The 60948-nt window shown below is 37.9% G+C and overlaps 1 protein-coding gene, 1 long non-coding RNA gene and 1 other non-coding gene across 3 annotated transcripts; 2 read left to right on the forward strand and 1 right to left on the reverse strand.

Moving 5' to 3' along the window:
* Positions 1-21757: 21757 nt before the first annotated feature.
* On the reverse strand, positions 21758-24921 carry LOC134199546 (uncharacterized). Its single transcript, XR_009974090.1, has 2 exons — positions 24177-24921; positions 21758-22949 (listed from the first exon to the last, which is right to left on the reverse strand). It is a non-coding gene; the product is annotated as an uncharacterized LOC134199546 (long non-coding RNA).
* Positions 24239-48203, forward strand: LOC101743872 (uncharacterized). The gene is made up of 4 exons (XM_004923179.5): positions 24239-24353; positions 45715-46402; positions 47141-47371; positions 47624-48203. The coding sequence occupies exons 2-4, from the start codon at positions 45968-45970 to the stop codon at positions 47756-47758; spliced, it is 801 nt and encodes a 266-aa protein (XP_004923236.1). The 5' UTR covers positions 24239-24353; positions 45715-45967; the 3' UTR covers positions 47759-48203.
* LOC119629058 (U6 spliceosomal RNA) lies at positions 40463-40569 on the forward strand. The gene has a single exon (XR_005245162.1). It is a non-coding gene; the product is annotated as a U6 spliceosomal RNA (small nuclear RNA).
* Positions 48204-60948: the final 12745 nt, after the last annotated feature.

The raw sequence follows: 60948 nt of genomic DNA on the forward strand, positions 1-60948 counted from the left end.
CGAGGCAGAATACAGTCTCGTCACATAAGAGCAAAACGCTATTATACATATATACTAATAAATCCGGCATTGCAAGGAAGACAAAGCCTCGAAGGGTATTACTGTTCCTGTATACACGGCCGCCGCACTGTAGGGAGTTGCGCGCACATCGCCAGTGTGGTATACTTTTTATCTTGGGCTATATTATTATATCAAGAAGAATTTCACGCACCTGCGGCGTTTTTAGACGAAACTCTTGTAGATTTGGATGCGGCAGAATAAAAGTAAAGAGAAAAACATGTTTTTTTTATTCCTTTTTTCCTCTTGAATTATTGCACAAAAAAGTAAAAAAAAATATATTTTTTTAATGTCCAGTTTCTCCTTATTCCCACGGCTCACAGATATGGGACCTATACCATTGTAAACTAGATTCAATTGCCTATCCACCAGACCTAATTTCATTTTTGTTCGCTGTAGGTAAGTGTCCCATACAAAGGTGCCCGATGTCCTTTAACGTGATAAATAAAATCCAAAAATACATAATTGTAAAGAGATAGGTATGCTTTAACAAAAACCGACTTCAAATAGACAAAAAAAGATATTCCAAAACAAATTAATATACACCAAAAACAATAATCATCGAAATCGGTTGGCGTGATATTAAGCTATTGAGTTACCTATTCATCTATTTGTCGCGCACGCATTTAATGCAAATATAAGACTAATATGGTTTTCTCATGGATACCATTAACAAAACTGGACTAAATTGAAATGGGATCACATGGTAAGCGTCAGTTTTATAATAAAAAAATAATTATCAAAATCGAACCACCCACTCAAAAGTTACGAGGTAACAAACATAAAAAAAAACATACAGTCGAATTGAGAACCTCATACTTTTTTGAAGTCGGTTAATAAGAATCACGCACGGAAACTATTTTTGTTCATTATTGGGAACTAGAACAACAATGTATAATAATATTTCATGAAACACCCGTAGATCATTTTATAATGGCCATTCGACTATTATTAGCCGATGTTTGCACAAGTGAGGATGAAATATTTTCAGTTAGTCACGGCCGTTTCCAGCGTGTTTTGAATCGGCACGGTAGTTCGCGTTGCGCAAATTAATAACACATACCTCATACAATTCGTAAACAATGGACTATGGTTTATAAATATACATTAGGTAGAACTTCCTTCGTGAATTATCGTAAGAGAAACGTTCCACATTTCTTTTGTTTATTAATATTTAGATGAGCGGACGAGCTCACGGCCCACCTAGTGTTAAGTGGTTACCGGAATACATGGACATTAACAACATAAATAACACCACTCACCTTGAGATATGAGTTTTAACGTCTCAGTTTTACAATAAAGCGGCAACCCTACCTTTATTTTCCCTTTATAGTCTAAGGGGTTATTCCAAAGACTCACTCACCGGTAAGTGAGCTCACTGGCTCAACTTGAGAGAGTTGCTAACACTGACTCTAGCCAGAGCACCGCTTTTTTTTGCTTACATGTGTGGACGAGTTCATGGCCCTCCTGGCGTTAACACTTGGTGTTAACCACTTATGTGGTTACCGGAACCTATAGACATCTACAACGTAAATGCCACCACTTTGAGACAAGAGTTCTAAGGTCTCAGGTGTAACATTACGACGGCTGCCCCACCCTTCAAATTGAAACGCATTACTGCTTCACGGCAGAAATAGGGGGGGTGATGGTACCTACCCGTGCGGACTCACAAGACGTCCTACCACCAGTTGGCTCGAAGAGTAAGTTAACTCATAAACACAGCCCACTGCGTTTTCCCTCGGATCTTCTCAGTGGGTCGAGTTTCCGATCCGGTGGCAGATTCAGCGAAGCACTGGTTTTGCTAGGGCCAGTGTTAGCAACACTCCCGGCTTGAGCCCCGTGAGCTCACCTATACCTCAAGGAGAAGCTGAAATAGCCTCTCAAGGCTCAGCATAGGTAGGAAAAAAAAAACCACCAGTAATTACGCAAATTATAATTCGTTCCGCAAACATAATGTTCTAACTAGACTACAGATACATTGACTGTAGCTGGGTACAAAAATATCGTAAATCGTAAATTAAATCATGTAAACCCCCAATTGAAATGTAATTTTCCTTTGATAAGCTCACGAGCACTATATATATACATATAATATATGTATTTAGAACTTAGAAGGTATATCATGCATCAAACCAAAACACCTCACTATATCGAAGAAGAAAACCTCCGATTAGTGGCATCTTTTTTTCTCTAGCTATTCGCTGGAAGCCCATAGGGCTATTCTAGATTCGCCCGGACGGGTAGGTGAGCTCATGGGCTCAACCTGAAAGAATTTGCTAGCGCTAGGCCTAGCAAGAGCAGTACTTCTCAGAATCTACTACTACCTGATCGAGATCACGAAACTCAGTGGCCAATGGTACCGTCCATGCGAGCTCACTATGATTTTACTTTCTAGGCAGACTATAAATAAGATAATGGGAATTAAACCAGAAACAGGAATGAATGAATAGCCCATAATGCGCTTTAACTAAACAGATATTATTACAGTACCTACCGAGTATTACAAATCACAATACCTACGTCCTATGAAATTAAATCCAAATGTTATAAAATGACATCAAACCACGTAAAAATGCCTATAAAATAAAACCTATAAATGAGTTTTAACGTTTTTATTCAGAAATTCAAAAATAAACGAACAAATTCAACTCGGTTATGGATTTTACGATCGCGGCCATAGAGTTTTAAAGTATTAAAATCTCTCTCTAGCGTTTATCATCAAACGGTCAATTTCATGGCCCATTAGCGATACACGCGCAGTCATTCACCATTTGCTCCGTCGCATCAGTTACGATTTCAAACTTTATGCCTTAAGGGGAATGTGTGAAAATCATTTGTCAGGTACGGTGATGAATAGCGGTTACCGCGAGAAGCTGATGTCGATTCGATGCGGTTAAGAGATTGAACTGCGTGATTCTGCGGCGGCCGATGATGGCAATGTTTTGATTAATTTTAATGTTGGCAATTTGTGGATTGTATCTACATTTGTTTTACAATGGAAAAATACGTTTCGTGAGATTAAAAACCAGCAAGTAAAATATCTTGTATTTCATAATTTAATAATCTTTCATCGGAATATTTCTTAGAAGTTGTAATTTGCTTAATAATTAATTAACATTGTCTATTGCAAAGAATCTGAGAATATTCTGAAAATAAAAGATAAACAAAAATATAAGCAGTCGTAGCAAAATAATTTGTATACAGCATTTCTTGTACATTGTCGGTACATATCCACTTAACAAAGAAATTCTATACGTTTGAAGGTATTCCGATCACAAAAGCTAAGCAATTGGCAGTATTTCACTTAATTTTTCATTTTACATTTCACTTTACTTTAAAATGTATTAAACCATCTTTAAATGTGAGACAAGTGGATAGTGATGTAATTGTTTCTGAGGAATCATTGGAGCTTGTTGAGTCAACCGTATTTCTTGGTATAACAGTGGACTCCAAACTGCAATGGGGACCTCATATTCATAAATTGGCGAGTAAGCTCAGCTCTGCAGCATACGCAGTAAAAAAAATTAGAATGTTAACAAACGCGGACACGGCTCGTTTAGTTTACTTTAGTTACTTTCACAGTGTCATGTCCTATGGCATTTTGCTATGGGGCAATGCGGCCGATGTAGAAACGATATTTATTCTGCAGAAAAGAGCTATACGCGCTATTTATAACATGCACTCAAGGGAATCCCTGAGGGAGAAATTTAAAGAAATTAAAGTTCTCACTATGCCATCCCAGTACATTTTTGAAAATTTGATGTATGTTCGTAAACATATTGAGGAGTTTCCTAAAAAGTCGGACATACATAATAGAAATACTAGGAACAAACACAAACTTGTTGTGCCGATGAGTACGTTACATAAGATACGAAATTCATTCGGGTGTTTGTCTGTGCGCCTGTACAACAAAATCCCACAAGATGTTCAGAACCTACATATACATAGGTTTAAGAAAACTGTTAAAGAACATCTGTGCAATAAAGCTTACTATAAAGTCAATGATTATCTAGAAGATTGCACAAAGTGGGAATGAGTTGCTCGCTCCGGGCATTTCAATATTGTAGTAATTGTTACGTTATAATACTCATTGTAAAAAACTCATATAAAAAAAAAAAATGTAATATTAAAAAATTAATAAATAATAATTTATTAAAAAAAAAAAAAAAACATGCCCGCTGAGTTTCTTGCCAATTCTTCTCAGGACGGAGGCTAGTTCTTGTGAATTGGCGGTAGTTCTTTTGACGTTCAACAAGTATGTACTTTCATTTATGTTGAATAAAAATTTTTTGATTTGATTTGATTTGATTTAATTTAGATAGGCAAGGTGAACAGCCATCAAGAAAATTGCAATTGAAATACCCATTAAGAAATAAATGAAGACAGTAAGTAACATTTCACAAACCAAGATTTAACAGTGGGTTATTTTTATGTTTCGTTCTTATGTTATTAACGTAAAATATTATAGTCATGATATAGATGGCGATATTCAAAATGTCTACCATGTCAATTTGACAAAATCGCCATTATAAGCTTTATAAGTGTGTATCGCGTTTTTTTTTTGGGATCTCGATTATGTTTCGCTTGTCATTTAAATCATTTAAAGACACATTATGTAAATTTATCTATATATTAATACGTGAAGCAAAAACTTTGTATCCCTTTTTACGAAAATTGCGCGGACGGAGGAGTATGAAATTTTCTACACTTATAGAGAATATAGAGAAGAAGTGCACAATGCTAATATTTTTTAAAAATAATGAATAAAAGGTACATTAAATCAATAAAGAAAACATTACACACACTAAATACCATGTATTTGACGCACACACGCATGAATAGGTACTATTTATTGTCATCTTTTGTTCTTGACGTCTGTGGTCAAATTGAGAATAGATTAAATATTGTTTGTCTTTATTAATATTTTTTTATAGTGTAGCCTTGGCGAAATTTGTGATTATAGAAGTATAAAATACAATCATAATAGTGTATAAACTTACAATTACAATTAATTATAGTCGAATTTCGACTACTGCGGGACCTCTAGTTCACATAGATATAGAATAATAATACATTCCAATTACAATTTGTATTCCTAAATTAGAGAAGTTCAGAGATCAGATATCCGATCTTATAGGTAACTCTGATATGTAGTAGGTATATATATCTCGCAACAAAATGTCAAATTCAATAAAATAGTCCAGTTCTGGATACACCGCAAATAGGTTAAAACGTCCGTGCGAGAGCACTTTACCTGTCGGTAACTACCACTAAATCAGATTACAGTCTCACCCTCAGAACTAGCGGCAGGGGTGAGGGTTGAAACATGCTCCACTTTGTACGGTGCGGACTTGCAACGACGAATTTTTTTTTCCCTACCTAACCTGATTGAAAGGCCATTTCAGCGTAACCCTAACAAGTAGGTGAGCTCGCGGGGCTCAAACCTGACGACGTTACTAACACTTCCATAAGAGCAGTGCTTCGCAGGATCTGCCACCGGTTCGGAAACGCGACCCACTGAGAAGATCCGGTGAGAAACTCAGTGGGCTGTGTCTGTGGGTTGATTTGTTGATTGATGACGACCGGCGACGACGAATAAAAGACGAAAAATACAACTACGTTATTGCTTTTAAATCTTCCAATTTATCTTATATATCCAATTTATCAATATATCTTCCAATTTATTCATACGATAACACGTCACACAATATTTTTTTTATCTAAGGCTGTGTAAAAAAGAAATGGCTTTTGTTATCTGGTTTTGTGAATTTTAAGCCACGGTCTACTTTAGAAATGAAAAAGAGGCCATTAATGTATTGTATTAAAAATAAATGAATTTTTGATGTGATCTTAAATAGTTTTTTATTAAAAGCAATTCATCACATTCAGACCGCACCTTAACACCACAGGTATCGGGTTCCCTTCGGTCGGATCGCCGTGTACCCCTCGTTCTTTCTCACTCTACCTACTGTAATAATTGAACTATATAGGTATTACTCCGATATTCTGACATTGCTTCTAAAAGGTTGACATTGATACAGTCGCTTTATTTAGCGGTTTTATTTTTTTATTATTAATAAATAGCAATAAAAAGTAGTATTGCTATGTTTTCTTTGTTTCCGACCGTCGTGCTCGACTGATTGCCGATACAGATGTTGTTTTACTTTTTTTGTTTCAAATTGAGTTTGAATGTATGTGTAATAAGGCAATAAAAATAATTTTATGTTCGCATATTTTTATTGGTAATGACCTTTTTTTTTATTGCCCTTGTAGGCAGACGAGCATACGGCCCACCTGATGGTGAGTGGTTACCGTCGCCCATGGACTTCAGCAATGCCAGGGGCAGAGCCAAGCCGCTGCCTAAAAATCTCTCATTTGGTATAATTTGTCGAATGAGTAAATCATATAAAGTCAATGAGTTACTTGTATGTACCTTATGCGCTCATAATAGACAAAAGCTATGTAATTCAATTTTTTATTAGAATTAAAATTAATTTTGTGGCATCCTTGAATTCGTTACGTAAACGTTGAATTAAGTAAATTTCGAATTATAGAATATTATAATTAATGCAATAAACCCGTTATATAAGACAGACCAGATCATCAATGATACACCGCACTCCGGACCCGACTTGTAATTAGCAAACTGCCAATTACCTCGCTCCCCGTTGTCACGCTCTTTAATCTAGAGCCCCACAATTAGGCGCTCGCTCCGGTCGGATAATCCCGAACCTTGCCCCTGACGCGCCGAGAAAATTTTGCACTTTTTTCCGCCGAGAGCTAAAGTGTAAATGAGATTTAGCCGCGAATTTCCCAAAACGAAATGTAAGAAGCGGCTCGGGGGCAATGTCTGCGGGCTTTTCTCGTCATTAGGGAACGAATTTTGAAAGATCTGTGTGATTTAGTCGGAAAAAAGTAGCAAATACGTGTAAAAATTATCATAAAATTTGTGTTTGACTCGATACTACTTTTTTTTAAAACATTCAGCTAATTATGTATCAGATATTTTTCAGTACGTGTTGAATTTGGTGAGTTTTATCGAAGTACTAGAATGATGACAGCCTTCATCCATTATTGGATTGGATAAATCGCAGGAGCGCTTAGACATCGCCCCATCCAAATTGAAATATGAGTTTGAAATCTTACGTTAATGTAGAACATCTTCAGACCCTTCAGACTGGAACTCGTGATTGTTTTTCGGTAGAATCGCCTACTCGCCCAATTAATTATTATTTATCATTAATTGTCCAAACTTATAACATGTTAAACACACATTATTTAATAATATTATTATGTATGTTTATTTCAGTAAATAAACCATAACGTTTTGTTAGTAAGTATTACTTATAATCTATTTTAGTAACTTAAAAACCTAACACATTAGACTATTTATTAGATTTTTTTGCCAAGTGCCTGCTGCAAAGGCTGTTAATTAGCAGTCTCTCGATCTTGCTCGATATGATGTTCAGAAGACTGTTGCCATATACACATTTACCGTTAGTGAGGTATTTAAACCCGAGCACTCCCTACCGCTAATATTTTTATTTTTATACGACCTCTTTAAGTGTTTACCGAAATCGTTTGGAATTTTAAGCATTTTTTTTTACTATTTGCCCGACATCGGAAATCTAATTTTGAATTAAAAACCAAAACAAGCGATTGTATTTTTCGATTTACATTTCTGTTTCTCAACCTATCGAATACAAACCCTCACTGCATCTGAGCTAAATAACTACTAACGTTTACTCTTAAAATGTCAGAATCAGCACTTAGTACTGTCAAAACTTTCACGGGGGATGTTCGCATTGATCCAAACTTGTGGGAGCAACTGTTCTTGATAATGGGAATTATTTCTATTTAGATAACTTTTGTGGTACCTTCGCAAATTTATAAAGCCAACTGTAGATACACGCTTTGAACTAAAATAATACAAAATATCATCAAATAATGGCTTTACAGCACATGTTTTTTTCCCTACCTATTCGCTGGTAGCCTTAGAGGTTATTCCAGCTACGGCCGGACGGGTAGGTGAGCTCACGGGCTCAACCTGAGAGAATTTGCTAGCACTAGACCTAGCAAAGGCAGTGCTTCGCAGAATCTATCCGGATCTGAATCGGATCGGAATCGCGACCCACTGAGAAGATCCGGGGAAAAACTCAGTGGTCACACATATGTAAGCATCTATATTCCTATTTTAGAAAAATATCCGCGACAACTGTGATATTATTTATCTCGTATATATAAATTTAAAAGTAATATGGCCGTTGTTACTGGAGATAATGAAATTTAATCGCAGCGTAATAAAGGCAATCTTTCCCTGACAACGGAGCGCACGAATTCTACTGAACTAGGCAATATGGTAACACCTAGCTCTGATTGCTTAGTATACAAACCAACGTCAGTTCTAGTTAAAAATATTTTTACTATGTTAATTCGCCTTTATAATAATTTTTAACAATGAATTTCATAATTTATAATAAATGAGAGATTCATAACAAAAAGTACATACAGAGTCTATTTAGGCAGTGACAATACGCGTAAATTGCATTTTTGGAGAGATATACGATAACGGGAAGATCTTCCACCGAGCGGGTGATATTTGCTCGGTAGACCGACGGTCTGAATGTTGTTGTTCGGAACTTGTATATATGCAAGCTTATCTTAAAAATGTCGTAAGCGAGATTCAGGCATCTGTCAAATATCTTGTGTTCTGTGATGGCTACCGCCACACATTCATTATGGCAGTTTTCTGTATAATATTGAGAGTTTTACAAAAATATATTATTGTGTTTCAACCCTAACATTCTCTTTACATAATACGTTATCAACTATCTATATATTTATAATTATGCGTCCAGACTGACTCATCGACGCAGAGTAGAAGCTGGTTACATACTTTAACAAAACATATATTACATACAAACATACAAACTTTAAATTTTGGGAAGGTGATACTATTGAATGTAAGCAAATCCTCTAAGGAAGGATTTTTCAATCCATAAGGGGGTAAATAAGTCATTTTTTTTCCTACATAATCGCTAGTGGCCTAAGGAGTTATTCCGACTACGCATGCTTTGGTAGGTGAACTGGGATGACTTACTACCATTATCCCTAGCAAGAGCAGTGTTTTGCTGAATCTACCAGATCGGAATCGCAGCCCAATTGAGAAGATCCAAAGAGAAAATCAGTCAGTTAATAAGTGACGAATGATCGGACATAAGTCCGACATTTTCAAAGCAAAAATCACGAAATTTTATATACGTGCTTGCCTACTGTAAAAACAAATTCAACTTTTTTATTGCCTGTGTAGGTAGATTAGCATATGGCCCACCTGATGGTAAGTTATTACCATCGCTCATGGACGTCAGCAATTCCAGGGGCAGAGCCAAGCCGTTGCCTACCGTAATCAGCGTATTTCAAAATTTTACATCTATATATATAAAAATGAATTGCTGTTCGTTAGTCTCGTTAAAATCGAAAACGGCTGGACCGATTTGGCTAATTTTGATCTTGAATTATTTGTAGAAGTCCAGAGAAGGTTTAAAAGGTAAATAAATATGAAAATGCTCTTAATTAAATAAAAATAACAATTTTTTTTTCCTTTGATGTATCCCCCGTCGGACGGATTCCTAAGTTTATTTTATACAAAAGCTTAGGTCTCTTATTTATTGATTGAGGCACTACGAAGTCTGCGGGGTCAGCTAGTTTCATTACGAAAAAAAGGAAAATAAACAAATCGACTCATTTCAATACTTTAGTACCGTGAACTTTCGATTTCCGACAAAATCGATCGTTTATACAGTCTTATTTGAACTAATTGAATTGTAGTCTTGATTTTATACAGAAAGAAAATAAAATAAAACCCGTATTTGCTTTCCGAACCGCATAAAATCTCTCGCAACTCAACTCAAACAAGATAAGACTCCCGTGTGAAAGTTCCCAAACTTATTCCATTTACAAATTTGAATCCGATGTCTTTTACGCTGTCTCGCATTTTTATTCTCGTCTCGCGAACTGAATAGCTTCTCACAAACGAGACGAACACGAGGCGGATTGTGAAATTTCGTGTCAGATTTTCATTTCATTAAATTATAATAACTAGAGGTCCCGCAGTAGTCGAAATTCGACTATAATTAATTGGAATTGTAAGTTTGTACACTATTAAGATTGTATTTTATACTTCAATAATCACAAAGCTACAAGTTCGCCAAGGCTACACTTTAAAAAAATATTAATAAAGACAAACAATATTTAATCTCAATTTGACAACAGACGTCAAGAACAAAAGTTTGACAATAAATAGTATGCATGCGTGTGTGTGTGTGTGTGTGTGTGTGTGTCAAATACATGGTAGTGTGTCTAATGTTTTCTTTTTTGATTTAATGTATCTTTTATGCTATATTTTAAAAAAATATTACCATTATGCACTTCTTCTCTGTATTCTCTATAAGTGTGGAAAATTTCATACTCCTCCGTCCGCGCAATTTTGGAAAAAAGGGATACAAAGTTTTTGCTTCACGTATTAATATATAGATGTGTTCGTGTAAGATTTTTTTTTCATTGAAGGCGAAATCTTTTCGGTCAATAAAAAAAGTGTTATAGATCTCCACATGTCTTAGCATTCTGATACGGTGATTCTTTATCAACAATGATAGCATCGTTATCGCACACCGCCGATTTAATCATAAATGTTGCATTTGGATGTTGTTTGAAGAAATATCTTTATCTATGCCGATAGCCTTGAGAGACTATATCAGCGTTACCAGCGTATAGGTGAGCTCTCGGGGCTCAAACCGGAGGTTTTGCTAGCACTGGCCCTAACAAGAGTAGTGCTTCGTTGAATCTACCACCGGATCGGAAACGCGACCCACTGAGAAGATCCGGCGAGAAACTCAGTGGGCTGTGTCTATGGGTTAATTTACTCGCCGAGCCTTTAGGTGCTTGAGGTACCTAAAAGCACCCTTAATGAATCGGGAGGATCCGTAATGATGTGTTAATATCTATCCTATGCTATGCTATGTACGTGCATCGCATGTGACTGAGTAATCCGTTGCGATAGCTCTTAGAACTCAGCGGGAGGGACAGCGCCGGGTCTCAACCGACGATCGTTCATATAGAATCCGAATTTCAATTCTCAATTATCATTCGTAATAAGCGACGCTCGATTTAATAGCGACGAGTCCACCATCACGCATACACTATTTATATATGTCCTTGTAAATCAACATCAACGGAGCTGATAAAAGAAGTCGATCCCAGAATAAATAGAGTTGTAGCTGCGTGTTTTTTTTCCATCTATTCACTGAGCTTGAGAGAATTTGCTAAGACTAGCCCTAGTAAGAGCAGAGCTTCGCAGAATCTACCATCGGATCGCAATCGCGACCCACTGAGAAGCACAGTGAACAGTGCACAGTCCGCCGAGAAACTCAGTGGGCTGGGCAGCTTTAGAGACCCAAAGTGAAGTAAGTTTCGTCACGTTTCTTCCACTAGTTGCCACGCTCAACCTCAAAGATGAAACGTATAGATATTTATTCCCTTAAAATGATATTTAACTTGATTTTCTTCCGGGAAATATTCAAATCCCACTCTGGCCCTCTCTAAGCCTCAAAGGAATGGCTGATGTCACTCGACTCCATCTGTAGGTAACAAAGCATGCGTGTGAATTTTTTACTGTCATTTTTGACACTAAATTTGTACGTACGTACAAGTGACGTGTTGACGAGTGCTCACGGTTGAGGGCCCGTATGTATATATTAATACGTGAAGCAAAAACGTTGTATCCCTTTTTACGAAAATTGCGCGGACGGAGGAGTATGAAATTTCCCACACTTATAAGAGACTATAGAGAAGAAGTGCACAACGCTAATATATTTTTTAAATAATGCATAAAAGATACATTAAATCAATAAAGAAAACATTACACACACTACATACCATGTATTTGACGCACACACGCATGCATACTATTTATTGTCAAACTTTTGTTCTTGACGGGACTTTTTGGCGGGAACGCGAGGAGTGAAGTTGTGTGATTTGTTTTATTTTGTCTATTTAGTGTTTCTTCGGGTTTAAATGTGTAATAATGGTGGTTTATTAATTGTTTAATATCTGTGAAAGTGCACAAATGTGGGAAAATGAAACAAAGCTGCTGGACGTAACTTCTCGGGATCCTCCAAAAAGTCCACTGAAAAAATCTTAGTAAATGACCACCATTTTTCTGAGATTATATTTCATTTCATTTAATCTCATCCCAGTTGATTAATGTCTCAAATTAATCATCTTCATTTCATTTCACTCCATAATATCATTTTTCATAAAAATATGAATATAAATTAAAATAAGACATGACTTAAAGGTCTCAGTTACCAGGTCATAAAATTCCTTAAAAAAAATATTCTTGACGTCTGTTGTCAAATTGAGATTAAATATTGTTTGTCTTTGTTAATATTTATTACAATGCAGTCTTGGCGAAATTTGTGATTATAAAAGTATATAACACAATCATAATAATGTACAAACTTACAATTCCAATTAATTATAGTTGAATTTCGACTACTGCGGGACCTCTAGTCCAAAATTAATGGACTTAGATATGAATTTGTATATCGTCTTTTGAAGAAAACTGCGTTACTCTAGAAACTCAACTAAAGAAATAATCTCAAACGAAAAAAATCGTAAAATTGGAAAATATTATTAACCTACTCGAATATTTATATTCATTTTATTCGTATAACGTTAATGGAGTTTCTATTCAATTACGTCCGAGAAAATAAAGTAAAAGCACTTCTTAAAGTGCTTATCAAAGAAAACTTGAACGTTTCGTGGAGATAATATACCAAAAACGGATTTCTTTCCAGTATTTCTTTGAGAATTCTTTTTCTCGATTCATGATCCGCGCAGTATAGAGCGACTATTGGTATAGAGATCGCAACGGAATGCCGCCACTCTTGAGACTAGTCAAGTCACGTCCTTACGGATCCATCAGATCCAATAAATCTTGCATTAGATACCTTCAGAGTTGTTAGGTCTCCTTCGGAGGCGCTCGGGCAGTTGTTAGCAAATCCCACCCCTCCTGGCTGAGCCTTTGCTCGCCCACCTGTCCTGGTGAAGCTGGAAAGGCCTCCGGGCCAACAGTAATCTTTCAATCACAAAAAAAAAAAAAAAAAACTAGTCAAGTTTCAGTCGTATCGTAAAACGGCCTTTCCACCCTTCGAAACCGGAAAGTGATGTTTATTACAGTTAATTTATTTGACGTTTTAAGTTCTTTTAATAATGGAAGTAAGATTTGGGCTCTTGTTTTAAAGTATGTGGCTGATATTTACGCTGTGGCGTTTATCGACGACCCCGACGACTGATTTATACCTACCGTACCTGCGGCACTCTAATTCTATTCAGATTACTCTGGTTCGAAGTGCCACGTTACTAAATACAGCGTGAGTAAGTTTATTAAAACATTCTGAGCGCTAAATCAAATGAAGAATTGACTTTGATGTAATGTAATTTCGACTTCATACTTAAAAGGGGGCGGTTGTTTTCACGTTTTGATGTCTATAGGCCTCGCTAGTCGCTTTTAACTCCAATTGAGTCGAGTTTTTCCCGACTCCATGATTTAGGTATTATACAACGTTACGTTTTAAAAGTGAATCTATTCATATTGGTGTGTCACAGCTATGTGCATGTGTAATAACTGTTTGTTTGCTTGTTTAATATGAAAGGAAAATCGAGTTTAATTTTAATAGCTATAATAGATCGTAGCTAATTAGCGTCATATAATAAATGATCAACTTAGGTTATTTATTATCATTAACACTTACTATACTATGCTGAAAAACGTAAAATTAGGCCTATAAGATTTGTAAGAATATTATTGTCGCAGGAAAGCACTACGCAAAAACAAAAACATACCAATAAAATTAAATCGGGGAATTTAATAAAATTAATTTAATAAATTCGTAGGTAAGTCCACAGGCTATTTTTTTCATAATAAATGACATGACCCGGGTAAACATGATAATGTGTACGTTGCTTTGACGTGCCAACGGATCTACAATTCGACTGGTAGTTTATGGACTGTTTATTACAAAGTTAACGCAGGAGAAATGGTTGAGGTATATTAAAATATTTGTCGCAGAGTGTGGAAGCGTGGAATGATCAGACGGCAAGTATCGCGTGGCAATGCATACGTTGGATAGACAATTTCATAAAATCGAATCCGAAAACCGAATTAGTACCGTACTAGTAGTAGTAGTAGTAGTAGTAGTAGTAGTAGTAGTAGTAGTAGTAGTAGTAATCAGCTGCTTCTGCAGCTCCTGCAGCTGTAAGAGACTAGATATGGTAATTGTAAACATAGTTAAATTCTTTTTTTTTCCTAGCTATTCTAGTAACCTCAGGGGTTATACTAGACTCACAAAATTAGCAAGTGAGCTCACGGAGCTCTAACCTGACGACGTTGCTAACACTAGCCCTAGCAAGAGCAGCGCTTCGCAGAATCTACCACCGGATCGGAAACGCGACCCACTGAGAAGATCCGGCGAGAAACTCAGTGCTTTCATTCGTATTAATCTTCGCAATCGTTTTTTTATTCGAACATATTTTGTGTCGTGCAAAAATTGGTATCAAACTACAGTCGGAGCACATTGTGAAATCCAAATAATAGGTGCAAAAGAGACAACATTTAATCTCACGCTTTAAGAAAGAGACAAAAAAACGCTCGCCTTCCAAGAACAAGATAGCATCTCGGAGTCCATCAGGAAGAAACGAGACATCTTTGAGGCATCAATAAAATCTTTATATTCATTTTGCCTTTCAGTTGTTTTTTGTATCTTTTACCTTTTGTAGAGTGCTTATTTATTCATAACACCTTTGTCGGGTTTTTGTGAGCCTCATTAAGTTGAATTAGTTTGAAGAGGCGTATGATAATAATTTTCGTAATGAGTGCGGTCCCTATGAATTTAAATAGCCATTCCGGATGCCCTCCGGGTTATCTTATGACGACTAATTAATTCAACAAATATTGTACTAAATGGGAATCTTTATATCCACGTTGTATGTTATTGAAAGTTTGTGAAAGTTTCGTTTGAGAGCTGTTTGGTGTAATTGGAGATTTGACCTCACCACGACAACCTTGGAGTAAATGAAAAGTGTCGCACAGATTTCAAAAGCCGTATTGTGTGTGTGCCGTATAAGTGTTTTTTGTTAAGATTCTATTTGTTGTTTCCGTGTTTGTGTACAATAAAAATTTATTTACCTATACCTCGCTTTATCTCTAATCATTATTTTATTGGTATCGGTAAGCATCAATCATCATTATCCTGCCCTTTTCCCAGTCACCTGGGGTCGGCGCAACATGTTTTCTCCTTCCATACTCCTCTATCATATACCATTTCCTCACTCACTTCCCTCTTACACATATCATCTTTCACGCGATCCATCAATTTCTTCTTAGGTCTACCTCTTCTTCTAGAGGCTTCCACGTTCACAGTTAACACTCTCTTACCAACCTCGTTTTCATTTCGTGTCATCACATATCCATACAATCCCAAACGAGTACTTTTCAAATTCTTTGTCACAGGTGCCACTTTCAGACTTCCTCTAACATATTATATTATAATAATATATCGGTAAACAGTAATGTAATAAAAAAAAAAGTAAGTTTTTTATTATAGAAATGGCCAATATTTATGTTAAGCTTAACGCGTAATTGTTGCTAGGTGTTAGAGACTGTGATGTTAAAGCCTTAATTACATTAAAATGATTATGAAGAACTCTGCTAAGAAGAAGTACTGACCAAAACCGATACACACCAGTTCTCAAGATAAGAATTTAGAGGGGAGATTATTGTTGTAGTTTTATTTGATAAGCTTATATGAGCTGACGATCTCGCGGAGCCCGATGTAAAGCGATTATCAAAGCCGATCGACGTTTAATTGAAAATGTCGACCAGAATGTGTGATTGGTGGAGGAATATCTATTCCTTATCTACCTAGTAATAAGAGAGTGGTACTGGCATGTGGTAGGCTGTTAGCTATATAGGCCAAGGAAGTTTCCATTTTTATCGATGAAGTTCAGATGTAATAGCAAATGTTGATTTTCTGATACCTATAGGCTCGTTCTATCTAGACTTTTTTTTAAGAAATATAATGTTATAAAGCGGTAGAGGTGTATGTATTCTTGTTTATTAATTACGTATGCTTTTTTTGATATGATAAGACACTTTCTGTTTAACGTTAGAAGTCAAATATATAATTTGTTTCTATTTGAAGTGTCTAAAATTCAGTAAAAAAATTCAAATTATAATACTGTCGTTTTCTTTATAGCATTAAAATTTGTAAACACCTTTAATTTAGGTACTATTAAACATATTTTATTGAATGTCCAAGCAAACAGTACTCGCAGTAGGCTTGTAGTAAAAAGTATCAAGTGATTTTTTTATAGTCGTCATAAAACCAAAAAAGTTAAGTTAGAAAATCAAAAGTAATAATACTTAAATAAATTAACAGATTTGAAATGTGAAGGATATTGCCATTGCCACAAATCGTCATCCAATAAAGAAGTCAACAGTAAGATAAATTTAGTAAATAATTAGTTCAATTTAAAACTTCTAAGAATTATTTGCAATTCATCTAAGACACACCTACGCTTCTTCTACATGACTACATTTCTATATTAAAAGATAATGACTGTTAAGATTATACCTACTTACCTCATCGCTTCTTAGTCTGAAGGTAAATCATTAATTATTGTTTTAACAGCTCACAGATATCTACTGTTGGTCACAGGCTATCGCAAGGTTCGCCACGATATCCGATTTTACGCAGTTTGCATCCAGCGGGGATCCACAACATTTAGCAGGTCGTTAGTGCACCTCGTGGGACCCACGCTGCTTATTCCGGTGCGCGGTTGCTACTTGAAAACTTTTTGGCCCTATGGAACCTACTCTACCAACAATGTGCCCTCCTAATGCCACTTAAATCTAGCAATCCTTCGAGCTATGTCAGTTACTTTAGTTCTTCTGCGAATCTCCTCATTCCTTATTCGATTTCGCTTCGATTCGTCTTCTCGATTGCTTTGTCAGTGACTTTGAGCTTTCTGATAAGGCCTTTGGGATCTTTCACAACGGTACATCATTACTTTTCTGTTCCCTACCAATTCGTTGGTAGCATAAAGGGCTATTCCAGCTTCGCGTGGCCAAGTAGATCAGCTCACGGGTTCAACTTTAGAGAATTGGCTAGCAAGCACAGTGCTTCGTAGAATCTACCACCGGATCGGAATCCCACTGAGAAGATCCAGTGATAAATAAACACAGCTGTCATTAGTATCAACGAAATTAAAACATAAACTATTCTATTCGAGACCAAACCTCTCTGATGTGTTGTTATTCAACAACTTTACCTTTTACTAATGTATAGCTGCCTCATTGAAATTAAGTTACGGGCCACTCAATCAATCTATACGTCGACGTGTGACGCGGTGTCGTGTGCAGTGTGCGATCGCATCGTGTCGTCGGGCGCTTCTCACGACGCCGTGTTTAGAAGTGAAACCGCGTCGCTTTCTACTCGACGGCGGTCGGCACGAATCGCGACCTGCATTTCTATCAATCATGAACCTCACGATGTTCGCATGTCTTCCACGAGTTCACATCCCTATCTCTATAGTATAATAGCACTTATAAGCTTATTTTTATAAGGTACTAGCGAAAGTGTTGCTGATTAAATATATGATACACAATCAATTGTTCAAACGATTCCCAACTTTGATGGCGCTATATCGGAAACTTTCACACAAGTGCCGTTAACGACCGTCTGAAGTTCCGACTTGACGCACAGACATACCTACGCACAGACAGACTAACCTTTTGTATAGACTTAAAGGCTACCATTAATGTTTTTGATGGTACACAGTTGTTTAGCTTTAATATTGGTCTGGAATATTAACTTACAATTAACTACTGGAGCGTATTCCTTTGATATCTTCCCAATGTATCTATTTCGACGATAAAATAAATTTAATTGCTTCATAAAAAGCGTATGCTCTGTTTTAAAAATGATATGCGTGTGTGGGACGTATAAAATTAACTTGTAAGTATCAATACAATCTTCACTTCTTAGTTGATGGTTGGTAAGAAGCAATGTTTAGTAAGTATCATCAAGATTCACATTACAGAAGTATCCATTACTAGTCCTATCGTGGTACCTACGTTGCATGAATTCATAATTAGTTAGTGATTTATTTAGACACTAAAATACGGGAGGGAGAACCTTTATGCGACACATCCTATTCCTAACCTATAGACTTCATGTCTGAATGTGACGGCGTTCTGATGCCCATGGCCACAGACCATACAGGTCATGACTTTACACGAGGCCATTTCAAAAATAAGAACTCTGTCACTCGTGAACTATGCGCGTGGAATATTTTTTTAAATGTGAAAGTTTTACAAATGATCGTCATTAGTTTTACATTTCTAAGATTTAATGCGTTATGAGTGAATTGAAAGAAAACCAGCAATTTGTATTATAAATAAATCGCTTCAATTAACATATTCGTGTAGAATTGATTTCTTTAACATGATGACCGATGATTGCGGTTAAATCACTTGCTTTATATTCGTGAAAACTTTGGTATTATGTAATAATTCTGGTTCCGCATTATAGTAAGTATTATAGGGTAAAACCTGGATAGATGCCGCAGCGGGATAGATGCCTCATATTCTAAAAACCTAACTTCCCGCACTCATGACAAAAAATTAATTGAATAAGTAGGAACCACAGTCACCCTTTACCTTATGTACCATTAGACAATCGCGTGGTGACGAAGTGTTTTCCTCGTGCATCTAATTTTCTCCGCGCGGAATTTCACGAACACGTCAAAGATTTAAAGGTTAGTATTTAGCGTGGTATAACTTTATAATTAGTGTAAAATTCCATTATATTTTTTTCTACGTGAATATATTGGTTCATTGAGTCTGCAACTAAGTGTAAATAAATACTATTATGTTTATAATTTATTTACAAAAAATTTGGGCATCTATCCTTATCACAAAGGATAGTTGCCCTGATTTTTTGGGGTATAGGTGCCTTTAGGGGCATCTATCCCTCCATACTCTGCCATTTCAGAATACAGCAGAAATATGCCACGAAAACATAAAATAAAAACAAAGGATTTACAGTTCAAGCAGCGAAGATGAAGACAATCCACTTAACTATAAAATGAAGGGAAATAAAACAATAGATTTGCCCCTAAATAAATCTAAGGGATAAACCTAAAACGCATGTAAAAATATCTGCATTGAATGTTTTGAAAACTATAAAAATACGAAGTCGCAATCCGACTGGATTCAATGTTTAATGTTTCAGAACTAGCTATATGAAACGTGTTTTTCAGAAATGATGTAGAAGATACGGAAAATTGAAAGCACTATCCAGTTTAACTTCAATTGGACAAAATAATAAAGATATCTTTATAGTGTTAATTTAATAAAAAAACATATAATTTTGCAATGTACATATTGACACTTAATGTGAATATTTTATAAACAATCAAGAATTTATATTTTTGTTGAATAAATATTTGTTAAATTTAATTTAATAAAAAAATAGGATAATGCATGTTGAAACTAAAAAATTTGTAGTTTAGCTTACGCTTACTTAACGCTTTAAAAAATTAATTATGATCATTTGTGTGATATGAGAATTATCTTTTAATTATAAACATTCAAAGACTTAAAAAATACAAAATATTTTTTATTATTATGACCCATGTTTCTTGGAGACAATTGCTCTGTTAGGAATAGAACTTCTTAATATTTGGTTTGGTTTTTTCGTTTGCACGGTATAAACGGCATCTATCCTGCACTGCAGGCATCTATCCTACTCAGTATTTTCTTGGTGGGGCAACTATCCATACAGGTAGGCATCTATCCTCCAAAAAAAGGTTCTACGCAAAACGAATTCCTGCAAAATCTGTATTTGATAGGTTAAAAATTTTTTATACTAATTAAACATAAAGGATTGAACTAACTACATTAATAGAAATTATTCGTATAAAATTAATATTTTCAAAATTACATGACTATTTCAAAAAGTGGGGCATCTATCTCGGCTTTACCCTATGCCTAATGGGAGATATCGGACTTAAGCCTGAATCACGATAGTAATAATTTCAAGTAAATATTGCATACTGATTGCGAATAACAACATTATTATTCCTGTTCCGGCTTTGAGTGAGTTGGTCACGGTGAAGTTCAAAAGGCCCTGAGAAATCCCAAAAACTGACGTTCTTAAATAATTCATCTGATTGATTTTTTTTTTATTGCTTAGGTAGGTGGACGAGCTGATGTTAAATGGTTACTGGAGCCCATAGACATCTATAACGTAAATTCCGCCACTCACCTTGAAATATGAGTTTTAAGGTCTCATTATAGTTACAACGGCTGCTCCGCCTCACCCTTCAATCCGAAACGCATTAACGCTTCACGGCAGAAATAGGCAGGGTGGTGGTACTTACCCGTGCGGACTCACGCGAGGTCCTACCACCAGAAAGCTGTTGTTGGTTCAATGAATGGGTTCTGTCCTTAAACCATGAGCGTGCTAATAATGACGCGTGTGTGTATCGTTTTAGGAGGGAGGGATTACGTGTGGCCCGAGAGTCTTTCCAGTTTAATCACGACCGGCGAGCATGGGCTCACCCAGGAGGGGCAGGTGCTAACAACTGCCCGAACACTTTCGAAGGAGACCTAACAGTCCAAGGACAGCTATTTACAAATGTATCTAGTAGCGTTTCTGAATCGAGACCAGATGAAAAGATCCGGCGAGAAACTCAGCGGATGAGTGTATTAGGTGTCACGTCCGACTCTTTGATGAATTCGACAAGTACGGTTTCCAGGGTCCCTTTACCTGCTTCGAGTGCTACAGCTGCAGGCGTCTAATGAGGATTGGGCAGTTGTGTTAGTGGATCGGGCAGATCCGAAAGGACGTGTCTCCTTGTGACGTAGCTCCTGGGCTGTAGGCAGCTAAAGTTATCGTGCCGCATTGCCTTGTCTTAGTACCGTTCCAACGGTGATTTTAGGTATTTCTTGATTCCGAGGCCTAGATCGCTGAGAAGATCAATATTCCTTAAACACCACTGAGCTCCACTGTGGTTACTTTGCTAAAATTTAGATTGTGAGGTAGGTATCTATGTAGGTGAGTCCCGTGTGAGTAAAAACAGCACTCGCATAGGTCAATATAGGATGGACGCAGTTTTGTAAAGTGTCTCCTTGCTACGAAGGGTCAGTTTTCTCTGTTTGTTCATCATATCTATGGGACGCTCATGAACGCGTGTATATCCAACAAAGGGGTATATTTATGTATGTATATATTTAGCGATGTCACAGCGGAGTGGGGTTTCACGAATGCATAACGTTGTTCATTAAATAACTAAACGGACTGATGGTAGGACGTCTTGTGAGTTCGCACGGGTAGGTTCCATCTCCCTGTCTATTTCTGCCGTGAAGCAATAATGCGTTTCGGTTTGAAGGTGGAGCAGCGTTGTACTGTAAAAGCTGAGATCTAAAAACTCATGTCTCGAGCCGGGTGACGGCATTTACGTTGTAGATGTCTATGGATATCTATGGACTCTGATAACCACTTGACACCAGTTGAGCCATAAGCTGGTCCACCTATCGAAGCAAGAAAGAAAATAAACTTTTCGACCTATGAAGTATGAATGAAGTTTTAAACAAAACATTTTTTATTTATTTAACAAGAACAAACTTCATACAAGCTCATAAACAAACAGTGCTGTCAATATAGCAATACATAGTTTAAGGACACCTTGTCTGTATCTGTAAATATAACGATCTATATTTATTTATTCAGATCAATCTCCTGTGTTGAAGAAAATACAGACAAAACAGTATATGAAACTATAATATTAGCCTTCAAAATGTTGTATTCGTATGTTGTATAAAAACTGTTATCGTCTGAGCGCTTGTTCGTCGGAGGTAAATCACTCTGTTTACCAATACGCCGGGCCGCCGCATTACCAATGCAAATGATGCCCTATTGAATTGAACACGGTACGGTTTGCATAAACACAACAAACAGCTATTTATATATATATTTTTTAGAATTTCTCTTGAAGTTGAATAGTTTAACTTTGTAGAGATATTAGTATTTAGAGATTATATTATATTAGAGATATTATAGATGTAGATTTGTAGAGTAGTTCTAATATAGACAGATACGAGTATACTGTCGGATATGGCTGAGACTGTGAAGTCAAGGGTGGTGCGGATCTGGTCAGACCTACGCATTGAACTGCGTCACTGCGATCTTTTTCTTTCCATTTTACCAGTAATCATTAGCTTTTTGTCTGCTTCTTTCCCGGCGATGAGTCCGAAGTACTAGGATTAGCTTGAGGCAGATGCTAGAAAGCCTTGTTTTAATTTTCAGCTTCGCGAGTATTGGTGCATTGATCCGATACATAGTCCACAGCTTATTCCTTTAGGACCATATTTCGAAGACATCAACCCGTTTGCAGTATACGGGTCTTAGGGTCTAAGTCTCAGCTCCATAGAGAAAACTGGTGAAGACAAATGTGCGCATATTCGGTATTCGTCTACAGCGATACATTCCTGTCTCTCCAAGTTTTGTGCAACTGGAACATTGCACTTTCGATCATTCCGATTCTTCGACGCGTGTTCGAATAACAACAGCCGTTATCCGTGATGGTGGATCCGAGGTAAACGAATTATTTGAGTAAGTGTAAGTTGAGTGCGCCAGTGAATTCTAAGGTGTTCCTTCCATTCTGTCTATAAACATAACTTTGGTCATATGTTCGTTGACAGACAGATCCGTTGATGGTTCGTTACAATCTTTCCACTTACGTGCTCATTTCAGTTTCATCAGCATCTAAAACCACATACATAGACATTAATTTACAAATTTTACAGGTACCTCGGCCCTTCTCTTCTCCCCTTCTTCCTCTCAGGAGGCGCCGGAGTCCGACATAACCCGGTCCGTTACCCCCCTCGACCGGGTATCCGTAAATGGATTCGGCAGCGTTAAAAAAAAAAAAAAAAGGTATGTGTTTACGGAAACCATGTAATGTTGTTGTATTTGTTAAATAAATTCGTTATATATTTGTAGGAGACGGCCACTGTTTGGTAGCTAAACGAAACGCACGATTCCCAAGAGATGGCAGCATAATTTCGGTATCGTCGGGACTCGGCTAACTTCGTGCTACGACAGAGCCTAGCCGATGGAGGCGCGTAGATGCCATCACACTTATCAACCAGGCTTCTTGAAGAGCGGTGCCTCCGTCCTAAGGATTTTCATTTTCGTTTGCTAACGTCAAGAGAAGATTTCTAAATTTTTCTAAGACAACAAACGTGATTGGTGTACTCAATATTTCTCTTAGCTCGATCACCCTATTCGCCCCTACGATGTCTGACGATGGTGTGGCTTCTCGGACATATTTATTTTAGATTCCAAAATTAAGTTTCAATATTTCAGTAAAATATCGGCTAAAACATCAATTTATTTTTAACCTCAGCTAATTCAATTTTTTATTTTAATAAGCACAGTGGAAATCATTCTTCCTGACTCCACATTTTCATAGTGTTCGACTGACCTGGAATGATTACTATTTTAATCAAGTATTACCCAGTTTTAAAGCTAAACAGAACTATTAATAATTAATATTAGAAATTAATTACATATATAATAACTTTTATATTTGTTACGTTTTAAAATCGTTAGTCTGGCAAGGAAAACAGAAAAATAAATCACATGCTGTCGGTACGTATTTTCGACATAACGTTTTGCTTTGCGTGCCGTGACCAAACTTGTGTGTGTGTCCCATCTGACGATTCAATGTACAATATACAGATTATACGTAAATACTCCACACATTGTTAATATCCAGATTAACATGAGCTATATCCTATAGAAACTGTAAAGACACTAGGGTTCTTTCACTGTGGACGTTCTTCACACGTGAAATCGAGCTAGCGTAAGAAGATCTGTACAACATAGCTCTATAGGTCTTGAATGGGCTCTGTTAATGTGGTATTTAAATATATTCGGTTTTTGTATGTGTGCGTGCGTTCGTGAGTGTCGTGTTAGCACTCGGCTCACCTTCGCACGACCTCGGGTTTCGACACCGCCGCGCCGCCGCGGCCGAACAACAAGTTATTGTTCTCTCAAAGGTTTGCACCGGGTTGCGCGCGCGTTGATTACTGATCAGCAAGCGGACACGTTCTATTTTTAAGTTTTTACTCTTTGACAATAATATCGGTTTGAGAACGATGTGTGGTCCGTAATTTGTATTCGGAATGTTTCAATGTTTTTGTAGTGGCGTGATTTGTTTAATTCTTTCGGGAGTTCGAACGGATTTGGATCGCGACTTTATTCGAGAACGAACGTTTTTGGGTCGTTGGACTTGAAACTGAATGGATGACTTGCATCTTATTGTAATTCGCCATTATTGTCAGTTAACAAGGATTTGTGTCTCTCATACGACACGCATGCTTGTAACATGTTCCGAAATAGTTCACACTCATTTGTTTGTTTCGGAATAATGTACCTAATTATTTTTTTATCGCTTAGATACATGTGTGGACGAACTCACGGCCCACCTGGTGCTAAGTGGTTACCGGAGCACATAGACATCAACAATGTAAGCCCACCTTGAGACATGCGTTCTAAGGTCTTACTTTTAACAGTACAACGGCTGCCCCGCCCTTCAAACCGAAACGCATTACTGCTTCACGGCAGAAAATTAAATAGGCAGAGTGGTGATACCTACCCGTGTGGACTCACAAGTAATCCTACCACCATTAAATGACTATCACGAGACTGTGTTATTTGGTATCGTGTTATTCATAAACACTGCGTATACGAGCTGAGAAATAAACAGCAGGAAAGACAGACAATACCGCCCTAAGGAATTGTGTGAGACGGTGACGTCACGACCGTCGCACCATTCGCTGCCGAAGCAGAGTTCATCCTGAACTGGTGCGTTCAATCGCAGTATGAGTTCGGAGAACATCCGACCGACTCTCCACATTGTGTCTGGATCCATACGGTATGCACTGGAAACGAGATTTAAAAAGAGCTATTTCTCCGTAATTATTTGTCATCCCTGACATTTCTAATGTCCACGACTGATATTGAACATTTGTAAACTTGAGGCGGATTATGCATTAGTAAAATCATACACGCATAAGATATTGGACCACTAACTCGTATCGAGTGGAACGAGTTTGAATGAATTCGAATTTTCTTTCTCTTTGAATTCAAAAGTTTCCACGATGAAGGTAAAAATAACATCGTGTACAAATAAAGTCCGAGAGAACTATATGAGTAATAATAGCTAGTATCAGGGCGAATTGTGAGCTTGAACAGCCCGTAAAATTTCCCCAGTTCTGCCGCATATAAAAATTAAACTTAACAACATTTGTAGCGGAATTAATCTTGAAGCTTCTCTAAGTTCCGGTAAAAGTTCATATATCTGTATCGAAAATAAATCTATCCCCGCTGGTAAAGAATTATAATGTTTCGATAGGGTCGAGACACACGCAATTTGCACTCCCGTTTGACAACTTACATATTATTAATATCGATATAATTTTATTGGTTAGTAAAAATGTATATTATTATAATGTATATGTTTAACTATGAAACAAGTAGTTACGTTGAAATCGTCATGTTTTCTTAAGATAGACGTTCTTCGTCAGTTGCCTTTTAAAACTGTCTTTTGTTTTTAAATTAAGTATGCTCATCAATTTTCCCTATCGAATATCAGCGCGAAGTCATCGACATGCGATTAAATTATCGATTTTTAATTTGGAACACTTAAAATTATTACATTTGATTCAATCAGAGAAGTAGTTGAGTCTTAAGTAAAAAGGAAAGCTGGTTTGTTCCAAAGTGGGTAATTGCTGTGAGACTCTTCATGCTGTTTTTTCGCTGCACTGTGTACCTACGTACGTCCTGTTCAAAGCGGTAGTAATATTGCAGGCTTTGTTTGAACGGAGAGATATTGTCGCGGGAGTTGAATAACGTGTGCCCAGATTGCATCGAAGTTTACATGACATGCGATGCGACCTTTACTCGCAATGCACGCGTCCCCTTCAGTTTCCTAGTTGATCGTTGCCTCGTTTGTACAAGCCCCTTTCAGCCAATTCATTCGATACACCGACAATTACAGAACAGTTTTTAACAAGGTGTTTTTTTACAGCGCCCAATTTTTTTTTCCCTTCCTATTGGTTGGTAACCTGAGAGGTTATTCCAGCTACGCCCGGACGGGTAGGTGAGCTCACGGGCTCAATCTGCGAGAATTTGCGAACACTAGCCCTAGCAAGAGCAGTGGTTCGTAGAATATACTACCGGATCGGAATCGCGATCCACTGAGAAGATCCGGCGAGAAACTCAGGCGGAGTTGTCCAAATAAAAATAAAAACTAATAAAATACGCTTTTATAGAAGAAACGCTTTTTTTACAATAAAATCATTTTTTCCTACACTATTTTTAGTTCAAATTTATTAAAATTTATTTTCTATTTTTTAGTTGGATTTTCTATAAAAGCGTATTTTATTATCTTTCTTTAAACTATTATTTATTTTTATTTTTTAGTTGAATTTCAATTTTTTCAATTTTTTTTTTAATATTGAATTGTCATCGGTCCTTAATAAGTATACCAAATTTCGAGTTAATCCCACGTTTTGAAGAGGGTCAAAATCATGTTCAAAGATTCCGTTACAACATACATACGTCTGAAGCAAATAAAAGCGTATTAAAAATTAATGCGGCTTCATGTGTCTTCTGATGATGAATATAGCGCTCAGAATGATTCGGATTTATTCCAGAACCAAATACAACAACAACAACAGACCGAAAATGCAGTGTAAATCATGCGTGATAAAGCCTCTTCTAACTTCTTGTTTATCGAATGCGAAATTTATTCAAGCGAATAATCCTATTGTAGTAAGCGAGTTGGTATGGAAGGAAGGGCCTTTAGCGCGGGCACGGCAAAGGATTGATTTGATTGATACAAAATAAATGACCACGAATAGTGGTGCATTTTTTAATGATTTGGTTTCATTTGTGTTCGATTTATGGAGTTTTATGAAGGAGTATTATGAACAGAAGTTTGACGCTTCCAGTTTAGTAATATTGAATGTATTATGTTTACAAAAATTGTATAAAATACATATTTTTCTGCATTGTTGTCCAATTTGGAGCTATGTTCGAAATTTTATGTTTCTTGATTATTATTATTTTTAATTGTTTATCGATTTACATGGGCATATGACTCACCGGGAGTTGAATTGTTAGCGGAGCGAAGTAAATTGATTTTGTTAATAAATTTGTGTAAGCGGTTAGATGCGAATTTCCTGCTTATGTCCATTTCAAAGTGTGAATGCGTTTGGTTCTAAAGATAGGACGGCGTATGGGAAAACATCGGAAGCTTCAGACTTGGGTCTTGAGACGGGTGGCGGCATTAACGATGAGATGTCCTTATGAGGCTTCAATAAACAGTTAACTTTACCTAAAATATTAAACTCCTCCTTGCGTCGTGACCTTTACGAAGCACTTTTGCTAGGACTATGTTCCTCCTCCTTCTTGTCCTCTGCGCAGTGGATAGCGACATTGTTGTTTGAGTTTTTTAAATTTTTTTATTGCTCTTGTAGGTTGAAGAGCATACGGCCCATCTGATAGTGAGCGGTTACCGTCGCCCATGAACTTCAGCAATGCCAGGGGCAGAGTCAAGCCGCTGCCTACCGCTTAATACTCTCCACAAGCCTCGTTTGAAGAAGGACATGCTATAGAGTAATATCTTTTTAATCTGATCGGACCAGCGCATGGTATTACGCCCCCTAAGCCTCTTTCCTTCGACTTTGCCGATGGTGAGTAGTTTTTTGAGATTGTCACCATTTTTCCTGGCAACGTGACCGAAATTTTAAGCACACAACCTCTTTATGAGGAATCCGTTAAGAACAAGGAAATCGATTAATCTGCACGTTGATCTAAGTTTATGTAACAAAGTAAAGTAAAGATTGGTGTGTAACAAAACAAAGCCAATCAATTGCGAATCTATTTTGGGCGGGAATTTATAGTATATTTTGTTTTACGTTAATTATATTTTTCCCTTCATACGCCATCTTATGTGAAATGGTCACCACCGCCCACGGATGCCGCCTATACCAGGGGAGTGTCGTGACGCTGTCAGCTGCGAAATTATTATTACTTTTATTACTTCATTTAAATAAATTTGGAAATATTAGCCGATTAATCGATTTTAATACAGACAAATCCCATAGTCGACTCTGATTGACACGTGATGGGATGATTCGATTGTTTTATTGTATCTAAGAAAAATTGTATTTCAAAACTAGAAATGATTTTACTCTAAAGTTGGGTTATTATAAAAAAAAACTATATTTGACGTCCAATTGATTCGGAGAAATTAAGCTGTAACTAACAGACTGGTATACGAGTGTGATCTGGTAAGAGTTCCATAATTTGTTACTTAAGTCTCACGATAAACGGGATTATACTCTAGACACGTCTTTACGGACCCATCCAGATCCAATGACCTTTGCATTAGACGTCTTCAGTTCTAACACTAGGAGCAGGATTAGGGACCCCAGTAACCGTATTCGTCGAACTCGGCAAAGAGTTCGACGTGCAACCTAACCTAAACATCGGCCCTCTGAGTTTCTCGCCGGATCTTCTCAGCGGGACGCGATTGAGATCCGGTAGTAGATTCATTTGCGAAGCAGCCCTTGAGTTGTTAGGTCTCCTTTAGAGGCGCTCGGTCAGCTGTTAGCAAATCCCTGGCTGAGCCTTTGCTCGCCTATCTGTCCTGATAAAACTGGAGAGGCATCCGGGAATACCTCAAATAAAAAAAATTAAAAAAAGACGGGATTATGTAGATTATGACATCAATAGCCTATATATTGATTAGCATCAGGTGACCGTTGCTACGTATCAATAAAAAAACTTTTATTACCATATTCCAATTCCGTGAGAAGTTTTCCCATTTTATTACCATGAAAAATTACTGTGGAGAGAGCTCTCCGTGAATGTAGGTCGGACCCCCCCTGCCGATACTCCCCCGGGACTCCCAACCCTTCCCCTACATTGTACTCGCAATTTTATCGTTGATTTTCGAAACAAACAGACGGTTCCTCTTTTCACTCGTTGTTTCTAACATTACCAATTCCTTTTTTGGGTGAACTTAATGGATTTACAGGATTTAATGAACTAGCTTACATAGTCTATCTGATATTGAGTGGTCACCAGAGTCTTTAGATATCATAATGTGAAAACCTTGGGACGGTAGAGCAGTTTGATTTTTTATTGAAGAATGTTCCACGCTTAGGTATATCTGGAAAACAAAGCTGCTCTGAGTTAAATAATAATAGAAATAGGCAGGACAGTGTTACCTTCCTATACGAGCTAACAATATTCCCAACCAGCATGTAAGTAGGTACCTATTAGTTTTCTGTGAGCAAATTTAAATTAACAAATTCTTAGAAAAAAAACTTGTATGACGACGTAAGTGTGGTATAAAATACAAGTACGCACTCGTAATCCGTTATAAAAGCGCCTCTAAAAGCTCCCCGAAATGCTAACAAAGTTTATATTTGTTTTTTACACGGAGCTTTCTTTCAATTTCACGGCATCTTCACCCGCGCCCCGACTTTCCCTTTGTACTGAATAAATTATGTTCTCACCTCGTAAATATACGAGTGTCTGTTTATTTTGTGGTTAGTGGTTCTGAGGGCGAAAAGATTTGTTTGTTTGATTTTTATATGCTGAGAATAAATCACCACAAAAATAGAGAGAGGTTATTATACATTAGGCTATTAATCAAAAGATCTAATCCTTACCCTAATACTAATACTGGTGGTAGGACCTCTATACTGGTGGTAGGTACCACCACCTTGGCTATTTCTGCCGTGAAGCAGTAATGCGTTTCGGTTTGAAGGGCGGGGCAGCCGTTGTAACTATACTGATACCTTAGAACTTATATCTCAAGGTGGGTGGCGCATTTACGTTAGGTATAGATGTAAATGATGATAATAATATGATGTAGAAATGATGTAGATATGATGTAGGCTCTGCCCCTGGCATTGCTGAAGTCCATGGGCAACGGTAACCACTCACCATCAGGTGGGCCGTATTCTCGACTGCCTACAAGGGCAATAAAAAAAAAAAAAAAAAAAAGCGATAAACGCCATTATTTCTGCAAACTATATCCTACATATACGCCGCGTATTGGGAAGTTATTGGACACCCTCGAGAAATCAAACATAACGAGAAAATGAATAGACCGGCATAAAATTAACGAATACTAGCGCACCAGAGCGAATTTAATTTTGTTTTCTGAAACTTTACAATTAAGACCAAAGAGCACAGTAAGTATGTACTCAAGCTTTGTATGGAAAAATGACAAAAATACCAACAACAAGTATTCTATACTAATATTATAAAGCTGAAGAGTTTATTTTTTTGTTTGGTTAAACGCGCTGATCTCAGGAAGTACTGGTCAGATTTGAAAAATTCTTTCAGTGTTAGATAGCCCATTTATTGAGGCTATTGGTTCAATATAACATCATAACATAATAATGACGAACAAGGCGCCGATGGGCCGGTGTGCGGTGGCACACAATAAGAAGAATAAATAAGAAACACCCAAATAACTTCAAGATAGGCTTTGAAGATTGTAGCTTTTTCTGGATTTCTCCAGGATCCCATCATCAATCATCCTTATTATTACAGGACCATTCGGGTAGTCTACCCTTTCGAACAAAAAAAAGAAAAAAGAAGTAAAAAAGGGTGGTCGAATTGATAACCCTTTCTTTTGAAGTGGGTTAAAAAGCGTGATTTCGGTACCTTAAATACCTCCTTAGCATTCTATTATTCAAAAATATTTTCACCTTCTACGTAAATGAAGTAGAAAAGTAACTATTCCACGTGGACGAAATCGCGGGCAAAAGCTTGTATAATAATAAAATATCGAACGAAGGTTGTATCGAGATTATTAATTACGGTATGAATATATCTCCTTTCTACAGTGGACCCAGTCGAGTGATGATAATGAGCAGAGGTCCTAGTTTATGGCGGCTAGCAAACACTTACCTTACACACATTATAGCGTCGATCGCTTTGGATTGAGACTACAGAACAAAAGGCTTATCTAAATATTAATACGTGAAGCAAAAACTTTGTATCCCTTTTTACGAAAATTGCGCGGACGGAGGAGCATGAAATTTTCCACACTTATAGAGAATACAGAGAAGAAGTGCACAATGCTAATATTTTTTTTAAATAATGCATAAAAGGTACATTAAAGCAATAAAAAAAACATTACACACACTGCATAGGTACCATGTATTTGACGCACACACGCATGCATACTATTTATTGTCAAACTTTTGTTCTTGACGTCTGTTTTCAAATTGAGAATAGATTAAATATTGTTGGTCTTTGTTAATATATTTTTTTAGTGTAGTCTTGGCGAAATTTGTATAAAATACAACCATAATAGTGTACAAACTTACAATTCCAATTAATTATAGTCGAATTTCGACTACTACGGGACCTCTAGTAAACAGAATTACGCGGTGCATAACTTACCTTACCACCAGTACATAGACGTGTACTTACCTTTCCTATAGTTTGGTTGATCTTACAGTTTTACGTTCTTTTCTCTGACGTCAACAAATATCGGTCTTTTAGCAGATCAAAAACCCATTGGATATCATATTGTTAGACGGTTTTGTACCACGACTTGGAACTTGATTATGTTCGTACACGTGTTTCAGAATTGTGAGCTAAGGTACGGAGGAATTGGAATTAGAAGCGTATACATAGAAAATGAGGCTACTGATATCATGGACGGATGATGGTATTTTTGCTTTAATAACTGAAAAGACACAGTCCACTGAGTTTCTCGCTGGATCTTCTCATTGGGTCGAGATTCCGATCCGGTGGTAGATTCCGTGAAGCACTGCTCTTGCTAGCAAATTTTCTCAGGTTGAGCCCGTGAGCTCATCTACCCGTCTGGGCGTAGCTGGAATAGCAATTAAGGCTACCAGCGTATAGGTAGAAAAAAATTTACAATATTAATTCAGTCATCCACTTTGAGATGTGAGGTTGAATTCAAGAATGCATTTGTATAACGAGTGTCCCAACCTTCGAACGGACTCACAAGAGGTCCTACCACCAGTAATTACGCAAATTATAATTTTTACGGGTTTGATTTTTATTACACGATGCGAAAAAGCGGCACCACACGAGAACCCTCTCATCGTGGCCGCCGGTAACTACATTCCCGATCCTGCGGACCGAATGGAAAGCAGTCGACGTCGCGCAAAGCACGTCATTTCGGATCCTCCCGATCCACTAACGGTGCTTTTAGGTACCTCAAGCACCGGTCATCGTTCTCGTCGAACCCGTCGGTTGCGACGAAGGGCTCGACGAGTAAATTTACCCACAGACACAGCCCACTGAGTTTCTCACCGGATCTTCTCAGTGGGTCGCGTTACCGATCCGGTGGTAGATTTTGCGAAGCACAGCTCTTGCTAGGGTTCGTGTTAGCGACATCGTCAGGTTTGAGCCCCTTGAGCTCACTTACAAGTTAGGGCGAAGCTGAAATAGCCTCTCAAGGCTATCAGCATTGGTAGGAATAGAAAAAAAATTTCGAACGATAACGCATGAATGCTTCGTGAAACTCACAGGATTCTGGTCCTTACCGCACCGCTGTTACGGATTTCATTCTTGGTACAAGATGTTATTCCTTCATTGTGGAAGTACTTCGTGAACGTGAATTAATTATAAGTATGTTTAATATTTTCTTAGAAATACATATTGGTAAATGCGTGCGGGATTCGAGCCTACGATCATCATCATTTGATACGATCTTATTCTTGAGGTGATCATGTTAGTACTAAGAGTGGATCTAACTTAGAAGATATGTTCGCAATCGCATGTTATAATGGAAAATATATGAGTCAAGAAAATATTGTTATGGCATCTTGATTCAGAGCTCAGCGCCATGCAGTGTAACCTGACTTAGGTTACATTTGCAAATGTGCAATGAACAAAATATTAATGCCACGACGTCTTTCTTCTTCTAAATAAGCTTTAATCGGTTTATGAAATTTTAAATAAATAATTTTCAAAACAAATTTGACATCGTGATTAATTGCCATTAGAAACATTCAAATATTTAACATCCAATTAACTCGATCAAAAATTTTAATATTGAACGCGTCTAAACACGATTTACGTAGACGACGCGAATCACCCGAACTTGTATCTCGTACGACGTCAATTCATTATCCGACTTCCAGACGTAACATGAATATCATTCCGACTAAAGCCGTCACTGCTATTTTATTACATACCCCATTGGTATAAGGACGATAATTGCAAAGCTGAAATAAATCGATAAGACAAACTGGAATCGGACATCGAGTGATTACTAGTCTCGCGTGTTCGGATTTTGAACGTCGTATCCGTTTAGAACTTTAATTAAAATGTAGCTGTAAAATACACGCATTAAGGTTAGTTTTTGAAGGTTAATCGTTAATATAGGTTGTTTTCAATGCGTGCTTCGCCGAGGCAATGAGAGAGGGCGTGCGATAAATAACCGCCTTTGTGCCGTCACCGGTCGGCTATTAAAACTTATTCTGAGATTGCTTGTTTTTTGCGTCGGACAGTTCTCGGGACCGTCGGGTATGCGGTTCGAATTTATTTGGCGGCTCTCCGTGAAAAGCATTTTTGGGATTGTCGAAAGTAAGCATAAATTACTTTTTGATCTAAAATATCTAAATTCGTTTTAAATTCTGAATTCTTCTTATTCAAGGGGCTATAATTTAAAAACCTATTCAGATGTTTTTATTTGTCACACAAATACAAACATCGAATCTTAAATATCTATGTTGAAATAAATTGAATTTACATACAACTACTTACATTCATTTAACTTATAGGCAATTAATACCTATAAAAAAAATAGAAATTATTTTTTTATCAACTATCAACGCCATCTATGATCTCCACATCGTAACTACGTATTTTCAACTCGGAACTTTTGTGACCAAAATAACTAATAGCTCTTTAAGTTCCTAATTAAAAAAATATTATCTTATGATACATAAGATAATATTATACGCTATACTTTAGGACAAAGACTAACCTAAATACCAATTAATTAAGTTGTCTTTTGATTATTCTTAAAATAACCATAAGATCTGATATTAAAAAAAAAACTAAATTGTTATAGTCCCCATAATAAAAGTTAGCATTCGGATATCATTATTAATCCGCTCTATTTTTGTAGTGAGAAATACCTACGGCATCTAAACTTATCTGCGGGGCCCAGAAAGTCTCCCCGTTACCGAGGACAGATAACAGTAACGTGTGAGCTAAATCACGGGAGCAAATGACATTTTTTCCGGTTCCGACCCTTCGCTTCGGCGACGAGTGCCGTCTCGAGAGATACGACGGGACGTAGCGTTTGCAGAAAAACGTTTTAACTCTTTTTACAAATTTATTTTTTACTTTTGTCCTTTTGGGTGTTCGCTGTCTTCGCCAAAATACGCCACGAATTCTTTTCAACAAGCCTTTTGTGCATTTTGGTAGGGTTTCTCTCGGTTGTGACCCTGACACCGGAGATGTCAATGGTCAGGTGGATATCAGAGCTAACCGCTTTTATTGAGACAGTAAAAATTGGCTTGAGCTTAAAATGATTTTGGGAAATATTTAGACTGCAGATTGAGTATTAAATTAGCTTAAAAACCTGTGATTACTAAAACGTCCATGGTTTAAAACTTTGTATTTCTGCCCTCACAGTAATACTACAAGAGTCTATTTCCATTGGGATTCCTCGCTGAAAACCGACCCGGTCACAAACTGTAGGTATAAGTAGGGCAGCGGTGAACCACACTGATTTAGTTTGGGAAACATTCAATTTTTATAGTAACATAGTGGCGGAATTGTAGTAGGTATTCATTAAAAATATAGACGAGGAATACGCTTAATGCAAGGTCTTCTTAAATCCAAATAAAAAGAAAATACATTTCAAAAGGTAACCAACCGTGTTCGCAGGATTGGAATATCATGATAACGGTGACATAAAAATAATAATAATTAAATCCATGTCTTTTTTCATTTGTCGTGTGCTGTAAATTGATTTAGGTCTATTCTATTTACTGGTGGTAGGACCTCTTGTGAGTCCGCACGGGTAGGTACCACCACCCTGCCTATTTCTGCCGTGAAGCAGTAATGCGTTTCGGTTTGAAGGGTGGGGCAGCCGTTGTAACTATAATTGAGACCTTAGAACTTATATCTCAAGGTGGGTGGCGCATTTACGTTGTAGATGTCTATGGGCTCCAGTAACCACTTAACACCAGGTGGGCTGTGAGCTCGTCCACTCATCTAAGCAATAAATAAAAAAAAAAAAAAAAAAAAAAAAAAAAATTCCGCACTCCTGTTTATTTTCGTGGCGATATCAATTGACTTTGATTACCATCGAACACTGTATTCCAACCAGTTCAGTTCTTATGAAAGAGAAAAACAGAAACGGTTTACTAAATACGTATATTTATCTGCTGACCCTACCCAGGGGCGTGGCGTCGTCCTCATTATTTAGATATTAATCGTGCACCCTCCGCAGTCCTCTGAGTCTGGAGACTTTAATTAATATACAACACTTGCAAACGAGTGTAAAACTTTTCCTTTGTAAGCTACAGCTTTGGTTGCTCGTGGCGTGGATATTAATTTCGTACTTTTGGAATCTCTTTTACATTCTCACCACTAAAACCGAGCTCGTATAAGTAAATGGAAAGACAAAAGTATAAATAAATCGGATGTCTCCATCAAAGTACTTTACCCTGTACTAAGTGAAAAGATCAAAATATCAGTGAGTACTTTTTTTTTATTGTCTTTCAGACTTTGTCTTGTCAGACGAGCGTACGGCCCACCTGATGGTAAGTGGTTACCGTCGCCCATGGACTACAGCAATGCCAGGAGCAGAGCCAAGCCGCTGCCAACTTAGAGCAATGTTGGGTATAGTATGATATGATTCTGTCATCTACTTTCACAACAACACCAACTGCCGGAGGATGATTTCTTAGGACATTTCTTGACGAAAATATGATAAGTTGTGTGTGTACAATGGCCCTAAATGGATCTTTTATAGGTTGAGACTCCAACACGACAAATCGTAACTCAAACGAACACTCTAGAATTCCATATAATACACTAAAATATAATATAATCTACTTGCGCTCGCTTCCCAAAAATCATTCACCGGGACAATCAATATTCGTATATTACATCCTTAAATATGATTTCCTAACGCTTACGAGCGGTATCTAATTTCTGTATCATTGGGCGGTTGTATTATTTGGTACTAAAATATAATTTTACGTGATTTCTCACCGTCTTTTTGGCCAAATGATTAGCGGCTCTAGTATAGTTCCTAACAAGCCTCATGAAACCGCCATCGGTCGTCATCAAACTTGTCAATGGTGAACCGTTCGTGGTGTGATGAATAATAAAGTACTGTATAAACGTACCGAGTGATATGATTGATACTGATAATCGTATCGAGTGATCCGACTATGCTGGGACTCGAATTCTGACGACAGATACACAGTTTTTTGTGACCTGTTCACTAACTATTCTTTTCCTCACCCAATCGTTGGTAGCCTAACGGGCTATTCCAAGTATGCGCGGACTAGTGGTTGAGCTCACAGGGCTTAACCAGGTTGAGCTCACAGGGCTTAACCAGAGAACTTTTGCTAACATAATCCTTAGCTAGAGTAGTGCTTCACTGATACTACTACCGAATCGCGATCCACTGAGAAGACCCGGCGAGAAACTCAGTGGGTTGTTACTACGGACTAAGTTGCACGTCGCATTCGACAATTTCGACTAGAACGGTGGCTATTGCTTTGTGATGTTTAAAGCGAACGTTGCTTCGTATTACGCCGTCGGTCGCCTGGGTCGGAGATATAAATCGAGGAGGTCATGATAAGATGGTTGTCATTAACGACTACCGAATTAAAAGAACAACTTTCTGTACCTAATAAGAATCAAATAGTCAGTATTTAAAAGTGCGCATTAATTTACTGACGGTAACCTTATCCCCACGAATAGGCGCAGTGTTTGTTGTACGATGTCTTGTCTAATTCTGCGGTGTAGGAGAATGCCGTTCCAACTTCAAGGGTGGGATAATCGTTTAATATTATTTATTATCTTTAGTTGAAATTTTGACCTTAAGTCTGTATTGTAAGTCTGTATATGTAACTGTAGTAGCGAATTAATACCAAATAAATTAAACATGTTAACGAAAATTATCCAAATCACGACTCAATGACTACGACAATATGGACAAGTGTTACGTTGAAATTTTCTTCGTATACGCTGGTCTAGGTTATGTAGTACTGGATCAGTTTGACTCATCAGGATGTATCAAATGTAGTCGGCTCCTGTATTTGCATAGCCAGGTATGTAGTTCGCAGGCCAAACGATAAGGGACATTGCCTCGCTGCCGAGAAGTTACTATTTCCGCTCTGTATAGGTAATACAGGCATTTTAGTGAGACTCTCCAAACCAAATAATGGTTTAAAAATAATTTACTTCCATTTAATATCACATACACAGCGACGTTCCCTCGTTGAAAGAAATATTACAATTGAAACCGATAACTCATACGTTCCGAACAAAGTTATGGCTCAAATTACTGGAATGCCTTCAAAATATAGCTCGAATTTTGGGCGAGCAATGGGAACCGTAAAGGCAATTCAAACCACACGTCCAGAAGGGTTCGCTTCGATACCCCACGTGTGAGGTCTCATTATATGATCGGCCTGTGAACTGCATTACTCACAGTTCATTTAATAGCCAGCGTCTACAATGCGGTTTTTAATGGCTGAATCCCAAGCGGGCTCGGCGATTCCACTGATTTTACAACTTTGATTTAATCACTCGACGTTAATATGTTTAATACGAATTATGTCGTAATGTAAAAACAAAAAATTCTGTATTTAAAATAAAAACCGCGTAATGTAATGCAATGCTCCTCCATAGACACAACCCACTGACTTTCTCGCCGGATCTTCTCAGTGGGTGAGATAGCCTCTCAAGGCTATCAGCTAAGATAGGAAAAAAAAGCAATGCTAAGATATAATTCTACTCTTTTCGCGTTTCAATATTTATGTGAATTTGTTTCGATTTTACGATTTATTTTAAATTGTAAGCGTAATTATTTATTTAATGTGATTTACTGCTACCCTAAATGACACATGATACATTTATCATTTAATCTATCGTCATGTCAATAGCTTAATACTTCAAAGCACCATTAACATACCTCATTCCAAATTTTTGTTTAGAACAACAAATTTCGTTTGTTATTTGTTTATGGAAGAAAACGAATGATTGGGAAAACTGATATTAGTAAATTTTGTAATGAACCAACTGTAATGATCTGCACTGTACACGACACGGCCTCAACCAGCCGTCGGCCCTCACAAAAGGACGCTCGTATTTATTTGTCATTTAATTGGACACTCGTAAATGCGGTTGTTTGATTTCCGCGTTTGTTTAATTGTTTGCTTCATTTCGAGGTTCATTGTTCAGTAATTTACGAGAGCTAATATAGTTTTAGTGATGCATGAATACAAAATTGTAAATAATTACCGTTAAAACACTTAAGTAATAATGGAAATACCACTACGATTTTTTTGCCAATTTTTTGCTGCAATTATGAGTGTAACATTGGAGTATCTATATATTAATACGTGAAGCAAAAAATTTTTTTACCCCTTTTACCGAAAATTGCGCTGACGGAAGAGTATGAAATTTTCCACACTTATAGAGATTATAGAGAAGAAGTGCACAATTTTAATATTTTTTTTAAATAATGCACAAAAAGATACATTAAATCAATAAAGAAAACATTACACACACTACATACTATGTACCTATTTGACGGACACACGCATGCATACTATTTATTGTCAAACTTTTGTTCTTGACGTCTGTTGTCAAATTGAGAATAAATTAAATATTGTTTGTCTTTGTTAATATTTTTCTATAGTGTGTAGTCTTGGCGAAATTTGTGATTATAGAAGTATAAAATACAATCATAATAGTGTACAAACTTACAATTCCAATTAATTATAGTCGAATTTCGACTACTGCGGGACCTCTAGTACAATATAATATTAGGTCCAAGAAGAACTGGAAACGTTCAAGAAAGTTTGAACTTTGATGATCGGCAGCATTTCTGCGGTAATATACATATGTAGACATCAAAAAATTAAAATGTATTTAGAATAATTTTAACCAGCAGTAGTTTTCTAAAGAGTTTCGAAAACAGCTGGTATCCCAATAAAAATGAGACTTATATACTAAAATATACGGTTGCTTTTACATTAAATTCATCGTCTAATTGTATCTCGTGATGCAAGACGAGTTAATCTTCGTCTTTTTTCCCAATTCATTTTCTTGCATTGTCATGTAAATCCGATCTAAGCACCTACTTACCATCAACATTTTCAATCTTTAGTTCATTTAAATGAAATCAGTTACAAAGTTAAATCGAGTATTAAGGTAAATGCAGTGAATAAAATACAAACAATTAATTTGTAAATTCAAACTTTTTTACATATACCTACCTACTATACGCCACGTATAGGCCATATACGTGTAGATGTGTGAACGTATAATGGAACTGATAAATATGCAAAGCTACCGCATGCGACTAATTAACGCGAGCTAACGATGTGACGTTATGAACCAGGAAATATCTGTTTGATTAGCCGTAAACAGGACGTTTACGATTCCGGTACCTATGTCTCACACATGTGTTGGTAATTCAACTTGGACACGTGAAATAAGAGTTTACTAGAGGTCCCGCAGTAGTCGAAATTCGACTATAATTAATTGGGATTGTAAGTTTGTACACTATTATGATTGTATTTTATACTTCTATAATCACAAATTTCGCCAAGACTACACTATAAAAAATATTAACAAAGACAAACAATATTTAATCTATTCTCAATTTGACAATAGACGTCAAGAACAAAAGTTTGACAATAAATAGTATGCATGCGTGTGTGCGTCAAATACATGGTAGGTATTTAGTGTGTGTAATGTTTTCTTTATTGATTTAATGTATCTTTTATGCATTGTTTAAAAAAATATTAGCATTGTGCACTTCTTCTCTATATTCTCTATAAGTGTGGAAAATTTCATACTCCTCCGTCCGCGCAATTTTCGTAAAAAAGGATACAAAGTTTTTGCTTCACGTATTAATATATAGATAATTATAGAGTTATGTGAACACGATCGGGTTCTGTGTGTGTATCAGTTGATACAACACGTAACGTGTACTTGCTTCGGCAGTACATATACTAAAATTGGAACGATACAGAGAAGATTAGCATGGCCCCTGCGCAAGGATGACACGCAAAATCGTGAAGCGTTCCACATTTTTAAAAAGTGTTATTTGATTATTGCGAAAAATAAAGAGATTTTTTAGATTTTCGTACTTATCGTACACGTAAGTCAAGTAAACAGTTTAGAACACACTCAAACACTGAACAAATGTAACTAGATTATAAGAATTGGTGATTGATATTCGAAACTCAAAACTGCCTCAAAATTTTTAATATAAATCTCATTGTCCGACGATATTAGGGAACTCCTTAGAGCTAAGAACGCCTCGATACGCGCCTACGACAGGTATCCTACCGCGGAAAATCGTTTTCGAATGCGTGCCCTACAACGCGACGTAAAGTCTCGCATCGCCGAAGTCCGAGATGCCAGATGGTCTGATTTCTTAGAAGGACTCGCGCCCTCCCAAAGGTCTTACTACCGCTTAGCTCGTACTCTCAAATCGGATACGGTAGTAACTATGCCCCCCCTCGTAGGCCCCTCAGGCCGACTCGCGGCGTTCGATGATGACGAAAAAGCAGAGCTGCTGGCCGATACATTGCAAACCCAGTGCACGCCCAGCACTCAATCCGTGGACCCTGTTCATGTAGAATTAGTAGACAGTGAGGTAGAACGCAGAGCCTCCTTGCCACCATCGGTTGCGTTACCACCCGTCACCCCGATAGAAGTTAAAGACTTGATCAAAGACCTACGTCCTCGCAAGGCTCCCGGTTCCGACGGTATATCTAACCGCGTTATTAAACTCCTACCCGTCCAACTCATCGTGATGTTGGCATCTATTTTCAATGCCGCTATGGCGAACTGTATCTTTCCCGCGGTGTGGAAAGAAGCGGACGTTATCGGCATACATAAACCCGGTAAACCAAAAAATCATCCGACGAGCTACCGCCCGATTAGCCTCCTCATGTCTCTAGGCAAACTGTATGAGCGTCTGCTCTACAAACGCCTCAGAGACTTCGTCTCATCCAAGGGCATTCTCATCGATGAACAATTCGGATTCCGTACAAATCACTCATGCGTTCAACAGGTGCACCGCCTCACGGAGCACATTCTTGTGGGGCTTAATCGACCAAAACCGTTATACACGGGAGCTCTCTTCTTCGACGTCGCAAAAGCGTTCGACAAAGTCTGGCACAATGGTTTGATTTTCAAACTATTCAACATGGGCGTGCCGGATAGTCTCGTACTCATCATACGGGACTTCTTGTCGAACCGCTCTTTTCGATATCGAGTCGAGGGAACCCGCTCCTCCCCACGAACTCTCACAGCTGGAGTCCCGCAAGGCTCTGTCCTCTCACCCCTCCTATTTAGCTTATTCGTCAACGATATTCCCCGGTCGCCGCCGACCCATTTAGCTTTATTCGCTGACGACACGACTGTTTACTATTCTAGTAGAAATAAGTCCCTAATCGCGAAGGAGCTTCAGAGCGCAGCCCTAGCCCTAGGACAGTGGTTCCGAAAATGGCGCATAGACATCAACCCAGCGAAAAGTACTGCGGTGCTATTTCAGAGGGGAAGCTCCACACGGATTTCCTCCCGGATTAGGAGGAGGAATCTCACACCTCCGATTACTCTCTTTAGACAACCCATACCCTGGGCCAGGAAGGTCATGTACCTGGGCGTTACCCTGGATGCATCGATGACATTCCGCCCGCATATAAAATCAGTCCGTGACCGTGCCGCGTTTATTCTCGGTAGACTCTACCCCATGATCTGTAAGCGGAGTAAAATGTCCCTTCGGAACAAGGTGACACTTTACAAAACTTGCATAAGGCCCGTCATGACTTACGCGAGTGTGGTGTTCGCTCACGCGGCCCGCACACACATAGACACCCTCCAATCCCTACAATCCCGCTTTTGCAGGTTAGCTGTCGGGGCTCCGTGGTTCGTGAGGAACGTTGACCTACACGATGACCTAGGCCTCGAATCAATTCGGAAATACATGAAGTCAGCGTCGGAACGATACTTCGATAAGGCTATGCGTCATGATAATCGCCTTATCGTTGCCGCCGCTGACTACTCCCCGAATCCTGATCATGCAGGAGCCAGTCACCGTCGACGCCCTAGACACGTCCTTACGGATCCATCAGATCCAATAACCTTTGCATTAGATGCCTTCAGCTCTAATACTAGGGGCAGGCTTAGGGACCCCGGTAACCGTACTCGTCGAACTCGACAAAGAGGTCGACGTGCAACCTAACCCATGCATCAGCCCGCTGAGTTTCTCGCCGGATCTTCTCAGCGGGTCGCGATTCCGATCCGGTAGTATATTCATTCGCGAAACAATTGCTCTTGAGTTGTTAGGTCTCCTTCGGAGGCGCTCGGGCAGTTGTTAGCAAATCCCACCCCTCTTGGCTGAGCCTTTGCTCGCCCACCTGTCCTGGTGAAACTGGAAAGGCCTTCGGGCCACCAGTAAACTCTCAATCATATTTAAAAAAAAAAAAAAAAAAAAATATATATATATATATATATAAATCTCAGGGAATTTCTTAATAATAACAAGATTTTGTAAAATTTCAAATGATTATCAGAGTTAGAAGAGCATAGTTTACAGGCTGGCGATTGGACCGAATGGCGTTCAAAAATAAAATCGCGCTGCTAGGAGTGTTCCTTGTGTTTGCCGCGGATTTGGTAAATCGGCCGGCAAACTTTAATTGAAGGAGAAAGAGGTTTTTACTTATAGTAGTTACTATGCAAGAAACTCTATGGACGTCGTTTAACAACTCTTTGAAAATTCTAACGCTGAGTGACAGACCATAGATAGTTTAAAAAAAAAAGACAGACAACGCGTAGCTGAAACCATAGATTATACACTTAATATTTGAGGCTGAAACCCGTCGGTGAATGAAATACTGCTCAGAAGTTCATTTTACAGTTTATAGACAGAAAACAGTTTAATTTGATTTACTAAACACAATCACTTGTCATTTCAATAATATCTAATACATATTTCATTAATCTGTGATGTAATATTACGCGACCGGAACTACATAGTACCTAATCGTCCAACATTTTTTCTCTTGTTCATAGATTCCGCTCGGCTATTGATTTACATCTAAAACTATCAGGAAAACTATCAGGAAAACCATAGTTTCTTAGAGTAAGCATGTGGTGAATGGTTTTTCACACACAGCACTAGCAACTTTTTTTTTTTTTTTTTTTTTTTTTTTATTGCCCTTGTAGGCAGACGAGCATACGGCCCACCTGATGGTGAGTGGTTACCGTCGCCCATGGACTTCAGCAATGCCAGGGGCAGAGCCAAGCCGCTGCCTACCGCTTAATACTCTCCACAAGCCTCGTTTGAAGAAGGACATGTCATAGCGCTCGGGAAACACCGTGGAGGGGAGCTCATTCCATAGCCGGATGGTACGTGGCAAAAAAGATCTCTGGAAACGCACTGTGGATGACCGCAGTGGCTCCAGGTAGTATGGATGAACTCTACTCCGGTGGCGGGCGGTGCGATGGTAAAAACGAGATGCCGGTATCATCTCGAACAATTCCTCAGAGCACTCCCCATGGAACATGCGGTACAGAATACAGAGGGAACCGAAGTCCCTCCGCAGACCCAGAGGCTCCAAACGATCCGTGAGAATGGGATTATCGACAATCCGAACGGCCCTCTTCTGTATGGAGTCAAATGGAAGAAGCTGGTATTTGGGAGCCCCGGCCCAGAGATGGGAGCAGTACTCCACGCGAGGCCGGACTTGAGCTTTATAAAGCAAAAGTCTGGCTTTATAAACTGGAGTCAACCCTAAGTAAAAAGACAGGCTGTCAGATTGAGGGATAAAATGCCATGATATAAAATTATGGTCTACGTTTTTAAAAGGTTAAAAGCCAATTAGATTGTTAATGTATACGATTTTAAGGTGCGTGTGGAATAAATAAGTGCTTCCTATACTGCAGTTTGAGTTCAATCCGCAACGACGAAAGTTGACAACATCTTTCTTAAAATGGTGACCCCGATATGAGAAATTAAGATGTCTCGTTGAAGCCATGGACATGTAATAACGCAATATAGAAGCCTGCTTACAATATATTCACGGAGAACCACAGAAATAAATCGCAAATGTTGATTTCCTTCTTATGCCTGAACACTTTTTCGACAATTTAATTATCATTTCCGCAAGTATTAGTGAGTTCAATCCGCAACGATGACAGTTGACAAAATCTTTCCTAAAAGCATATTACTTCTATGCATAGTTTACAAAGTGAACAGACTTTTACCAGCTATCGCATCGGTGCGCTATTGAGAAATAAAACGATGTTCTGATATATACACTTCTTTTTCTATTAAACATTAAGTCCCCGACCTACATATTCTGTGAATACATATTATTACATTTTAGTAAAGCCATTGAAATCATCGAAATAAGCACAGTAATTTTTTTATATTACGTCTGCTAAGATAATGCCCGAATGATTTCTACCGATCACATTCGTTTTTCTGGAATATTTTATGGCGCCTAGTAAACTATTGTATACTAGCTGACCGGGCAGACTTCATAGTGCCTCAATCGATAAATAAATTGTATAAAATAAATTTAAAACAAACAAAAGGAATCGGTCCGACGGGGGACACATCAAAGGAAAAACAAAATTGTCATTTTTATTTAATTCCGAGCATTTTCATATTTATCTACCTTTTAAACCTTCTCTGGACTTCCACAAAAAATTCAAGACCAAAATTAGCCAAATCGGTTCAGCCGTTCTCGAGTTTTAGCGAGACTAACGAACAGCAATTCATTTTTATATACATAACTATATAAGTAGAGATTATTGATGCTAAAAGTATTTCAGTTTACTACATTACTGCCTTTGTAAGATAAAAATTGGTTGCTATAGAGTCAACAGCAGCTACGACTCGGTTATCATTCAACTTGTTTCAAGTTCTAGTTAATTTAACTTGTTTTAAATTACTACACTTTAACGAGTTCATGATAGCCTCGGAACTCGCAGGCGGGTTATTTAATCTCTTGAAGATACTATTATCTTAATTATATAAGCCTCTGTATAATTAGTATATTTTAATACTGTATGCCGTTTGTCCGTTTGTGTATTGTGGCCTTGTGCGATTAAAATTAATATGATAAACTATAAACCATATTTTTAATAACGGAATCTGGTTGTATTAAAACGCAACAAGTTTACGTTACAAATTCTAACAATACTTGCTTTGTTATCGCAGCTGGTGTTAATAATCGCTAATGCGGTTATGTGGCTCAGATCTTTAGCCTTTTTAGCGTCTCTGAGCGAACGCATTGCAACGCACAACGAGTTGTTATCTCGACGAGCTGGCAACGCCGCGCAGTAGCACGGTCGAGAACGAGCTTCGCCTGCTCTCGCGACGTTGCCGCTCCGTCCGACACCGGTCTCGGCGCTCTCGCCCTCGTTGCGCAGTCTCGCTAGAGCGCTTTCTAAATTACAACGTCAATTTCGATATGGAATCGAATTCGAATAGTTCCTGTGATATTGTCTATCCAAAATTAGAAGTCGATTTGGATAATGACATCATAAGTAGAAGAGAAGCGCGACTCCAGTGGAATTCAGACATGACCATGCAGTTGATTCAGACACTGGAAAAGGAATGTCCGGAGTTGTGGGACACAAAACATCCATTGAACAGGGAGCGGTCTGCGCGTCAGTTGAAATTAGAGTACATGGCGGACATTTTCGGGACGACATCGGAAGAGATAAGCAGAAAAATACATAATTTGCGGACGCAATTGAACAATGAACTGCGGAAGATTAAAAAGAGGTCGATCGGGGAAGCTGTCGCCGCCGGAGGGAGCGGCTGGGAGTATTTTGAAGCCCTCTCGTTTCTACGTTCGCCCACTACAGATCCGCTCGACGTAATGGACGCAGTTAATGTCGAGGTACGTCATGTGTCTCGCAACTGGTTCCTTTATAAGTTTATCAGTACCCAATATTCATATTATACTCATTTTATATTCGCGTAACATTCTCGACGTCTCATTTCGAGCTAAAATAATATAAAAAAAACCTTCATAGGAATCAGTAAAAACATCGATTTAATTAAAATTTGCTCCGTAGTTTTGTCTAAACTACATTAATGTCACATCATTTGCATGTCATTAGTAAACAAAGTATATTGTAAAATCGGTCGTACCTATAATAAAGTAGCTGACGGCTTTCCGATGATTGTAATTTATTTTCATAAAGTAAACTGTGCTTGTTGTAAAATGCAATTTGATGGGCTCATACGAATTTACGAGCGTTGTCTAAATAAATAACTTTTATGGCCATTACAAAGTAGATAATATTAAGTTCGTAGCGTCATATAGTTTAAAATTAAACTAATAGATTTAGGGTCAACACTGCCTTTTTAACGAGCTTTGCCTGCGTAATTATTTAATATGGTTAATAATACCGAATACAAAAATGTAGATCAATAGCAATCTTTGTTTTCAAAATATTTCGCAAAGAAGTTAATTAAGAATATTTTAAATAGAAACAACTATGTGATGTTATTTTTTAGACCAAAGACCTTGATTTGATTTATTATTAGTAGGTACTAACGAATGATTCTTTTAACTTGAATTTTTTATTTAGGGTATGGATATTTCATATTTTGTTCATTCTCGTATCAACAGTTAGCTGAATTTCAAGCGAAAGAAGAGCAAGAATTCGGAGCCGCCAGAGCGAAGAGTGCGTCAGCAGCTACAGTACCAGTAGCTGCCTCTAGTCCGCCCATTAAACCCACGAATAAGATGAGGGTAGCCGCCTCAGGGCCCCCACCCCTGCCATTGAGCGCGCATCCTTTGATGTGGCAGGAGGACGCAGTGCCGAAACTACGGCCCAGTCTTGACGCTGATGAATGTCAGGTAAGGGTTCCCAGTGAATGCTATGTTCGCTGCACATGAGAATGAGACCACGGGGCTACGACTAACAAAATATTTGAGGGCAATAGGACATCTAACTCACAGCTGGTTACACTGTCGACCCGCCGATGTATCGTAATACGAAATACGAAATCTGTACTATTTAGAATGAACGCGTACATAAGCAGAAACGAAGCTAAGACGTGCGAAGATATGGCGGCTACAACCGTGATTAACTTTTATAAAAATCATCAGATATTTGGCGACTTCGTAGCTTCAGAACTAAGGACACTGCGTTCGAATGAGTCTCGCAAAAAACTGAAACGGATGATCCAGAAGGCGATCCTTCAGGTCGGCGAGGAGGAGGACGTGAATATAATCACTGGATAGCGGGCGGTCCGCTCCTACGAACGCTTTCTCCTCTCCGGTTGAAGCATGTATGAGCGGTAAACGAATCACATGATCGGTATGGAGCTTCGTTGCGAAGATAACACAGATAAATTTCCTAATCAAAATAAAACAGTATTACGAGAAAACTTCAGATGTGGAATTGGGCTATTGCTGAACTCGTTGTGACAGTACTAACCACGGAAATAGGTTCGAGAGGGTGCGTCTGGGATCCAGGATAATCCATTAATCAATGTAGAATTTTAGACATTAATGTGTATGCTTAATAAAGTAGGATAACACGTGTAGATGCTACTTTCAAATGTTTGTCTGCCTTAATTATATTTAGTATACAATCAATTCAATAATTCCGTGTAAGTGATATTTAATGGGGCTTTTAGTGAACTGTTTTACTGCCTGTAATAAACTTGTAACCATTAATTATTAATATTCTTCTTTTATTTCATTAATCGCCTTACCAACCGGTTAGATCCTTAACAACCTTAACGCCGGCTCTGGGTATATTTGTTCATGTCACACTTGTGTGCTTCTAACGTCGATATTATTTAAAAAAATCCTAGTTCGAAGTTAACCTATGTGGAACATTAAGGAATTTATTTATTGTCTAAAGATCTATTGTTGCCTAAAGATCTATGAGTTATAAACTTGTTCTCTATTAAAGAACTAAATAAAACTAAGTATGGTAAAAATGAACACTAATGATATAGTTTTCGTTTAAATAATTCTTAATTCCATTAAAATCCACGTATAATTAATTTAATTTATACGCGTAATGACCGTCGTGACCCTCAAAATCCTGATAACTATTCAAAATAAACTCAAAACATACAATATAAATGTTGCTGATATTCGTATTGTACACGCATTCAAAGAATAGTCCGCAGTTTTATAGAAATATAATATCCCATTATTTCAAAATAAAAATAAAAAGTTGTTTTTTCTTTTTAATAATCTGTTCCAACGTTACTTATAGATAAGTCGAACAAATCCCGAAAACATGTCCAGCATTCTTAAAAAGGTAGCGCTAAAGCCTTGTACGGACTAGGCGAGTAGTTAAGTCGAGTACCGAGTAATTCATTAGCTAAATGTGTCTGAGCACCAAAAATTTAGTCGAGTAGGTTAGTAAATAATTTAGTCAAGTCAATCCATTTTGTTCTATTTTTTTCGGGCGAGTAGCGAGTAGTTTAGCCACTAAATTACTCGGTACTCTACTAAAATACTCGCCTAGTCCGAACAAGGCTTAAAGCACACTCGATTTATTAGCTGACTTTAAAAAGAATAGATTCTCAGTTCGATTGTGTATCTTAACTCCGAACTTTTTCTAGGTGTAGGTTTGATGTGTGATTGTTTTTTTTGCGTTGTTCGCAATAATTCCTTCGACTACATTCATGATATTCCCATACAATTTTTTTTGTCAGCAGAATTCGCGCTGTTCACGAAATATGGAATTACGAAAACGACTATTTATGTTTAGTTTAGTGAATCAAAATAATTTATCATTTAGCTTAGGCTGCTGCAAATCAATAAAAATAACATACCGATTAATGTACCATTACAAATGGGTCAGCTTGGTTCTAATGGTTTACCTACTTAATAATACCAGTAAGATGTGAATTTATGTATTTAATATAGACAGGCTTACGTGACGAATGTATAGTAACGCCTAAGCAGTTAAGTGAAGGCATCCATTATTGTCAAGCTAGTCTTGAGGTCATGAAAAATGCCAATACACCCTTGAAACAAAACGAAACCCGCCGCCAAAGTATGTCTTTGAGTTTTATTGCAATGTCAGAGCGTGTTTTAATTGAATCATCGCAGCAGCTACTCTTTAAAAAAACATTTTAACATGTACAAAGACAGGTTTTTTAATGGTAATTTTGTATTTATTATATATTTATTATTTATTTTGCGGTAGGCAGCGGCTTGGCTCTGCCCTTGGCATTGCTGAAGTTCATGAGCGACGGTAACCACTCACCATCAGGTGGACCGTACGCTCGTCTGCATACAAAGGCAATAAAAAAAAAAAAATTTTTAAAACCTACAGGAAAGATATTTACAAATTACGATAGAGTTTCCCTGTTCAAATAAAAGATATAAAAACGATATAAATATACATACCGAGGGGTGAAAGGTAATTTTGTTTGAGCGATATTTTTGCAACTTTACACCACAGCCATTTAAAGCCTAAAATTTGGAAAAAATATCGTACCAAAAAAACTTCTTCAGTTATTTCAATGGAGTAGTTTGTTGAAGTTCAATTAAAAATATCGAACTGTTGATTCTAATACCAATTAAAAGAGACCTTTCATTACAAAGATAAATGCGGCGTATTAGGCGTAAATGTCGTTTAAGCCAAATAGTCTTTCACCCCTCGATATACATATATAGACAGATGCATAATGGACTATCTTTACCTACAGACACAGCTCACTGAGTTTCTTGCTGGATCTTCTCAGTGGGTCGCGTTTCCGATCCGGTGGTAGATCCTACGAAGCAGGGGTCTTGCTAGGGTTCGTGTTAGCAACGTCGTCAGGTTTGAGCCCCGTGAGCTCACCTACTGGTTCGGTGAATCTAGAATAACCCCTCGAGGTTACTAGAATAGGTAGGAAAAAAGGACTATCTTATTATTAAACACGGTGTACTCTTTAGCACTACGAGTAGGTAACGCTCAATCATAATAGGGTTTTGTTCAATTGAAGAATACATTCGAATCGAAAGATGTAAGCGGGCTCAGAGTTGACATGTCTATAGCACAAAAAATAAATCAACACATGTTTTACGATAGCCAGTATTTATTACACGTACAATATATTTAACTGGTGGTAGGACCTCTTGTGAGTCCACGCGGATAGATACATTAGGTACCACCGCCTTGCCTATTTCTGCCTTGAAGAGTAATGCGTTTCGGTCTGAAGGGTAGGGCAGCCGTTGTAACTATACTGAGATCTTAGAACTTATATCTCAAGGTGGGTGGCGCATTTACGTTGTAGATGTCTATGGTCTCCAGTAACCACTTAACACCAGGTGGGCTGTGAGCTCGTCCACCAATCTAAGCAATAAAAAAAAATTATCTATGGGAGTTCCTTAATTAAGTAATTATTAAAAGTAAATTTTGATTCTAAAATTATTTTCAAATATAATAAATGCGTAGCGTCGTTAGGAACCGTTTGTTGTTGTTTTGTTTATTATTTTAATGCAATTAATTTAAAAAATATATATGGGCTATTGAAATAATTTGGAAATATTTTCTCGGACTCGGCTGACAAAATCGTACGAGTTTCATCAAAAGGTCATACGCGTGACGTCACGACACCCTCTCACACGCGTACCTGCCTCACGAAGCGTTTCAATTAAGCTATATGTATATATTTACATATACATAACTGCAATTTGATGTACCGTACATACATTAGATGAGGGTCAATAGGTGCTGTATATTTCGTATTACCAACACTAATTGCTTAATATGACGTAAGAGAATGTCAAATCTTTCGGTAAACGATTTTAGGGAAATTGGCAGAATCGTCTTAAAATCAAAGTCTAAGTATAGAAACTATATATTTAAGCATGTATTAGGTATTTTTTATTATACTTACATATCTAATAGTTACGTATAATATGATTAATAATCTGTGTATTTAGGTACTTAAATTTATAATTTCATATAGGTATTTAAATACTCTTTGTATAGCATTTATTTATTTTTAAATTTATCGACCAATGTTACGACTAAGGTCTTTTCTGTTCTTTGTCACCCTTGGTTGACTGATAGTAAATGCCTTAGGCATAGGAACTGGGCAGAAGGGTGGAGAAAGTCACAGATCTCCGGGCAGCTTTGGTTAATCAATCGTCCCAACTGCATCTACACGATACGTTCGAACTCATACGGGACACCAAACGGTCTCTAAGCTACAAGAGCTAGAGTTGAGACGTTTTGCGTCATCCATCGTTTTTTTCCTACCTAAGCTGATAGTCTTGAGAGACTATTTCAGCGTAACTTTAACTAGTAGGTGAGCTAACGGGGCTCAAACCAGAGTGATGCTAACACTGACTCTAGCAAGAGCAGTGCTTCGCAGAATCTACCACCGGATCGGAAACGCGACCAAGTGAGAAGTTCCGGCGAGAAACTCGGTGGGCTGTGTCTATGGGTTAATTCGCTCGTCGAGTCCTTCGCCGCAAGCGACGGGTTCGACGAGGACGGTGATCGGTGCTTGTGGTACCTAAAAGCACCGTTAATAGATCGGGAGGATCCGTAATGACGTGTTTTGGGCGACGTCGACATCCACCGTACTTACTTGACCTCGCAACAACAGACTCCTACTTCTTCGAAAAGCTAGACAACTTCATAGCAGGGAAAAAAATCAATACCCGAAAGGTAGTAAGTACCACAAGCATCTGAAGAGTTTGTTAGCTCACGTTCACCTAATTTCTTTAATAAGGACATTAAAAATTACATTGATAGAAAAGAACTAATACATACATTGATAGAAAAGAACTAAACTAATTTTTTTTTTTTTACTTTAACTTTCTGTATAGTAAACTGCTATTTCATAGGTAAAGACCTAATATTATGTTGTTGTCATCACGTTCTGGTGTCTGACTTAGATAATTTAGATTATACTAATGGGAAGCGAAGCGACGCGTTGCTTTATACCTACTTAAGTTCTCTTTTTTTTTGACGTAATGAAAAAATCTCTGATAGAACGGTAGAATTGATGTTGAAATATAGTTGGGTTACTATGATTGGGTAATTTTATTTAATTATTTAATTAAGACCCTAAGACCAGTATTTTTTTGTATTTATAATAATAGGTTATTTGCTAGTAAAAAAGAGCTATTAAATTTGATCCTAATGAACTTATTGTTTCCAATAAATATAATTTGGTATAGCTAGATTTTGTTTAAAAAAACCATTGGTCATAAGAAAAACAAATTGAACAAGTTTGACAACCCTGAACTACTTTTATTATTTCCAAATGTCAGCAAAGGGTCATTATGAACAGCAGTTTGTTGACAAAAGTTCGATCAGTCGATAACATAGACTAGTTACTATCACCCCTTATTTGTTCACAAGAGTGAAACCCCTGACGAGCGCTTCGACTGCTTTAAACCGGATTAAGCTGGTAAAGAGCGAATGTGATACATCTCGGAAATGTTTTTTATAGCCTGATGCTTTGGTAAGTGAAATAGAATTTTCTGGAAAATTATTATATCAATTTCGACTTTTTGACGCTGTGTAATGGCGGCGACGGCCACGTCATTACGGATGCTCCCGATCCATTAACGGTACTTTTAGGTACTACAAGCACCGATCACCGTCCTCGTCGATCCCGTCGCTTGCGGCGAAGAGCTCGGCGAGTAAATTAGCCCACTGAGTTTTTCGCCGGATCTTCTCAGTGGGTCGCGTTTCCGATCCAGTGGTAGATTCTGTGAACCACTGCTCTTGCTAGGGCCAGGGTTAGCAACACTCCCGATTTGAGCCTCATGAGCCTACATGTCAAGAAGAAGCTGAAATAGCCTCTCAGGGCCATCAGCATAGGTAGAATACTAACATAGCATGACAATGGGTGGTGCCACAAAAGTTAAGCAAAGGAAAAATATACACTTCAAAATGTTATTAAATAGAATTTCAAGTGATATGGAATTATTTTTAAGCAGTAGGTAATAAACATTAAAATTTTGCAGTTTCCTTGGAACTGTGTTCTTCAAACGAAGTTTTAAAAGACTACTTAGAAGTAAGCAGCGGTTTGATTGTGCACCTGAGGTTGGGGATTTCCGGAAGCAACAGAGATTACTCACCATTGGTTGGGCCGCAACCTCATCTGTAGCCGATAACAAAAAAGTAAATTTGTCAATGTTTTCTGTGAATCCCTATGCTGACTGACTGACATCGGCGGGTCGACTGCATGATTCCCGTTGTGTGCTGAACTTCGAAAAGTACCCACTTTTCGCTATTTGAAGCTATATATATTAAAATTTCATTTGTGATCGCAAATAAATAATTTTTTTTATTGCTTAGATGGGTGGACGAGCTCACAGCCCACCTGGTGTTAATTAGTTACTGTAGTCCATAAACATCTACATCGTAAATGCACCACCCACTTTGAGATATAAGGTCTCAAGTATAGTTACAACGACTGCCCCACTATTCAAACCGAAACGCATTACTGCTTCACGGCAGAAATAGGTAGGGTGGTGGTACCTGCCGCGCGGACTCACAACAAGTCTTACCACCAATAAATATATATAACGAATAATATTTCCAATTTATCGGAAAAAAATACCCATATAAAACTAGATGGGTATTGTTATAATTCATTCTAAGAAGCAGTATTGCCCTAATCAACATATACTCTGATTTCTTGTTATTAATATGACATTCTTATGTTTTTCCATAAGATACAGTACTTTTAGTTTGAATCAAATTAATTCAAGAGCTTGTATACTGGAAGTCATCGAGAACACAACTCTAATAATTTATACGAAGTTTGGGAACTTGCAACAATAACAATCTCCGTCCAGCCATTTCAATCAAACTGCACTCATGAGTTCTACTTTGGAGTTAGAACAGTCATTATAGTAAAATTGAGACTTCCACATTCACGTTATCATGTCACGGGACCGCAAATAACAGATCGCCTTTTTTTTTTGTCAGGAGGAAATCACTGGACTTCCGCCCTTCACTGGGGATGGAGGGCGGGGCATGTCGGAGTTGAACCGACTAAAACCTCCTGTCGCTCAACAACCAGCATCCAAACCTCGCATGAGACAGAACTCAGGACGAGCTCACAGCCCACCTGGTGTTAAGTGGTCACTGGAGCCCATAGACATCTACAACGTAAATGCCGCCGCCCACTTTGAGATAAGAACTCTAAGGTCTCAGTATAGTTACGACGGCTGCCCCGCTCTTCAAACCGAAACGCATTACTGCTTCACGGCAGAAATAGGCAGTGTGGTGGTACCTACCCGTGCGGACTCACAAGAGGTCTTACCATCAGTAATTACGCAAATTATAATGTTGCGAGTTTGGTTTTTATTACACGATGTTATTACTTTACCGTGGCAGTCAATCGTGAACATTTATGAAGTACCTACGTATTTCATTAGAAAAATTGGTACCCGCCTGCGGGATTCGAACACCGCTGCATCGCTAGATACGAATGCTCCAGACGTCTTATCCTTTATGTGCCACGACGTCGAATCTGTTTTAAAACTGTACAAAGAAGCGCTCGTAAAACGCGACGTTACACAGACCTCGTGCGAACATAAGTTTACTTCGAACAACAAAGCATAACGTAAATAAGAAACGGCATCTTTATTTTTAATATTTCGATCCAAATCTTTTACTGTTTTCAAATTCATATATTATTTACAATTTAGAGTTTGAAACCGGAAAATTTCGGATGTAAAATAGGATCTAGTTACTTTCGAAGTATATCGTTGATATTGTAAGATGATAAATACACTACTAATGTTCATTGCGTGAACTGTTCAAAGTTTATTGTATCGTAATGTTTTGTTGGCTTTATGATGTGTCTAGTAAAAATGCATCTTGTTGAATTGGAGTTAAAAAGTGCAGTCATTGATACAGGGTAACCAATCATACAACCCACAAAATGGTGACCGTAACTCATGGATACTTGAAATAGGCCACAAGTCATTACTTTACGCTAAGAACTTTATTCAAACCTCGCCTGAAGTGAAACATGGCATGGAAGCAGTCTGGGGTAGTTAATTCTAGAACTGAATGTTACGAGGGAAGGCCACGCTGGGGTGTTTTTCACTCCATTATGCTGTTTTAACTAGTGATTACTGGCAAAAAGGAACGGACTGAAAGGAACTAAGAACAAATGCGTTGGTCTTTCTTTTTATGATTGAAGTATTACTGGTGGCCCGGAGGCCTTTCCAGTTTCGCCAGGACAGGTGGGCGAACAGCAAAGGCGCCTCCAAACAAGATCTAACAACTCAAGAGCAGCTGCTTTGCGAATGAATCTACTACCGGATCGGAATCGCGACCCGCCGAGAAGATCCGTCTAGAAACTCAGCGGGCTGATGCATGGCTTAGGTTGCACGTCGAACTCTTTGCCGAGTTCGACGAGTACGGTTACCAGGATCCCTAAGCCTGCTCCTAGTGAAGGCGTCTAATGCAAGAGTTATTGGATCTGATGGATCCGTAAGGACGTTACGTTGGTCGGACCAGGTCCGCACCATCCTCGATCCGACTGTCTACAATTTCATTGTGAATACAAAACGTGTGGATGGAGGAGTTTCGTGAACGGTTTTTATTTAATATAGATTTACTGAAATTATTGTGAGCGGGATTCATATTTCACCTGGATTCCGGTTTTTTTTACACAAAAGGTGCTGCTACAATAATGTGGGATAGCAGTATAATAAACATACACTTGACTCGTATACTGTGGCCAATAAATAATCTAAACAAGCCGCTTCGTATAAGATTATTATATTTTATATAAATAAATAATAAAAAAAACAATCTAACTTACTGAGAATGGTTCAACTGTTGTCAGTCAGCACGTCATTAGGGGAGACAAAAACGATCGTAGTGTGAAGTACCTACGATGACAGAACCAGTCACAGCAGAATAGGGTTGTCAAGCGAAGATAACAATCAAACAATAAATCACATTAAAATGACGATACCAAATTAAAGAAAAATTTTGCAAGTTATGGTTTAAAAATCTTTTATTGCGTACGTGAATGAGTGAGGACATGGTACCTCTGGTGTTAAGTAGTTTCCAAAGCCCATAGATATCACATCGTATATATCGCAACCCTTATTGAAACACAAGGTCAACCCTTCAAGCTGAATCAGAAATAGGAAAAATGGAGGCACTGACCGTGTGGGTTTACAAGCCCATCATTGATTACGTAAATTCATAGACTTTGATTTTTACTAAGCGATGTCAAGCATGTATTTCCTGGGAAAGTTCATAGCAAATAAATTCACTGATATCGGCATGTCGGAGTGGTCACTAAATTATCATACCCTTGGGCACCATAATAATAGGATAGACTCTTCGCGAACGTTGGTATCTCGCTGAACAATTTCACTCGTTATCCGAATTCGGCAGAATATAACCGGTCAAGAAATAAAAAGCAATGATGACTAATAAGGCATTGTAGGAAGTCAAAGTTAATCGAACCCGATCATTCATGACATGTGCACATGACGATGATTGAGAAAAATACGTCATTACATTTTATATCTTAATTTATAGTCCTGACAACACCGTCTAGATGATCAACAACATGTCACTAAACACACTAAAAATAGAATAATGAAATTAAGATTTATGTGGTAAGTTGTACTTTGTTTGGAAGTAAATACATAATCGATTTTTTTTTCAATGTAATTTCTCGTTCTTACGTATATAAGACTCGTTAACTTGTATATTTTTTGTTTTATATCATAAAAATCGAAATAATATAATAATATAGTTCTAGAATACCCTGGATTGTATTGAGAATACCTGAGGTCGAAATCTTAAAGCAACAAGATGGCTTTTTGCCTGCCAAAACCTTACCATTCAAAGTATAGGTAAAATTGTTGTGTTTTGCATTAAAGCTTTTGTTACAAACTTAATATATAACATAGCCAAAGCTGAGTAGCATAAACAAAACGTTTAAGATATTATCTATTTAAAAAAACAAGATCACTGACCTCTATGAATCTCATTTTTATATATAATTTGATTTAAAATTTGCATAATAATATATTGATCATGAACCAGCGTACATACCGCTATTCCTTTTTCAAAATAACGACACATGGAGTTTATGGAATACAAAAAAGCTACGTTTTTCATTTCATTTTTTTACTGGTGGTAGGACCTCTTGTGAGTCCGCACAGGTAGGTACCACCGCCCCGCCTATTCCTGCCGTGAAGCAGTAATGCGTTTCGGTTTGAAGGATGGGGCAGCCGTTGTAACTATACTGAGACCTTAGAACTTATATCTCAGGGTGGGTGGCGCATTTACGTTGTAAATGTCTATGAGCTCCAGTAACCACTTAACACCAGGTGGGCTGTGAGCTCGTCCACACATCTAGGCAATAAAAAAATAATTTCAAATCAAAAAGAACATACGCATTTTACATATTTATTTCAAATTTTAAATATTGTTAGTCGCGTTTCGTGACAAAGCTTCATGAATGCTGTTGACATGTCGTTAATCGTTGCGGCGAAGGACTTTAATAATGGAGTTGTTGAATTGAATAATGGCGGTCGATAAATTTAATTGTATCGTTATTTATCGAAATAATGAAGACATAATAATATTTTAGTTTTATGCTTTTGTACCAAACATTATAGAACGTCTGTCGTATTACGCAAAAAAAATAGTTTGTAAATTTTATAAGTAAATAAATGGTTATAATTCTTTTTTTTATGGATGATAAAGGCTTCGTTAACTTACAAATCTAGAAAAATAATGACTGTCAACTGACTAGACAGAAATGTTTCGTAATTATTATTTTTTGGTACACTAATTTTGTTTCAAGAGGGTTATTATATCAGAATAATTCCACATACACTATCACATTCCGATGGCGGATCCAATCATGAGCTCAAACAAAAAAAAAAAAATTGCTAAGCTAAGCATCAATGTACGTCATTTTAATTAGTGTAACTTTCATTGACGCGCAAAGTTATAATGAAGGTAGGCGACACACGCTTCTCCGCATTCGTTTGAGAGCGTTGATCCACGCATCAGCTGATCTTGTTTGTCTTTTTCTCACATAACAGTGAATTGTAAATGTAAATTATGATTTGCCTATATGTTTTAAAATAATGTGTGATAAATAATTATGGTTAAAATTAATCGTAAGCTATTTCTGGCAACAATGGAGCAGAGGAATGGCTAGCCCACTGAGTTTCTCGCCGGATCCTCTCAGTTCTGCGAAGCACTGCTGTTGCTAGGGCCAGTGTTAGCAAAACTCCGGTTTGAGCCCCGTGAGATTACCTACACGTCAAGGAGAAGCTGAAATAGCCTCTTAAGGCTGTCAGCATAGGTAGGAAAAAAAACTATGTAATTTTTAGGTTAGATTGTGATACAGAATATAGAATTACCTGGCAAATTAATCAGTGAAGCAGCAACTTACAACTTACCTCAAGATTCACAACATTGAATGATTTTTGTTTTACAAATCTAGTTTCGAAGCTTTTCATTGAAGTCGTAAACGAATTTTCGAAGTAGTAACTCATTCAGCTCCAAGGGTATAAAAGATAAGTGTCTTTTATCAAAATCCCAGTGGCCTCGTGTTACGCAATTAGCGTTTTTTTTATTATTTTCATTCATTCCTATGACACGCCGCATTTTAATCTGTTCTCCAAAGCATTTTGTTCGGGCCCCGTCAACCGAGACCGGGTCGGGTAATGTTCCGGTTGTCCGTCTCGTTTCGTCTCGTGCCGAATTGTATTGTGTGTCTCCGTCTTGTCACCGCGTGGTTCCTTTGTACCTTGGACGGTGATTAGGGGCCTTGGCACGTTCCTGAGAAACGGCAGATGTCAGAAGTTCGCTTGTTGTTCGCTACGGACTCCGAACTTTTGATAATGTTGAAAATTAAGTCAGCTGCTATAAGCGAGATTAGGTTATTTTATGAAGTTTGCGTAAGGTTTTTTATTGGGTTCTCTCCGACTATATCTAGAAACTTTTCTTAGTGTATGTCGTCTTTTTTTTCCCATTTACTGGTAGCCTAAGGAGCTATTCCAGCTACACTGTGACTGATAAGGACTTGACCTTAGAGGATATGCTAACACTGGCCCCAGCAAAGAGCAGTGCTTCGTGGAATCGGCGCACGGAGAAAATCCGACGAGAAACTTAGTGAGTACGGGGTCCTTACTCTTGCTAAGGTATCTTATAAATCCGCACGCTTAGGTGCCTCTGCCTATTTCAGCCGCGAAGCAATAATACGTTCCGATTCGAAGAGTGTGATAGACTTTATGCTAAGCTTCCGAGCGCTATGACATGGAAAGTATTAAGCGGCTTGGCTCTACCCCTGGCATTGCTGAAGTCCATGGGCGACGGTAACCACTCACCATCAGACGGGCCGTATGCTCGTCTGCCTACAAGGGCAATAAAAAAAGAGTCTTAGACCTCATGTCTCAAGGTGGATAACGTAATTCATGATATGGGCTCCTGTCACAACTTAACACTGGGTGAGCAGAGCAACCGTCTATGGATTAAATAAATAAATGAAAAGAACCTTAACAAAATCACTTCTCCGTTTAGTAGTGACATTCATGCCTGCTTGGCGTGTAGGTCGGGGTCAATGAGTATTCAGTTCACACGAATTCTATTTTAACATTACACTGACGGCCATTAGGTACGCACAATACTTGAAAATTCTCTATACGAGTAATATACACAACGAATAAGTCGAAATGATCAAAATCAATAGCGCTTGATACATTTAAATATTTAAAAGATCGAAGAATGTAAAAGTTTTCATAGCTCGTTCGCATCGCGATGGATTTGGACTGCCCAATAATGCAACACTGAACAAGTGGGCATGTTGAGCACTCCGGATCCAGCTGGGTTAGGGGTCTGATACAGAAGGCAGTTATCCTTGATACTGCGCGCATTGTGAGGAGGTTTCTCACTCTGGAGTCCCTAACACTGGTGGCTTGTGTCGTAGACATCGCCACAGCGGCAATCTATTTTAATATAGTATTTAAAAAACATATTGTGTAATTAATAAAAATTTAACCAAATATATTAGAATAATAATAATATAACTACTATTATTAATAAAACAACTACTAATCTCAATTGTCAAAGACATTTTCAAACAAAAATTCCCAATAACGAACACCCAAACAAAAGCAAATAGTACGGTAATAATAAACTTAACGCCTCCCATTTCGTTATAATGCTGTCGGGCCCACCCACGGCGGATCCCCTCTTGTGCGATGCTGCGAATTCCACGAAACAGTCGATGTAAATGACTAATGCATTGTACATAGTCACAAGTACTGTAACGTCACATATAAGGTACACGAGCGCTTATTGGAATGTCACAGCCCTCAGACACAGCCCACTGAGTTTCTCGCCGGATCTTCTCAGTGGGTCGCGTTTCCGATCCGGTGGTAGATTCTGCGAAGCACGGCTCTTGCTAGGGTTCGTGTTAGCAACGTCGGCAGGTTTGAGCCTC

The sequence above is a fragment of the Bombyx mori genome, chromosome 10, assembly GCF_030269925.1.
Source record: "Bombyx mori chromosome 10, ASM3026992v2".
Taxonomy (NCBI): domain Eukaryota; kingdom Metazoa; phylum Arthropoda; class Insecta; order Lepidoptera; family Bombycidae; genus Bombyx; species Bombyx mori.

Coding starts and splice junctions, on each gene's coding strand:
- LOC101743872 (XM_004923179.5), top strand. CDS start 45,968: ATGGAATCGAATTCGAATAGTTCCTGTGATATTGTCTATCCAAAATTA. Junction 46,403..47,140: donor TGGACGCAGTTAATGTCGAG/GTACGTCATGTG, acceptor TCGTATCAACAG/TTAGCTGAATTTCAAGCGAA. Junction 47,372..47,623: donor TTGACGCTGATGAATGTCAG/GTAAGGGTTCCC, acceptor AAAAATCATCAG/ATATTTGGCGACTTCGTAGC.